The sequence below is a fragment of the Eublepharis macularius genome, chromosome 6 (genome assembly GCF_028583425.1).
Source record: "Eublepharis macularius isolate TG4126 chromosome 6, MPM_Emac_v1.0, whole genome shotgun sequence".
Taxonomy (NCBI): domain Eukaryota; kingdom Metazoa; phylum Chordata; class Lepidosauria; order Squamata; family Eublepharidae; genus Eublepharis; species Eublepharis macularius.
In genome coordinates, this window is record NC_072795.1 from 44,970,046 (window position 1) to 45,034,201 (window position 64,156).

The 64,156-nt window shown below is 41.8% G+C and overlaps 1 protein-coding gene across 3 annotated transcripts; it reads left to right on the forward strand.

The window, feature by feature from the left end:
- The first annotated feature begins 14,846 nt into the window (after nt 1-14,846).
- Nucleotides 14,847-59,329, forward strand: SERPINE2 (serpin family E member 2). 3 transcript variants are annotated; one of them, XM_054982655.1, is made up of 9 exons: nt 14,847-15,021; nt 43,204-43,479; nt 44,911-45,138; nt 49,877-50,074; nt 52,521-52,719; nt 52,852-52,952; nt 54,494-54,580; nt 55,022-55,105; nt 58,674-59,329. In XM_054982655.1, the coding sequence occupies exons 2-9, from the start codon at nt 43,224-43,226 to the stop codon at nt 58,709-58,711; spliced, it is 1,191 nt and encodes a 396-aa protein (XP_054838630.1). In that variant the 5' UTR covers nt 14,847-15,021; nt 43,204-43,223; the 3' UTR covers nt 58,712-59,329. The 3 variants fall into 3 exon arrangements, with proteins under 3 accessions (XP_054838630.1, XP_054838632.1, XP_054838631.1); XM_054982657.1 differs by lacking the exon at nt 14,847-15,021 and adding an exon at nt 15,180-15,246; XM_054982656.1 differs by lacking the exon at nt 14,847-15,021 and adding an exon at nt 16,120-16,191.
- The last annotated feature ends 4,827 nt before the right edge of the window (nt 59,330-64,156 follow it).

Genomic DNA, 64,156 nt, shown 5'->3' on the forward strand with positions numbered 1-64,156 from the left:
GTGTTAAATTATCTCCTGAAAATGTCGGCTAAAATACTTTTGTTGGTGACAGTAAATGCAGGCTTTGAAAGCTTGGATATTAGACAGTAAAAAAAATCTTGCTTTCATTTTATGGGATTTTAGAATAAATGGCAGTCTGATCCACTAAAACTGCATTTGAAGCTGGTAAATTCTAATCCAGTGGTTGAGATAAATATGTGCTGGGGCCATGTGTGGTACTTCCAAAGGACCAAGCTAAAAAGGGAATAAGGTCAAATCAGGTTTATGGGCTACCCTGTGAGCTGGATGCATTGCAAGTTGCCTGCTCTCTTCCTTTCTCCTTTATGGAGAGGGGGACAGCCAGGGAACCACAGGCCAGGTGACAGGGTGAGTCACCATAAGCCCAGGCAGGCAAAGAGCTGCAACTGCCCCATGAGCCAGGTGGGCACACAGACTGGCAGAGCCAATGGAGGATCTCCCAAAAGAAGAGGCTAAATGTAGGGGAATCAACAGTGGAGAAGTAGCAGGCGGCTGCTTGCTTTCTCTCATCCCTTGTGGCAGCATGGAAGGAGAAGGTAAAGAGGCTGGGTGGGGGAAGCAATGGGGCAAGCTGTTAAGGTCCCAGGCAGGCAGGGAGGCACTGCTGCCCCATAAACCTGATGGGTGCAAAGCCTGGTGGAGCAGCAGGTGGGGAAGAGGCTGGACAGGGGAATGGGGGAAAGAGCCCCTTGGCAAAGGAAAAGGAAATGGCAGTCATCTGCTCTCCCTCCTGTTGTGGGATAGGAGAAGTGAAATTTGTTCCTTCTAAAGCAGAATTAAGCTTTTGAGCTCCTTCTCAAGGAACTTTTCGCAAACACGACTGCTAACTTCAACTAGCTTTTGCTTCCATGTCTATAAGAGCAGCTTGCTCTGCAGATATTAAAGCTGATTTACACAATGCAAAAAGGAATGTCCCCAGATTCACTCTCACCACTATTTTGATATTACAAGTAGCCTTAGGTCAGGCAAGCCACAGCTTCTGTCTCAGACCACCATTTACATCCTGGAGTTAATAATACTGATCTACTTTACAAGGTTGTTGTAAGGATTACTAGATAATGGCCTATATCCAACCATTCCATTAAGAAATGTTAAATTCCCTTTTTCTTAAGTGGGGCAGCAGTGATCCTCCTTCTGCTGCTGCAGCCTTACTGATGTCAGAGCTCACCACGGATGCCACTGGGCAGAGCACTGGTGTGCCTGGCTCCGACTTCAGGGGGGTGTCAGGGATACTGCAGGACCCTGCTCTGTGGAAGGAGGGACAGTCTACCTCACCCTGGCTCCCTCTCAGTCCACTTGCTGGCCTGCTCAACCTGACCCCCCCTGTGGTTGGACTTCCCTTATATCCTGCCCCTCATCCCAGGCTCCACCTGCCAGGCCACACCCCTCTATTGCCTTCTAGCATTGGCCTGGGCTGCCTCAAGCAGTTGCAGCTGGGGTAGCTAGTTTGGCTGCGTTGGACAGCTACAGCTGTGCTTTCTTGGCTGGCTGCCAAGCTTCCTCTGTTCTGAGCTTTTAGCAGCCTCAGCTGGTCTCTATTATTCCCTTCCTCTCTGTTTGCAGCTTGGTGGTGGCCCTGTGCTGCTTCTGCTGTCCTGCTGGTAAGGTAGCTGTCTGGCTGTCTGCCCTATTTCTTGTATTTTCTCCTTCTGCCCTGGCCCCCTCCTGGCTGTCCTTACTTCCCCTGTCAGAGCCCTTAGTCTCCCACTGGAGGGTTGGGTTGGCTGGCTTTCACCTGCCCCTTCTGATCCTCTGAGGCTTGGGAGCTGCTCCACCTTCCTGTGGCTGGGTTGCCTCTTTCTCCCCTAGGGCTTGGGCAGGAGCTTCCAGTACCTCTACCCCCTTGTTGGCACTCTGGACAGGTGTGGGTTCCTGTTGCCCTTTGGGGTGGGGTTGGGTGGCGTGCCCCTGGCTGGTCTCTCCCTCTGGCTCCCTTTTCCCTTCCCTTTCTGCTGGCTGGAGCTGCACCCCCTCCCAGGGGCTTCCGGTGCCTGCTGCTGGCGTCCCATCAGCTTTCAGATAAGGGGGCTGGTGCAAGTCCAGGGTGCTTGAGGTACTCAGCCCCAGACAACTGAGCCCTCTTAAATGTTGTTCCTGCAGTTTAATGGATCCTCAGAATCAACCTAGTGGGGATCTGCAAAGAGAGGAGAAAACTGGTAGAAACTGGTGCAACCTTTTTAAAACCTCTCTGAGTGTGTATATGTGGGTATAACTTTACAAGTGAATGAAATCCCAGCCTAAACTGTACCTTGACATAAGCAAATTCCCAGAAACCAAAGGAATCAGCAAGATGACTAATAGATCTGAGATGTTTTCCTGCAATTTTTAATCATTAGTGGGAACAAGTACAATCTTGCTAAACCATTAATTTGTAAAGGAAATTGTGATTACTTCCTGCAACTCCAAATTGAACAGATGATAATAACTGAAAATTGAATGGGCTAGATGGTAACTGGAAATCAAATTTCAATACACTCTACCTTTTAACAGATCGAGAAATGAGTGGTTCAAACTTATTTTAATTTTTAAAAAATGTGGTTGAAAACTGATTTACTGAAAAAGTATATTAAACATCTCTGAAAATCTATATTCAGTTTTTAAAAGCTTATAGACGAGGAATGTGAAAACAAATCTATTGTAATCATGGCATAAGTTGTCACAGCGATGCTCCAGCTCTGGCATAAATCCAAGAAACACAACATTTGTATTTTTAAAGGGAGGACTGCACAGATCTGCTGTTTGCATGCTGGGCAACAAACACATAAAACACAACACACCGTTTGAATTTCTGGCATGGAATTGAAAGCTGCCCTTGGGTGGCATGATGAAGAAGGAGGGAGGCCCAAGAACATAGCAGCCACCCTGCTGGATCTAGTCTAATATTCTGATGGCTACCTCTGGGCTTGTTACAAGCAGGTATCTCTTTTCCCCCCCAGCATCTAGTATTCACTGGCATACTTCTGCATCAGTATTTGGGCTTATGGGTAGGTTGTTATTGGGTGTTGTTGATAATGGAAGTGCCAATAAAAGTGCAATGGAACTGGCAGTGCAATCCTATGCAGAGTTACCCCAGTTTAAGCCCATTGAAATCAATGCATATCATCCCATTGTAGGATCCCTTAGCTTCTGCAACATTTCACAATATTTGGACAATTGTGTAGATAGCCCACGGAAAGACTAGCTTCTGGACAAGTGCAATGAATCATAAGCCACACAACACACAATCTGCTGGACCCATGCCACTACATGTCTTTATTCATAGCTCGAATATGCAACTTAAGGAAACTATAAGAATACATTGCAGTCTTCAGCATTCATTTTTGGAGGATTAAGAAATAAGAAATGAAAAAATACATGGTTGCACTTACGTGTAACTGATGTTCATCGAGTGGTGCTGTGGAAGAAACTATTAGAGCTCTTAGGAATGTCTGTGGAGTTTCCTGACTTAAGTGTGTGCCCAGATTTTCTCAGCAAGAGGGGGACACACCTTTCCTCAGTCCTCTCTTTGTTGCAGCTAGAGAGCTCAGCACCCAATTTAAAACAGACAGTGGGCAGAAAGGAGGGATGTGTGACTGCCCTGGTAACTACTCGATGAACATTAGTGACAGGTAAGTACAACCATGCTTTCATCATCGTTGCCAAAGTGCAGTCCCACATGGGCGGCTATTGAGCTAACTTACCTGCATAAGCAGTAAAAAATTACATCTTTTCTAAACCTTTTCATTCTATTTAGATGGAAAAGAAGGGCCCTACAGATGTTGAAGGAGTACAGAGAACACTCCTTTTCAACATGTGGGCAATGTGGTATCTTGGGCTAAGTGAAACCTAGAGATGACTGTGGGTTAAAATTATCTAGAGATATGTATCTAGAGAATCAGGGTTACGCTTGAGCACCTTCAACTCTGAAACCCTCCTAGTCATCATGATGGCTGCTAGGGACACTATCTTGCCTAAAGGTTCAAAAGGTGTTGACATCATTTTACCAAGGACAAGGGACATTCTCCATTGCAGAATTAATGTGGGGGCAGGAGGAAACTTATTAGAAGGCCCTTCAAGAATACATTTGTTTTGGACTGTATGAAGATTGACCATTTATGCCCCTGTGAAACACTTCTGTTGCAGCTAGATACACCCTAAGGAACTATGAAACAACTAGGGTTGCCAGCCTCCAGGTGGGGCCTGGAGATCTCCCAAAATTCCAACCTGTCTCCAGACAACAGAGATCAGTTCCCCTGGAGAAAATGGCAGCTTTGGAGAATAAACCCTATGGCATTGCAACCTGCCACAAACCCCACCATCCCCAGCCCCTCCTCTCAAATCTCCAGGGATCTCCAGAGCTGGTAACCTTAGAAATAACCCTTGTATAGCTAGATAATCCAGAGGAGATAGTCCAGGAAAACACCCAATGACTTATGTTGGCACCAAAGAATACCAAGAGACAAATCTTTTCCATGTTGCCCTACAGAATTTGACTGTAGATGATTTTCTGGAACTAGGCACAATAGCCTTGACCTTCTTCAAGCACCAAAGATGAGAATCAACCAGGATGTGAGGTGTAGGGAGGGGATGCTGAGATGGAAGTGAGACTTCTGGGAAAGGAGATGTGTTAGCGGAGGAAAGTGTAAAATGTTCCACTGGTCAATTTCATGAGGGGCAGGAACCACAAGGCCAAAATGGAGCTGCCATAATGCCCTTTATTCTGGCCAAAGCCAAAGACTCTGGGGATGAGCAGGAGGGGAAGAAAGGTGCTGCAAAAGTGTCCCCTCTAGGTAATTTGAAATGCATCCCCTAGGCAGTGCTTATCTCTGTCCTCTTGATCACAAAACTGAGGACATTTTGCATTGGCAGCTGAAATTTGTCTTTGGAGAGCCTCGTAGGCAGAACATTGAGTGTAACTGGGTCTTCTTGACCAAGGCAGTATCTGTAATCAACTGAGAGAGTTTGCAGTCCTGTTCAGTTCTCCCAGGATGTGAATTGCCCTGAAATACACACTATCATTACAGCTTTCCTTCACAGTGCTAATGAACCAGTGCCTCTCTGCTTGTTCACATAAAACATTGTAGTGCTGTTATCTGTTTCTACTTGAATAGATTTTCCCTTCAGGATAAACTGGAAGGCCTGTAATGCTAGGTGAACAGCCCTCACTTCTAACAGATTAATATGGATTTGACTGCATCAGGGACCGTATACCACAAGCTGTCTGTTGACAGTAATATGCCCCACAGCCCTGTAGTGAGGCATCTGTAATGATTGTGATCTCTGTGATAGGTACACCAAAGCATGTCTTCCACCTTCCCCATTAGATTGTGGTCAATCACCACTGCAAGGAATATAGAATTGCTCGTGGAATGAACAACCTTTTTCAGCTGACTGCTTGAAAGGAAAGAAGGGCTTTATAAACTAGTTCTGTAAGGACTGCATATGAAGCTTTCCTAGAGGAACAAGAAGAGTGGTCAATGCTATACAGCCCAGCTATATAAATAGCTCTTTGGAAGCATTGTAAGAGGAACCTGTGTATTAGACCACAGATGTTTCCAGGTCTGTCCATAGGGAGGACAGAACACTTGGGCGTGTAAAGAGTTAGTTAGTTAGTTAGTTAGTTAGTTAGTTAGTTAGTTAGTTAGTAGTCTGCCTTTCTCACTGAGACTCAAGGTGGATTACACAGTGTAAAAATGTCCCTATGAACAGGATAAATAGGGAGGGCTGCAGGTTGGGATTTTTCCCAGTTGATATTTAGATGGAGATCTTGTGGAGTTACACTGATCAGCTATAGGTGCAAAAGTAATATGTCTGTTGTATCTGTTGTGACTAGCCAGTTGTCCAGGTAGGGGAAAATGTAGTGTCTGCACTTTCTGAGATAAGAATCTATTACTGCCATCACTTTGGTAAATACCTATGGGGCTGTAGCCAGGCCAAAGGGAATGACGGCATATTGGACAAACAAATCTTCACATTGAAAACAGAGAATTTTTCTGTGAGAAATATTTACTGCAATATGAAAGAAGGGGTCAGTAGGTCTACAGGGGCCGCAAACCAAACTTCTTTTCTTAATAAAAGAATATCTGAAATGCAAACCATGTAATTTTTTAAAACATGTAATTATTTATTTGTCTTAAATCTAAAATAGGTCTAATGTTTCTTATCCTTAATGCTTCTTATCAATTAAAAAGTAATGAGAGTAAAACCTTGACTCCTTTCCTGCACAGGCTCCTGTTCCACTGCTGGCTTTTAAAGCAAAGCCTGAACCTCATTCTGCAACAGAGCAGAAGGAACTGAGTGGCGATTGAAAAAGAGATTAACAGAGGAACCTTTAAAATGTCTAAGTAATAATCAGACAACATAATAGACAAAATCCAAGAATCAATAGTAATGTCACTCTAGGTGATGGAATGAGTAAATGCTTAGAACAGAGCACTTCCTTGGGGGATGAAAAATTGCTTTTGTGACAGAAAAGGGGCTTTGGGGATTGCGACCTTTGACCTTGGCCGTTTCCACATGGCTTACCTCTGCCCGTAACGACTCGATAGATCGCACAAAAAACGTGGAAGATCGCGTTTTCTCGCGCGAGATTTGCACGAAGTCACGTGACACCGCGCAAATCTCGCATGAGAAAATGCGATCTTCCGCGTTTTTTGCGCGATCTACCGGGTTGTTATGGGCAGAGGTAAGCCATGTGGAAACGGCCCGTGGTATCTCCTATGGTTTTCCTCCATTGTGAGGAGGTTGTTATGGTCTAAACTTTGACAGTAAGGGTAGGGATAAAGGCAGTGACTTCTGTACTAGCTAGAGTATGGTTTAAAATAAGGTTGGGACTTGCATTAAGGCTGCGATTGCATGATACTCAAAGTTTCAGCAATAAACTTGTTTTTTGTGAATTCTGTCAAGTGTGTCAGCTGAACAGCTGAAACTGAACAGCTCTTTACCTTCAAAGGGTAGGTCTTCTACTCTGTCCTTGTTTCATTACGCAGGGAAGTGGCTCTCAGCTATTAGTGACATCTCAGAACGATTGCTGTTGGCTGTAGCTAAATTGCGTGCTGCATAATGTGCAACATGTTTGGAAAAGTTAAACTGATGTATCCAGTTGGAGCAGCCCTTGCCAGCTTACGCTTGTCCTCTTTGAGTAGCTCCAAATAAGGCCCATTCTTCCTTCACAAAAAGAGCTGGTATCTAGCCATTATTGACTGATAATTTAAAATGTTAAAAGATGATGCAGAGGATGAATAAATCTTCCTTAAATATGCATCTAGTTTTCTACCCTCTTTGTCCACAGGGACAGCATGCTGGGATCCCCTATGCATTCCCTGTAGTTCTTCTGCCACAAAAGAGTTTGAAGTGGGGCGTGTAAACAGGAAATGATAAGTATCTTGTTTGGTGCACTAACAATTTTCAATCCTTTTCAGGGATGATGGAACTAAGACGAGGTACCGTCATAAATCTGTGGATCTGCCATAAGTCCTAAGAGACCATCTATAGCTGGATATACCAACTGACCTGTGGAACAGGAGCTCATAAGTGATAACCCCGAACACTGGGTCTTTAGATCTAGATGCAGCACAGGAGATCTCATTCTCCAAGGATCTTGCCATCTTAATTAATTGTTCACTGTACAGGTGAAGATCCTCGCTAGGTGACTGCTCTGGAGAGTCATCCAAAGGTTCATTTGGAGACAGTTCTGATGCTACAGCCATCTTGGAATTGGAGGTGGTCTGATGAAACCAATGCCCCTGATGGGCCAACTTCTGATGGAACTGGTGTGACTGGAAACAAACAGCCTCCCACCAGTTGTGTTTAGTGGGGTGCCAAACGGAGGATCTTTTCTGCATGACTTCTGTTCTTAATACAGGTCCAGCTCACATCTGTAAGGTGGCCCTCATGGGTACCGGAAAAGGTATAGGCCTTCCATCCATGGAGTGAAAGGAGGACATGGTCAAACATATCTCAAAGACGTAGTGATTCCACTATCTGATGAAGAAACGGGAGACTGAGTTAACAGAGAAGCCCACAAGTGAGGAGATGGAGTGCTCGGAACCTGGGCTACTGACTTTGAAGACAGTTTGGATTAGAGTGTCTCCACTCTGGCCATTTTCACACAGCCACATGCCCGGAAGATTGTGCGAAACTCACGGCATAAAAACGTCTTCCTAGTGCAATTTCCCAGCATGATCCTGTTTAATGGCGCTTTTTCTGACATCATTGAGCCATTAAAGGGGATCGTGCCAGGAGATCGTGCTAGGAAGACGCTTCATGCTGTGAGTATGAGCGAACGCGATCTCCCGGGGCCCGTGTGAAAACGGCCTTTGAATCTGATAGCGGCATGTTTGGTTCTGAATGCCACTTAGCTTTTTAAGCAGAAGTTTTAGAACTGCTGAGTTGAAACTTGTGTATTTTTTAAAGACAGCTCTTTGAGTCATGACAAGGCCCTCAGCAGAAGAGCTGAAGACAGAAGGATGGGGGCTGAAATAGCTATCCTGATAACTCCGAAGTTTAAGCTTTTTTTTTTTTGCTTTTTAATACAGAATTATTGTCAAAACAACTAATACCTCAAAACCTCTGTATCTGACAAAAAAACTGAACAAGGATTTAAAGAGAAGAAGCAGAGAGAACTGAGGGAAAGTGCTCCCCCCAACCCAGGTTGAGAAAAAGGTAGGAAAATCTGGACATGTTCTGGGGCCAGGGAGTGCCTCAGGCATCCTTTACAACTTTAGAAGTTTCTTCCATGGCAGGCCTGTGTGTTGGACTGCACTGTGACCACAGTGATGAAACAAATTTTATCCTGTTATTGGATCAACTGAGAACTAGCAAGGCACAATGGACAGATCATTAAACTCGGACTGGGTTGTAACGGTATTACATCAGTCAAGAAACTCACTGAATGACCTTGGGCCCTAACCTACCTCACGAGGTTGTAATCAGGAGAAAATGTGAAAGTCATATATCTGCCACTCTTAACTACTTGAATAAATAAGGAGATAAAATTTCTTCACACTTCCTAATGCATGCAGTTTTTTTACACTTTCGCAGAAATGTTAAAAGTTGTATTTATATCTGCATGAAATCGTCTGCAGTGCAACAAGGCTGCAGGCAGTCCTTCATGGACTACTATTATTAAATTCTCCTGGATACCATAGCCTATTCTAAGTTTGCTAGTTGCTGTTTCATCCCCTGAGCATGGCAGAATTTCAGCTACATAAAAGTGACCTAATGCTGTATCTTTAGGACTGAAAATACAATAAACTCCTGTTGACCTCTGCCCAGCACTGATACACTACTTTTTTCAAAATAAAATAAAATACGTGAATAAAATCCTATAAAGCAAGTCGTGTGACTTTCAGACCAGTTGCATTGTAAAAATTGTTATCAGTATCCATCAGATCTATGAGGTACTCATTTTGTTTGTGTTGCTAAGGAGGCAGGCTCAATTAACAGGGGAAAATCATACTGGCAGGCCATGAACACAGTCAGTGCAGTCATGGAATATTAAAATCCATGCCAGCCCTACAATCTAATTCATGCTTTTGGGAGGAAAGGCAGGAAAAAAATTAAATAAAATCACTACTGTGTATGGGTTGGGTGCCATGCTGAAAGAGCAGTGGGGCAACCCCCTCTTACGTTCTGGACCACAAGTGTTTATCTTTGAAGTACAAATCTTTAATATCCAGACCATAAATTAAACTAAAGATAGCTCAGGATACATGGGGAAAAGAATCACCAGTTTAAGACTGTATTATCAGGCAGCTGAGCTAATGTGGCTGGCCTAGTGAGCACGGACAGGTGATGATCTATCACTGACTTGAATTGCACAATTCTTTGTAAGAATTCCTCTGATGATGATGAATTTTTTCTGTTTTAAATGACCAGCTGAAAATATGGATGAAATACAGCAGTAAGATTTAACCATCCATATTCCCTTTGGCATTAGCAGTGAAACCACAGATTACAATCTTGCTTATTATTTGGGTAGCTGTAATTTATGGGAGAAGTACAATTTACCTTGTTAGAACTATCTGATCATTGAAGTTAATGGGTTGTGTCCAACCAAACATGAGCAGAGCTTTGCTCATGGAACTGAACTTAACTGTCCTGCCTCCCCCTTCTGTTGCAGCCCTCAATGCTCCGGACATATTGTGGGAGAAAGGAATCAGAGAAACTGGGCTGCCCTCCACCAGAATAAGGGAAACACTTGTGGGAAACACTCATTGCATACAGCAAAACACAATTTCTTATGCAGAAGTTTATGTTAAAAATCAGCAAAAATTTCCCCATTTTTCAATAAAGTTGGTTAGTCTTAAAGGTGCTACTGGATTCTTTACTGTTTTGCAACTACAGACTAACACGGCTAACTCCTCTGGAGCTACACCCACTTTTCAATATTTTCAAGTAAGGAGCTTTCTTCAAACTCAGACAAGTTTCTGCAGTTGCCACCCTGCAAATGGGCAAAGCAACCCCCTACCTTATGGAACAACTTGCCTGAAGAGGCCAGGAAAGCCCCCATTGTCCTGGATTTCTATAAACTATGCAAAACTGAATTATCCAAGAGGGCATTTTATACAGGACTGTGCTGTCAGGAAATGGTTGGGAGAGATGCACTGGTAATGAAATAGGTGTGTAGGCTATAGTGCTGTGTACTGTCTGCTGGTGTCTGTTGCTGAAAATATGGTCTTACTGGAAAGTTCCGTATCATTTAATATGTTATATCCATTAGCTTATGTTTGTTTCTGTATGGTTTTCTAGCTCTGCTGTTTTCAAATTCCTGCAGTCCTTACCCTATTGCATTGTTTAGTTCCTGCGTTTACCCAGGTGTGTGGAATGGACAGTAAGAGAAAGATCCTGCCCCTGCCACTCTTTTCTATCCATGAAAATGCTCTGGGTGGAAAGCAGGGACAGAGGAAACCTCTCTTGCCTGTGTGCACACACATTGCTACCCTTTTCCTGTCTCCCAAACCATCTGGAAGGTGAATGTGGTCACATATTAAACTCATGATTGGGTTTTCCCCAATCACATGAGGTTAGTGCACGTGTAACCAGACCCTAACTTGCCTCTCCAGCAGCAATGCTGGATCTGCTATAACCCATAGATTCTGAACTCCACTGAAAGCGGGAAGCACAAAGTACTTCAAGACCTTTGTCTTCCCAGCCAGTATCATTTGTCTTCTTTGGGTTAAGTTTCAATATGTTCACTTTCAACCATTTGACCACAGCAGAAAGACAATGGTTCAAGACCTCTACCATATCACCAGGGGATTTGGAAAGAGAGATACAGAGCTGGGTGTCATCTGTATATGGATGACTTTTGGTTCTGCTATTCCTACCTCAATCACTTTCACTCGGTCACAGAAAGGGCAGATTAGAGACTGGGCAGCAATAACTGGTCACATCATTTTTCTGCATTTTAAAGTAGTGGATGGATTAACTGCCTCTTTGAATGGCTGGGGAAAGACACTCTTAACTGATTAGTGATGGAATTACAATAGTCATCAGGGGCTCGTTAATGTGGTCCTTATATGATTTTAGTAGCCATGATGGGCAAGGGTCCAGTGCACAAGTGTGGCCTTCACATATCCCAGGATCCTGTCAATATCCATCATGGTAGTGGTGGTGGAGAGTGCCCTCAAGCCACAGTTGACTTATGGTGACCCTGATGGGATTTTCATGGCAAAGACTAACAGGTGGTTTGCCATTGCCTGGCTCTGTAACCCTGGTCTTCAATGGCGATCTCCCATCCAATTACTAACCAAGGCCGACTCTGCTTAGCTTCTGAGATCTGATGAGATTAGGCTCACCTGGGCTACCCAGATCAGGGTATCCATTATGGTAACTGGGGTCACTTCCACATGCTCCAATGGAATGAGTGAAATAACCTGCCAAAGTTCGGCTAGCAGGCCATCCCATTAAGGTTGTGTGGAAATGACCTGGGTCAAAATGATCCATAAGCAGGCCAGATGATATATTAAGCATTTCTTCTGCCTGGTCTATATTACAGCAGGCATATTTGTGCTATTTTAATCAGCTGTGCTACCACAGCATATTTGTGCTATTTTAATCAGCAAAAAAATTGCAAAATTATCAGAGATAATTGTCAGTTTCTGAGACAGTAAAAGTTCAGAATTAGAAGTCATCAGATGCCAAGACACCTTAAACAACTGGGATGATCATGAACTACCTGTTGTAATGGCTGCACAGAAATAACTTTTCTTCGCTGCCATCACCACTGTTTCATAGGTTTTCCAATGGGCTCCGACTCAATATGAGTTTTCTGCCAACATCTTTCTAGATGTCTTCTGCCCCTTTTTAGGTAATCCAGCTTTGCAGTAAACCATGGGGCTGGTTTCTGCCCCAAGGGTGGAAGGGATCAACAAGGAGCAATCTTGTCAACAGCTTTGAGGAGCTTCATATTCCTGTTGGAATAGGCGACTCAGCCTGCCTTTGGACACTGGGGGATGCTGCATGTCTCTTTGAATAAATGTATAAGTCTAGCAATCTGCCACTCTCTTGTCTAAGGTGGGAACACTTACTGACTCCTCCTCTCTTGCCTCTGTGCCTCTTGGGAGATTTCACACCTTCCCTCATGCTCTTCCAAGAGAGAAGATGTAAAGCCACCATGCTCCTTATGGAGCCCTTCTTTTGTCCACAAACCTGGACCTACAACCTCGCTGCCTAGTTTCAGGCCATGGCATAGACTAGGGAATGTAACTCTTTAGAATAGGATCTTTCCCTTATTATTACCAGAAGATATTGCTATGGAAGAAATCTGCTACAATAAACTGTAAGTTCTGTCTTTCTATGAATTTTGTCTGAGGATTAATTAATGCACGTTTGTAAGGGTTTAAACGCTTCTGACTAAATTGCTCTGCTATATTACTCTGCTAAGTTACTAAACTATATAAATACATAATCTCTAACAATTCCAAGCTCCCACAAACATGGGTTTAGAGTCCTAAAATCCCCCAGGGCATTTTGGAATCCAGAAGGATCCATGAGCCTCCATGTGTGTGCCATTTTAACTGAGCCATCCTTTTTGTGAGATGGACCATCTTCCATTTGTTGTGTCAACAGCTGGGCTCTAGCTGTGTGTCCCAGGTGAAGAGCCATGGGCCAAGAGCCCTTGTGCTCTTTGGCTCATGCCTCTGGCAAGGCCCTGGTCCCTTTGAACTGGCTGTTTGCCAGATCAGCTTTCTTGCTTAGGGATTTTGAAATGGAGAAGGGGGGGTGTTTGCTTGCTCTGTGGCCCAATCAGCTGTGACGTTCAAAACAGCTAGGCCCTCCAAATAGGACCTCCAAGGCTCAGGGGCAGATTGGCAGATGTTGATGAACAATCTGTGTCTAGTGGAAATTCGCTGAACTAATCAAGTACTATATCAATAAAATAACAAGTTGTTCCATTGCCCTACAACCCAATCTCTTGGGAGTTTTAGATAACACAACAATCCCTCAACCCAGACAGATTCATAGGACTGTTATTTACAGTAGCCAAACTCCTAGTAGCCAGAAGTGGGAAGAGGGGAAAAAACACACCTAACACACCTAAATAGTTTCATTTGAGAAATCATGGTAACAGACAAGATCTCAACACAATTTAAAAGTATGGAAAATCCGAATTATACCTTAGGTATCTTAGAAAAATAGCTCCTCTTTATTTCATATGTAGAATCTATGAAAGAATATGGTATGACAATCTAAATGTAAGGCCAATCCATAAGGAAACAAAATGATAATTTCATTGTATGTTTATTTTTTAAAAGTATTGTAATTTATGTCAACACACTGGACCATTAAGAAGTACTTTATCATAAAATCTCATTTTCCATCTTTATAATGCTGAAGGTCCATGTCATTTGTATAATAGGTCCTATACCTTTATTTCAGGGCCCTGTATTGTTTTATTAATTTTTTTAAAGATTGGTGATAGCAAGTGAGGGCTATTGTCTACAGGACCTGCTTGTGAGGCTTCCCTGTGACAGCTGATTGGCCACTATTGGAAATGGGATGTTGGACATGATTGACTTTGGAGACCCTTAGCAAGCTCAATCACATTTTTATCCCTCCCATGGAACAAACTGGACCTCACGGTAGAAAATATCACCCATTCTTCTGCACTTCATCCTCACAACCACCTAGGCAGACAGGTCAGGCTGGGCTGCATGGCAAAAACATTTTGAACTTGGGTCTTTCCAGGGTTACCAGCTCCAGGCTGGGAAATTCCTGGAGATTTTGAGGGTGGAGCCAGGAAGCGTAGGGTTTATTTTGTCCCTGGGAACCGATTTCTGTAGCCGGGACATCAGAGGTAATTCCGCATCTCAGCCCTCACCTGGAGGTTGGCAACCAAGTGTCTTTCAGTTCCGCTTCAACTGCATATAGCCACTGTACCACTGGCTTTCCACAGCATTGGAAGAACTAAATGCGGATACCATTCAAATCCATTGTAATTGGTTCCTTTTATTTTTGTTCCGTTATTAAATTTTTTATTATATTTGATTAAAAACGGACATTCGTTTAAAACTTAGTTATTTTTTTTTTTAAAAAAACCCTCTAACTTCCATTTGTAAAAGACGGGCCTGCCTTCCCCACGACTGAACTAAAACCTTCGGTGGGTCAATAGCGGTTCGATCCAATTAAAACCGGACGGGCCGTTGTTTGTGAACGAGTCTGCTCCGGCTCTTTTGTGCCGGCGTCGGAAGCGCTTCAGTTCCTCTCTCCCAGCCCTGGGAGGCGCGCCTGAACTTGAAGCAGGAGGCGCCGCCTGAGGAGCAGAGCGGAGCTGAGGCCGGCGTTGTTGGGCGTGTGTGGGCGGGGGGCGGCGGCCGCCGCCGCGGCGGAGCGGTGGGAGGGGGCAAGCGAAGCAGGCGCCGCCCGGCCGCTTTTGCGCTCCCTCGGCGGCGGGCGGGATAAATGCTGAAATCGGGGCGCAGCTCCGCAAGTCGCTGAAGCGAGCGGCGGGAGGAAGAAGAAGCTGCTGCTGTTGCCGCCGCCCTCGTTGCTGCGGAGGCGCGTCTCAGGAGAGCTGAGGTGAGAGCGATTTGGACGCTGCGGCGCTCCCGCCCCCCTCAAGACGAGGCGCCTTCTCCGCCCTCTTTTAATGGCACCCCTCCCTCCGCGCTTCTCAGTCTTCCCCCCTATATTTACTTTTCTCTCGCTTCCCTTCCACATTTCCAGTTAGCCGGGGAGGAGGAGGGGGTGGTGTGGCGGTGCTGGCAGCCGTCGTGAGGACTCTTTGTGAGGAACTAACTATTGGTGCGAGTGAGGAAGTTTGCGTGTTCTCTTTTTTACGGCTGTTCCTTGTTGAGCTTCTCTGAATTGAAACGCGTGGTTGAGTTTGCGGGGAAGAAAGAGAGAAATCGCACGCTTTTGAAACGCTTCATAGAGGGGCAAGCGGGCGTGTGTCTGTCTTCACTAGAATTCACAAAAGGCTACAGACTGGAGGAGACTCGCGCTCTCTCTCTCTCTCTCTCGACAGGCTGTAGATTATTGGCATCTCGCTCTTCTTCTCCCTTCCAACTAAAGGTGCCTGTTACCTTCCAGCCTCAGTTGGGAACCGGTAGTAGGTTCCTCATATATCATTCAGAAGCATTTAGAAAAATGATGGTCATAGTTTTCGTGTTTAAGGCTTTCTCTCCGGATTTATGCTGCAATCCTGTGCAGAATGGTAGCATTTTAAAAAGATTCTTAGAATTGCACTGTTAGTGTTGCAGTTAAGATTAACCAATTGCACCGATAGATCATTGGCTATTGTGTACAATGCCAATCGCAACTGGATTATCGTGTGTGGAGAAGCTCATCTAGTTGCAAATAGTTGCTATAGCTCAGCAAGAGTGTAATATCCAACAATGTTTGGCTGCATCTGGTCACCTTGCTTTCTGTTACTTTCTTGCTCTTTTCCTCCAATACTGCTGACTGTCTGCTCCTTTCTTGGGCCACTGTAACCTTGGAAATTAATCTAACTTGTCCCCTTGCCACAAGCAAGCTGTGCTTTATATTAGTTTAGGGTCGAGCACCAGGTGTATGAACATGGTGGAAAACAAGTGACTGGTTAAAAAGTACAAGTCCTTTTGCAAGGGGTTTTAATGTTTTTTTTTTTTTGCACAAGACTCCTTCCTGATTTAGGCAGGTTTTGTCTGCATGATCTTGTTTACTTCTTATTGTAGCTTCAGACTGTAGTGGAGACCTATGATAGTCTTTGTAAGTATGCTATCCTGCCAACATAGCCAGTGTTTTTTGCAAGGGGTACTTCACTAGATGCTGTGCTTATTTGCAAGTTGTAATCATTTGCTTTGTCTATTCTTGCTATACTGTGTAGGCAGATATCCTTGTCTGTCTCTGAAGTATCAATCACAACCTCTTTAAAAATCTTCAGCTTTTCTGATTTTCTCATGGTAATAAAAATGACAGTAATACCACCCAACATAATTAAGGTTTACTAGAACTGAAATCTTGTATGAAATAATTGATTCCTTAGCAGGATTGGAAAGAAGAAATATGCATAGGTTAAAGCTGATGAATAGTATCTTTGCCAGTGTTTAGATGATTATTTCATGGGGTGGTGCCAATATGGGGTGGTTGGTTTCCCTTGATTTGTGTAAGGAAGAAAACCTTTCCTCTGCTTGAAAATGAGTCCCTTCACCATCTTATTTGTGATGAACTTGTGAAACTGAATTTGTTTGAAATTAGAATTGATACCTTGTGGCACTAGATGGTAGGAGAACAATTAAAATACACATCTTCTATGCTGCGGGATACTAGTATAAAAGGATTAGGGTTTTTTACTAGATTTCTGTAGTATCCTTTTGTTCCAAAGAAAATTATAAATAGTTTATATACCATTAATATAGTGAATCACCCTCTTTATTTGCTCTCCTGTGCTTTATTCTTGTTAAAATTTTGAACGTGATGCTGAATAATATATATATTTATTGTAGGAAGTTCTATGCAATATTTAGGATTGCTGCAGTACAGAAAGTTAATTTTATTATGTAGGCCTTATTTCTACTTCTTCTCTCTACCAGAAATTCCAAACGGGAAGTTTGGGGTACTTTTTAGGGGGGAAAAGAAACATTAGTTGTTAAAAATGCATATTAGTGAAAAATAAACAGACAGCTTCTATACAATGCTAAACTATTCAGGACCTACTTTTAACAATGGTTTTATAATAAATGTAATATTTGGCCAGCGTATTGTGAATGTACAGAATTATATAAACACACATGACCAGCTCATTTGAGGATATAGCCTGCCTTGGAAAGGACGGAGGAAGCAGTTGCTGTCCCTACTGATCTGGGGTTGCAACGGTGTTAGTCTAAAATATAATGTAGTTTAGTTGGGTATATTTGTTTTGAAATAACTTGCTAGTATCAGGAAATCTATTGCTTTGAGACATTGCTCAAACGTAAGGTAGGTGTATACTGACTAGATATTTCTTAACTAACTACACAGATGAGGAACTTGCAGCCAAGAACCAATTTACCTTGTATGTAATACTCTAAAGCTACATTTTGATGGCGGAGCTAACTTCAGTCTTGATTGTGCACTGTTTTCTTGCTTAACTGCTGATGGATTGCTCTGTGGCTTATCAGTCTCTTCAGGTAACCTTCCTATGCTGAATGGGCTTGAGCTGCCTTCTCTACCAATGGGACACTAAAGAATTAATCAGGAATGGGATGAACCTTTTGTTCACTTTGTCATGGAACTGGAATGTCTTTCCTAGTTAAAGCTTGGCAAGGCACTTGGCTCCCTAATTTAACAAGCAGTCACTGAAAGCATCTTTTGAGAAACTCCTCAGAGTGAAGAACTAGGTCAGCCACAAAATGCATGCTCAAGGAAGGCAATATTTCTTTTACCCACACTGTTTAAAGAGTTTAACAGCTTAAGAGGAAAACAAAAATCTGAGAACTGTAATAGAACAACAAGGCAGGAATACATAGCATTTACAGATCCTAGAGACATTTGGGGAGGAATATAGCTTTTGTTCTGGACTCACCTATGAAACAGGTGTTTGAAACATCCTCATCTGTTGACCTCAGCAGAAACCATTTTGATGGGCAGCCCTTCTGTTTTGTAGCCAGTAATTTGAATAGCCATCCGTGTGATAAGACCATTATTACACTGAGCAAGTTGGTTTCATTGGATGAAGTGTAAAAATTGGTTGTTCAGAAATAATTTAAAATGGAGCTTGTGGCTTGTTGAATGGTATGTTGAGATCTGCTGCTTTAAAATAGTACATTACTTTGCCTTTCAGAAGGTTTATACTGAACTAGCTTTGTACTCAAATAGCTGTTTCCTTAAATACAGTATTAGGCCCCTGTGCTCTAAAACGTAAGCCTTCTGTTTTGACGTGGTCTTTAGAGTTGGCTGCTTTGTTCTTCTGAATAGGTAAGCCTGCTTGGAATATACTGATACATTCAATACTTTTTGAGAGGTAATGAGCTGATAAAAACAATAGTATGTTGATTTATGGTTGGTTTAGGAAGAATGTATTCAGAATTTCTGAAATTCCACACATAGTTGAAGGGTGGAAGAGTTTTATTTCATAACTAAGCGTTATGATGACACATTTAAGACAATTCAAGGCTGTTACCAGCATAGCAGTAGCTGACATTTAACACAAGCTTGCTACTGTATCAAAATCTAGTCAGCCAGTCATAGACAAAACTGTCCTACCTCTGTGTACATCCAGATGGCTGGCATAATGTAATTCCAGTGTAATTAAAGGTGTGGTATATTAAACATTGAGCATCTTTCAAAAAAAGGTGTGATTTTATCCTGGCAAAAGTGTCATTTTATCCTGGAATGGTCATTTTAAAAACACTGTTAATGAAAGTCATCCCTGGCTTCCATTTGGAACCATCATTTTAGAAATGGCCTACAATACAGGTTTCCTTCTCATATGCTATTGTCTTAAGATATAAGCCTCATAGGATTTCATGTATGTACTGGTGATCAGGAGTCGCTGAAAAGTTTGTATACTGTAGCTATAAATGACATTTTTGATGCAATGAGGAATATGCCAATTTTCATGCTTCTCTTTGGAGAAATATTGGACTGTTATCCTGTATTAAAGCAAATGTGTAGGTTTGGTAAGGAAGTATTTCTTGAAATTTATTTTTGGGTAGTCTAGACACTTGTAATTGCTAAATCAGAAACTGCTCGATGAAAGAGTGTTTTTCTTCCAGTCATTACTCTAGTATTCTAGAGTATCTCTTTTTACTAGTAAGGATGAATGATCCAGGAGTATGCGGAAGGGCACATTTGAATCAAATCTGTTGTTTTTAAAGTCTTCCAGCTTTAAAGAAAATGGCTTTTTATTATGATGGTGGAAATCTTATTCTTGACTAATCGATTTTTTTCATCAGAAATAGTAATGTATCCTAAAGGAATTTGTTCAGGTCAAAATGCAGCATATTGTGTTGATTATTATTTTTCATCATTAAGTTTAATTTATTGTCTGGCTTTCTTACTGGGACTTAAGGCAGATTACAAATTACAGATTTGTTAAGAACTATTCAGTTAATTGACAAGCAAATTACAAAGTATGATAAAATATTTGGCTCTTAACAGCAAAGATTCCTAGTTAAATAAAATAATGCAGTGGGGCTGGGAATTAGAGAGATTATTTAGTTAATCAGTGAACAGAGTACAAAATAAAATTAAAATTCAGCCTAACCGCCTATTCTTAATGCAACAAAATAATGCAGTGGAACTGGGACTGAGGAATAACTCAACAAACAAAAAACTATCAATGTAGTAACATTTCTGTCATGTATTTTAATTAAATTTAACAGTAAGATTCTTAATAAAACAAAATACAAGACATGGGCAGAAATGTACATGTATGTCTCATAAGATTGATTTTCTGAATACTTAATATGTGAATGCATTTGAACATTAAGTGCACCCTCTGGTGTCTGCAAGCATGGAAAAAGGAATGAAGTAATTTATTTTCTGTTTAAAAGTCAGTTGAAATGTTATTAAGGTATGAACAATTATTTCCTGATGCAGTGATGCCTTCATCTAAATGTTTATTTTGTTAATGGTGTTGTGTATGGTCAGACATATGTATCCTAGACACATCTGCATTAATAGGGCCCGGGTTCCAGCTGGAGACCAAATCCACACTAAGCCCAAGAACAAGGAAGAAATATGCTTTCCTTTGCCTCCCATTTCATGTTTATGGGGCATCTGATTTAGGTTCTTCACCAAGTTTAGGCACCATTAAATCTTGACAATATTCCATAGATCAGTAATAAAGGATCTTTGACTATGGTCACAAGCAACGCTACATCTTAGAGTACAGAGATCCAGATAAAGAGAAAACAAAAAATAAAGATAATGATGGAGAATAATACAAATACCTGAGCAGGAGAGTTGGCAAGTCTCAAGAATACAGATAATACAAAATACTTAATGCTTAATTTCCAATATCAAGTGCCCACTAAAAGAGTAAGCAACTTTCTTTGCAAGTTGCCCCACTTAGAAGGGAGGTGAGAGGCTAGAAAGAGAAAAGGAAGGGGTAAAACGAAAGGGACTACTGATCTTGAAGTCTGATGAGGTTCGACATATTTATTTTATACAATTTCTACCCCATCTTTCTGCCTTCAAAAGGGGCACCATTTAGAGATATGAAGGCCCAGGAAAATAATTGGCGGGGGGGGGGGGAACTGAGCAGGAGAGTTGTCTCAAGAATACAGATAATACAAAATACCTAATGCTTAATTTCTAATATCAAATGCTCACTAAAAGAGTGAGCATTTAAATCTTTGCAAGTTGCCCCACTTGAACAAATTGGAACTGAATCCAGACAAGACGGAAGCAATGCTGGTTGGGAAGGCAGAGATACTAAAGGATATTGTGTGTGGACTTTTGATGGTATTCAGCTGTTTCTTGCAGACTTGGTCAAGAATCTGGGGCTGGATTTAGTGCTGCTGCTAGAGAAGCAAGGTAATGCAGTTGCAAAAAATGCCTTCCACAAACTCAGTCTAGCCTTGAAGATGGTCCCCGACACAGCCTATCTGGCCACCTGGATTCATGGCATGGTAACATCAAGACTTGACTGCTGTAATGCAGTTTACTGTTGTAATGCAATCTACATAGGTTTCCTCTCAAAGTCAACTTAGAAACTCCAGTTGGGGCAGAATGCTGCAGCTCAATTATTATCAGGACCTGGGTAGAATATGCATATTACTCTCATTCTGCAGTTACTTCATTGGTTACCCATCAGTTACTGGACTAAAGTTTTGGCTGTCATATACAAAAAGCCCTTTGTGGCCTTGGCCCCTTATATCTATGGGACCATCTCTTTCCCTATGCTCTGCCACAGCAGTTTTGTTCTCCTGATGAGAGCCTTCTGCAGGTGCCACCTTGTACATGGGCAAAATCAACAGCTGCTGCACACATGCTTTCTCTGTAGTGGCCCCAACTTATGGAATGGCTTGCCTGAAGAGGTCAGGAAAGCTCTCACTCTTCTGGCTTTCTGCAAACTCTGCAAAACTGAATTATTCAGGACGGCTTTCATACACAGGTAATAGGGCATACCTTGGGGAAGGATTGTACCCGCAGTTATAGGTTAGGTGGCAGAACTCAAAAACAAAAGATACTTCACTTTTTGTGTTTAAAGGCCAGTTCAGTTAGAACAAGGAGGTGTGGTTTGGCAGCAAGTTTAAACGGCACAAATTGAAACTACTGGACAAATAGCCCAAGGTGGGAAATGGAATGAAAACTTAACCAAATATTGACATGGATCCTGCATTTAAAGTAATGGAAATAGAAACAGCGACAGAGCGTGCTAGTGTCTTAAGGCCCACTGGATGATTACTTGGGATCCTTGATTAAGGGTCTGAATGCCAACCATTGGGTTTGTTCAAGCTTGTTCCAGTTGCTTGTTCAGTACCAGTTAGTGTGATTGAATTTGGTGGTGCAGTCTTGCTTTCTGTGCTGTGACTATGCCTTTTGTTTCTGTGATGGCTAAAGATGGTTTTATTTGCTTAGTTGCAAAAAAAAAAAGGAGAGAAACTGAACTTTGCACCAGGATGGAGGAGACATGAACAAAATGAGAGCAGACTCCCAGTGTTAATACGTCTCGATGTTATTTTCTTGTTCTGGATGCCGTAATAAGGTAACAGTAAATGCTGTGTGGAAGAAAACCTTGGAATCAAAGTATTTGTGCAAAAATATTTCTTGTCTGGGTACATCCAGATGGAAACTTGCATGTCATTACATTTAATTTTAGATTTGTGCATCATAGTTTCTAGTGCTAATCTTCACGTTACCTTTTACGTTCTTGTTGACTTTTGCTGGCTTGAAAGAGGGGATCTTTTTTGTCTAAAATAATGTTGAACTTGAGCACCTGTAAACTTCTCAGTAACTTTAATACTATATGAAAAAAGGTGGGAAAATATACTAAGTTACAAAATAGCTAGGTTTAACTTTAAATTGAAATTAGGTTGAATTTAGCCAGATACCTTCATAATTAACAAACTAGATATAGGGAAGCAGTGAGTTAAGGAGAGCGTAATGTCTGTATTCGTGGTTTCCCGTTCTTGTGGAAGTGGATTTTTCTTCCTGGGTTTCCTCATTGCTGTTATTTTGGGGGGTATATTCAGGAATCCTGATCAAATCCAGGATTCTCAGATAGACAGGTATTAATATTTGGAAATAACTGGGTCAGTTATTCCCTATGGGGGAATCTTTTCAGGATTTAGGGGGCAAACGACACCAAAATTGCAGCAGAGTGAGGGCTGACTGGCATCTGAAGACCGCCCCAGATTTCAGGAAGATTGGGTCAAGGGCTCCAGTTCTATGGGCCCCTGAACAAGGTGCCCCCAGCCACTGCTCCCTATTTCCTGTGTGTGTGGGGGGTGGAATCCAATGCTTTCTCCAGGGTATAGAAAGTGCCAAGCACACAAAGAGCAACCACTGACCCAAAGCCTCCTGAAAAGAACTAACAAAGCCCATGGTCTGAGAGAGAATCCTCGTGATTGGACAGACAGTTGAGCTCTCCTTAACTTGCTGCATTTGCTTGCACGTGTTGCTTCCTCGTCCTCTCCTCTTCTTCTTTTTGGCCAGAAAAGGAAATGTCCAAAAGCCAAAAGGGGAAAAAAACTGATGCAATTGGCTGCAGCTTCAAGAGCGTGTTCCTTCTGCTGCCAGGTGCCCTGATTGTTCTAGGATTCTCTGGTTCTGTTGAGCTTGTTAGGGTTTTTTTTTTTTGGAAGCTTTGGGACAGTAGAATTGGATCCTTTGACCCAGTCTTCTTGAAACTTGGGGGGGGGGGTGTCTTTAAAGAACAGCCAGATCTCACTCAGCTGCAGTTTTGGTGTGGTTTGCTTTGCTTGAAAATGCCCCCCACACCAGTGAAAGATACCCCTATAGGGAGTAATGGAGCTGAATATATTCAAATTCTGGAAAAAAAACAAAACTGAATACTAAAGTGGTATTTTTTGACCTGACTATTGGGAATATGATATTTATGGCCTTCCGAATACCCAAATCTGAAAAATACTTTTTTTTTTTTAGTTTACATCCCTATAGCAGATCAAAATGCAACGCAGATTGACATACTTCATCAGCAGCTGATCATGTGAGATTTCCATGTGACTTTGGCCTTCAGTGTATATTGTGGATATTAAATTATAATATTGCTTATTGTGTGTTTCAGATTTATATTCTGTGTAAGAGCATTCTTTGCATTAACTCAAATTTGAGGTGGTGTCTGCTGTAGCCCAGATTTGTTATTCCAAAGCAGTTAGGTGTGGTTAGGGGAGTGTTTAACAGGATGCCAGATCCTCTTTCTCAGTTTTTATTTTACCTGTGTGAAAAATCAGATTTATCAATGCCCATAGAACCTTTTGAGGCAAAAACACAGGGGACTTGTAGGAGAACATCTTGTTAGGGCACAACATCTCATCTCCCCACCCCCTCCTTTCTTTCTGTAGGTATAAAGGCTGGATGTGGCTAGAAGCATGAATCCTTGAGTATGAGCTCTTGGATCCTAGTCTATGGCTCACAGCCTAGGGAATTATAATAGTCACCCTAGTGAAATGGGACCTGCCCAGTATGTATTTGCTTTTTTGTTGTTTTGATGACTTAAATTATATTGTTTTAATTTAGTTTCTAAAATTCTGTAAGCCACTTTGGCTCCCTTGGGAGAAAAGCAACACTAAGAAATTAATAAATAAATGCAGGGCTGTAGAAAAGAGCAAGAGTTTAGTAGCACCTATAAGACTAACAAAATTTGTGATAGGGTATGAGCTTTCGTGATCCACAGCTCACTTCTTCAGATTCTTGCTCTTTTCTACTGCTACAGACAAACACAGCTACCCATCTTGATCTAAATACAGGGCTGTTTGTGGAAAGGCTGTGATGTTGACAGGCTAATGGTTGTAGTAGGATTCTTTTCCAGTGCTTTAAAGCGATTACTTGACAGTTTAGGTACTACCTTAATATTAGATACTACTTTGATATTAGAGATGTCAACCATATGAGCCGCTAACAAGTTTTGATCAGATCCAAGCAGAGATGTGATTTCACTCTATATCAAAGTATGTAGATTTAGGATTGCTTAACTAGAAATACTGGGATTGCTAAACTGGAGATACTTGGCAGCTAAACTAGAGATACTTGGCAGAAGGACATAAAAACACACAACTGGCTGAGTAAAGCTTTTTGTTTAACTATTTGCCTGTCCAGCAGCATTCTCTTTGAACTCTGAATGTTAATATTTCTGAAAGTGAGTGTGCATATGCAGGACAGCTATGTGTTTCTGATATATTTGTCCCTGAAAGTGGGGAAGGACTGACTAAAGGAAACTTGAGCTACAATATTTCAGCCGTCATTTCAGATTAAAACACTCACAAGATCATGCTTGAAATCATGAAACTAATTAAGATACAAAGGTATTACCAAGAACATGGCAAGAAGCAAATATAACTCTGATACACAAAGAAGGAAAAGATCCATTAATACCACGATTATACAGACCCATCTCCCTACTGAATGTAGATTACAAGATATTTATGACTGTATTGGCTGAAAGATTAAGAAGATGCATTTCAGAAGTTATTCATGAGAAGACCAATCAGGATTCATCCCGAAGAGGTACATGAGGGATAATATCAGACATCTCCTCAATGCAATGGAATATTCAAAAAGAAAGGGGGAAAAAAACCTGCATTCATGTTTTTAGATGCTGAAAAAGCATTTGACAATGTGTCTTGGAAATTTCTTATGAAAGTACTCCAAAGAATGAATTCTGGGACAGAGTTCCTGAAATGGATTCAAAGTATCTACACTAATCAGCAAGCGACAATTTTAGTTAATGACTTGTTTACATAAAAAATTGAAATAACAAAAAGAACATGTCAGAGTTGCCCAATATCACCACTGTTGTTTATTATTGCATTGGAAATCTTGGCAGTGAGAATTGGGCAAGACGAAAGAATCACTGGATTAAAGGAGGGGAAAGAGACATGTAAAATGAAAAGCTACGCAGATGATGTGGTCATATCAGTGATGGATCAATGTAATTCCCTGATTTATGTTATGGAACAAATATCAAGATTTGGACAGTACTCTGGATATAAGCTGAATAAAAAGAAAACAAAGATAATACTGCTTTCGACAACAGCAAGAGGAACAAGGAGAGAGAGGGAGAATAACCCATTGTGCCATTACTGCAAAGCCGATAAAATATCTAGGGATATATATTTCAGCACGAAATGAGAATCTTTATAAGGATAATTATCAAAAAGTTTGGACAAAAATTACTGAAAATTTGCAGAGATGGGAAAAACTGAAAATTTCATGGCTAGGAAGAATATCTGCAGTGAAAATGAATATATTACCCAAAATGAATTTTTTATTTCAAATGATTCCAATCTATATAGATCAAAAGACCCTAAACAAATGGCAGAAAGTAATAAACGATTTCATATGGAAATGGAAGAAACCAAGGGTAAGCCTTAAAGTATTACAGGATGACAAAAATGAGGAGAACTGGCTGTACCAAACCTCAAGTTATAACATGAAGCAGCAGCACTAGTTTGGATAACAGACTGAATCATAAATCTGACTAGCAGACGCATCCAATTGGAGACAGAGGATGCCAAAGAAGGTATCCATCATTATCTATGGCTTAAGAAATCACTGAAATCTATTCAAAAACAGGACAGGACTCATATATTAAGAGAGAGGCTACTCAAAACGGTTTCAATGCAGAAATAGAGTGAGCCCACAGGTCTCCCCATTGATGTCCCCAGTAAATGACAGTTATGACAGTTAGTAGAAGCTGAATGGATCAGTTCAGCTATGAGTCAATGATAGATAAGAAAGGGAATATAAAAACCTGGCAAGAAATTCAAGATCAAGGTACAAATGTTCCATGGCTGATGTATCACCAAATGGTATCGAGGCTAAAAGAACAATTTCTTAAACAGGGCTGTAGATTAAGAAAAAAAAACAACAGAATTTGAACAATTAATATCTGGAGACCTGAAATATTTCTTAGGGAAAATGTATAAAATATTACTCCAACACCATACAGAAACAGAACAAATTAAAAGCTGTATGATAAAATTGATAGAAAATTTTGGAGAAACTATTCCAATGAACCAGTGGGAAGATCTATGGACCAAGGATATAAAATTTACAGCCTATCAGAGAGAAAATTGGTATAAAATGTTTTTCAGATGGTTTATTACCCCCAGAGACATTGCGAAAATCACTAAAGGCTATAATGGCCAGTGTTGGAAATGTCAATGCACAGATGCAACTTTTTACCATATGTGGTGGACTTGTAAGAAAGTGCGAAAATATTGGATAAAGATATATGAAGAGATGCAGAAGATGCTTAAACAAAGATTTGAGTTGAATCCAAAAAACATTTTATTAAACATTCTACCAAATAATCTCAGAAAAGAGCAGGGAGACCTTTTTCATTATATGGTAACAACAGCTAGTGTTATATACAGCGAGATGGAAAGCAGATGCGTCTCCTGATGTGTTAGATTGGATAGATAAGGTTCATGAATATGCATCAATGGCTAAATTAACTACTTATGTACATAATAGACCAATAGCTGAATTTTGGGGGAAATGGAGGGACTTTTTTGATTATTTAGGCCAGAACTGACATCAATTAAGGTGACTTAGTATAATTTACTATAAAGATAAAAGGATGGAACACAGAGAATGATTAGTAAAATAGTAGATATTATATTTCGTATAAGAATAAGTAACCATGGAGAGAAGGAGATTTACAACATAAGTTCTGTTCCTAAAATTCTTACCAGTTTAGCTCATTTTTAAATGTAGTGCCTGTTTAAGTTATAAACTAATTTTAGATCTGTTATTTGTATACATTACTATAAGTCTCAAATTAACTGCAAGTATTGTTTGTATAAACTTTTCTATACCCTTTCTATTGACAAATCTTATCTACTTCTAAATAAATTATTTTTAAAAAAGAGAGGAAAAAATGAAACTAATTAAAAATACATTACAAGGGGTGAAACGTAACAGTTCAAACAAGTTGTGGGTATAAGTTACAAGGTTCAGTGTGTGCTGTACAGTTCTTCCTATGAATCATGCATGTTAATCATACATTTTCCAGTGTACTTGTGTAACTGCTTGGAAGAAGATTTAGAACCCATGATTATCGTGCAAGTCTGATTGTTGAAGGTACTTTTGAGACTTTGAGCAGCTCTTGGGATTACAGGAAGAAAAATCAGAGTCTAAGAGCAGAACCACAAGTGACGAAAGGCACAGATTGGACACTTGTCTGCTTCCCTCAAGTTTTGATAGGAAATGTAGGCAGCTTGGTGGAATGTTGGACAAGTGACAGTTGAAAAGTCCATTGGACAGCAGTCAGAGAGCGAAGCTGTGAGACCAGGATGCCTACATTTCCCATCAAAACTTGAGGGAAGCAGACAAGTGTCCAATCTGTGCCTTTCGTCACTTGTGGTTCTGCTCTAAGTATCTAAAATTACCCAGTGAGGACAGTTCCAATACACTTATTTGTGCTGAGCATGAAACTTCTTAATTTTCTGTATTGTGTTCAGTTCTCATATGCTGCTTTAAAGCCATAAAGATTTGTCTTCTAAAGTTGGTGCCCTTTTTCTGTTTGACTTGCTGGAATGGTCATGAGACAGGCACTGTGGTTCTGTTTTCTTCGAAAATGTTCTTCAGGGACTTCTTAGAGCTTACAGCAAGCTCCCAAATGTATGTTTGTGTGTGTGTGTGTATATATATATAACTCTCCCTCCTCAACTTCACTTAAGACTGCATAACAATGATCTTACAAAGAGTGTACAGTTTTTCCAATAGCCTTATGACTATTGGTAGGAATTGAAACAGGGTAAGGTTTATTGGTGCTTAATCAGCTTAGACATCATTTCACTAAAGGTTCAGCCTGATGAAGTCATATCTTATGGTTGAGAGGTCAACAGAACTTGAATGCAATATGTTGTATTTAAGCATGGGAGCTATTAAAGCAATATTATAAATATCTCTTATCTTTTGTCATTTGAGATTTTAAGGAGTTCCTTACTGTTACCACTCATTTGGTTCTGGTTCTTCTGCAGCTTAAATAAGCCTTGTGGTTGATTCAATATTGTGGGATATTGTTTTTGTACATTTTTATCCTGCCGTTTCTCTAAGGAGCTCTCTAAGGTGGTGTACATTATTCTTCATTTTATCTTCACATCAACTTGGTAAGGTAGGTTTTGCTGAGGGAACAAGAGTCACCTAAGGTCACTCCATTGAACTTCATGGCAGTGTGGAGAACTGAACCTGGGTCTAACCACTGCATATCAGACTGACTCTGAGGGATACGCTCATGAAGCCTGTGCCTAAAGCTAAAGCTGCTATCTTACAAGAAGAAGCATTTCTTCTGTTTTTGCTCTTTCAGGCATTATACAAGTGTTGCTTCTGGAAAGACTAAATGTTGTCTGGATGCTCGCTTTGAAAGCATTTGTTAAAGGGATCATTGGTAACTCCAGCTTAATTCTTCCTTTGTATACTTTTCAGTTATTCTCCTGTTTTGGGGTTTTCTTGGCTTCTCATCCAGGTTGAGTAGCAGAGATAAAGACTGCCCTGTTTCATGAGGATAAGAGGAGAAGTTACGGATTCTCTTTTGTGAATAGATGGCTTTAACTTATCATAGTGGAGCAAGATAAATGCAGAGTTCCCAAAGCTTCTATGTTGTTGTTGGTTAACTTATTCATAAATGATCCAGAGTCAGAACTGCCTACAACAATAGATTTGCATAATACCAAATCAGTTTGCTGGAGCTCAGTGATAAAACACGTACTTTGCATGCAGAAAGCTTCATCTCCAGCATGTCCAGTTAAAAGGATCTTGGGTAGTAGGACTATGAAAGACCTCTTTCTAGGCCCCTTGAAGAGCTCTTGCCAGTGGAAGGGGACAGAACTGGGCTAGGGCTTAATGGATAAATGGTGTGATTCTTTAAAAAGCAGGTTCATACATTCATAGTACCATCCTAAGCAGAGTTCCTCCATTCTCAATCCATTGAAATCAGCGTCAAGGATAATAACTCTGCTTAGGATGGCACTCAGTGCAATTCTAAGTCAGCTGAGAAGACTCCCAGTCTCACTAAGTGGGTATCAGATAAGAATGTGTGTGTGCAAGGAGAAGTGTGGTAGAACAAGAAACACCCTTTTGCTTCAGTGTATATGTAAATTGCCATTACTATCCAGAAAAGTAATATTGCAATCATAGTGGAAGGTTTACTGAAAACATTAACTTGTTGAGGCGGTAGAGGGGGGGATGAATTCAATATTAAGAATTTCCAAGAAAGCAGCTGAAAATAAAATGTCAGATATATTAATGCCATTGTATAACTCTCTGGTGTGGTGATGTTTGAGACTGTAAACAGCTCCAGTCATTCTATCTAAAAAGGAGGCAACTAAAATGATCAAAAAGTAATATTGGTGATTCTGCTATTTTATCTTTTAAAAGCTGGCTAATAGGCAGTATGGTAGAAATCAAGAAAATTAACTCTGGAAGAGCAGAGAAATTTCTGTTGTAAAAGGTATGTAAAGAGATTTGAGCCAACAACATTCATAACTAGTGCAAGATCTTCCAGTGAAATTGGCAGTACTGCGAGACTCACGGAAGGCTGCTGGCCTCCTCCCGCGATTTTTGATGCCATCTGTTTACAAAACGCCACAAACGGTGATTTATGGCGTGTGGAAATGGCCAAGGAGGTGGAAATGTCAGTTATTGCAAGAGGAATTTAAGAAAGGATTTGAATAGCCAAACTTAGCCTAGGCTCATCAAAGCTTGGGAACTGAGCAGGGTTGGACACAGTCTTCCTTGGCTAAGAGACCACCAAGGAAGACAGGTTGCTATGTGGAGGAAGGCATTGGCAAACTGCCTCTGCTTATCACTCGCCTGGAGTGTGATTTAACAGCATATTCTCCATAGAACATACATCAAATGGAACCTATATGTCTGTACCATGTCAGTGAATTTATTAGCATCAAATGCTGGGGGTAAATGGAGGTGGCTATCACTCTCAAAATGCACAAACAGGGCAAAAAGGTATGTAGAACTTAATGGGAATGCCCTGCCTTGGACTGCAGGTCAATTCTAACTCTGAATGTTCTTTTGTGTTAAAAATTTCCCTAGAAATAGAAAAGCAGTACAGCTGAAAGAAAGCTTCGACTTCATTTCTTTGTTTGCTGAGCCATGTTTCTGTCTGAAGGAGTTTTTAAAAATGGGAGTATTGCAAAATGTGATCGGAGGACCCATCCACAGTGAAGTGGTATGGTCTACCACCTCAGGATTATACAACCTTATTTCCCCCTTGTCTGGCTGCATGTATAAATTAGGCCTATGAATCTTATGTGCTTAAGCAGGGCTGGGCTACAAAAACATCCCTGTGCCGGCAGGTATTGCTTGAATGCCCAGCAAGTGTCAGTTACAGAAATGACTAGAGTGTTCATTTAATTCTGACACATGGTTCTGAATAGCAAAGTGGTCAATATGTCATTAGCTGAAACTGGGGTAGGAACGCTTGCTAAAATGTTGAGAGTCAAGAAAACCGATTTAAGATTGCTGGTGACTGGGGAAGGAGCCTGCTTGTCCTCCCCCATGACAAGGAAGCCCAGAACAAATTATGTGAATTATAAGATTATAGACGTGTGTTTAGTGTGTATAATTTTTGCACAACACAGAAACCAGCTTTTCTTGGTGCACAACTTGCATTGGCCATGTGCAGGATTTTTTTACAAGAGTTCACATAGCCTTCAAGTTGTAGTGCTGCTTTGGCAAAAAACACTACACATTTTATATCATGCCACTGTGCAAACAGAAGCAAAGTAGCACTTATTTAGACTGAAAGGCTTACTATGAAGGTTTCATATCACACTGTGATATGGGCTGAGTTGCACGTTGGGGGCTGTGGTTTAGCTGTGGCTGTAGTTCTTGAAGGGTTTTGAAATGTCAGGTTTTTAGATGCCAAGTTTAGCAAAAGAGCCACCATTCAATTTGTAGATGAGTTTCTGCACAGAGCATAAATGGGAAATCTTTAGCAGTCAGCATAAAATTGTAGGTTTTTATGTTGTGGTAGTTTTACAAACAATGTGTCCCATAGGTCCATTTTGAAGCTTTTTACAGTTGAGTGACAATTTTCTGTCTTTCACTTAATGGTCAGCTCTGGGAATATACTTGCCGTGCTGGCATCTTTGTTCCAGCTCTCACCAGCTAGGTCTTAGCTCTTGAAGCCCAAGAAGAATTAGAAATGACTGGATTGATTCCTCAGCCTTCATCCTGCTAAGAAAAGAGAGACATTAGAATAGATAAAAACAAAACACAATGTTATGATACATTTGAAATTGCATTAAAGAATTCTCCTTTGTCTACTGCAAGAAAGATAACTATAGGGATAATCTGAATGATGAATTTTCCCAACACTTTAGATGTTGGGAATATTTTAAGACTACAGCTAGGAAGCTCTAGGCGATAAGTCAAAAATGAGATGAGTTGTGCTTGTAGTAAAGGTTCCAGTTTTACTTGAAGCCTGTGGGGGTTGGCAGGAGCCAGGTACTTCAGAAACTTTTGGTAAGAACAACGGAGCCTTTCAAACTAGTGAAGTGATAGGGTTTCTCTCAGGGCCCTTGTAGGATGAGTCTTGCACTGAAAAGGAAATCACGAAGCAGTCTTGTGTCAGTTTATAGCCTGACAGATTTATAGTGAAATCAGTGGGGCTTAAATGAATAAATCTGCATAGGATTGCATTGGTAGTGACATAATCAAGCTTTCATGGGCTAGAGCAGATGCCTAGAGTGTGTCCTTAGTTGGCAGGTAACACACTTGCACAATAGATGGTTTGCTTCTTTTTACTCTTGGAGTATATACTCTCATTATGCTGTGGTTGCGCATTATTTCTCAAAGAGTAACTAATTGTTTAAAATTCCTTTCACAATAAGGCAAATCTTTTTTTTCTTTTTATATTGCACCTGCCTTCTACTTCTGTTAGCAGATCAATGGTGGAATATTTTTATTGTTACTGTATATCCAGAGGAGTTAGCTGTGTTAGTCTGTAGTAGCAAAATAGTAAACAGTCCATTCGCACCTTTAAGACTAACCAACTTTATTGTAGCATAAGCTACAATACTTCAGAATACTTTATTGTAGCATAAGCTTTTGAGAGCCACAGCTCTCTGATGAAGAGAGCAGTGGCTCTTGAAAGCTTATGCTACAATAAAGTTGGTTAGTCTTAAAGGTGCTACTGGACTCTGCTATTGTGACTGTGTAATTGGTTCCTGAGAATTCTGATGGGCTGTTTGCACTCCTTCCCTCAGGTACTTTTAAAGTATTTACAATTAATTCTTTTCTTTTTTACACTTGGACCACACATGACTACATACACAGACAGAACAATATTATACATAAGCACAGAAGATGGTCATTTCAAGCCTAACCTCAATAGAAAAAACTGTTTCTTAGTTATATAACTAATAAGCTGCAAGCTTTCCTGTTTCTCTTTATAGTAGTTTGAGGCTTTATTTAAGCAGGGTTGAGTATATTTGACAGCTTCCTCTAAATGTCATCCCACTTCACCACTGCTTGCTTGACTTGTAAGGTTATATATGAAAAAAGGAATGCCTGTCCTTGAAGATTCTTTTTATTTTAGGATAGGGTTGTCATTTCCTGCCCCCTTGAGTACATGATGTGCATGCAATAAAAGTGTTGACTCTTCAGCATAGCTACATTAATCTTTTATGATGTACCACTGAATCCCTAATAGGTGTGATTTCATCAAGAAATGTAATGAGCGCGTGTGTCTTTTTTTGGGTCTCTACCCCATCTCTTCATATGTGTAAGTTGAGTTTGGGTTCTAGGCTGTATCTGCCTGGAAGGTGATATGGCATATGGTTCACTGATAATTGTAATGTAGCCCCAAAGTTTAGAAAACTGACTTCACAAAGTATACCGTGGTGAAGAAGGGCAGATTTAAATATGGAGGAATTAGGTCTCTGTCAAAATGATTTCATTCGTATCAAATCTTCAGAGGTCTGATCCAAATAGTAAAAACATTTCTGAGAATAAGAGCAATACAATTCACCATAGCCATATGGGGGTGGCTCCTCTGTGTTGCTATCCCAGACAGTTGGATGGCTGCTTATAAATGATGCAACCATTTGGGTAGGGCAAATTTTGTGTATGTCCCATGGAACTGATGTGCTGTGTGGGACCACATAATGGAAAAGTAACTCCCATGCAGCTGCAGCTGGGTGTGAAGGGTGCCTGGCACAGGCTACATTGTTATGAAGGTAGTGATCTCAATGAGGCCATGTGCTCTGCTTGCATGGAGAAAGCTTGCACTCTTAACAGTCTTATGAGTCTGTTTCCATAAGGTATGTAACATTATTTCGTTTCAGCAGTGAGGTTGGCGTGGCATGTGATGGGCACTCAGCTGGCTTTTGTGTTTCACACACAAGGATCTACCCATTTGAAAAAAAAATCCTAATACTAATGTAAGGAACAAGGGTGTCTTTTGGAAACACTGGTCTCTTGTGAGCTGATGTACCTGTCTCAGTTGCTTGGAATCCTGTGACATTCATTGTACAGAATTTAATCTCCCAGGCATAACTAGTTAGCAGTACTTTCAGTTAAAACACTGTCTGACTTCTGTTTTTGCCCCTCAGGCTTTGCAACTTTGGATTCCCTTTCCTGCTGCTTTTTCTACTCTAATCCTCAGAAATTCTCTGTAGGCATACTATCATTACATACAACTTCTTCAGCAACCAAACAAAACACAGTCTAGATTCCTCCAATTCCCAGTGGAACCTGAGACCGCATGCCCGAATCCAATGGCAAAATGTACTTAAGTTTACTTTATCTGCTACCCTGGATTTATGTTATAAGGCTTATTCACCAGAAAATTTACAAATACAATGGTATCCTACTAGATTTAGGTCTTGCTGAGTGTAATGCCTATTGGTGACACCTAAAGCTAGTCTGCATGCTCTGGGAATGTCCCAGTATTTATTTATTTTATCGTATTTATATTCCGCCCTCCCCGCAAGCAGGCTCAGTACATAAGTTCTGGCAAGGCTCAGTACATTAATTCTGGCAAGAGGTTATATATTGGATTAATTTTACATTATCCACCAAATTGTGCCTCACAGATAATAATCTAATTATAGGCTGTGTACCATCTCTGTGGGCACATTCTAAACATCACGTTACAGTTTCAAAGGGCAATCTTGGTAGCCAAGTTGAATTGTCTTGTAACTCTGGAACTCTTATATTCCTCCATCTGTGGATGGTGGGGTCAACAATGAGTCGAATTTTGTATAAAGGGGAAATGCATACAACAGAGAAACTCCTTCTTCTCCCTCTGAGGCGGAGGACATCTTGGGTTGTTTCCTTTTGCCCAATCAGGGAGGCAGGAAGTCAAAAAAATAGCTCTTCCTCTTCCTCTTGGAGCCTAGGACGCCCCCTTGTTCCAGTTCTTTCCTGCCTCCAGGGAGAGCAGTTGTGGCTACAGTTTTCTCTGTCAGCCCACAGTCCTGTCTTTTTTGTCTTCTTTGTCCTAGCTCTAGTTTTTTTCCTTCCCTCTTCCTCTCTTATTCTTCTCTACTCTACCTTTCTTATCTCTATCCCTCCCCCCCCTCTTCAACTCTTTTTTTTCTCTGGGCCCAAGTCTATCAAGACGATGGAGTCCAGGGACTCCGAAGATAGCTTTATGGAGGGTGAGGAGGGAAGCTCACCAACGGCCGCATCGGCGGCAGAATCGGCTGCTGTACCCGGTACCGTCTTGCCGCCCAGGCTTGAACGGCATCCCGGCACCTTTCCGGCTGCAAAGCCGCGTACTTCTTCAAAAAAAATCGCGACGCAAGCAGAAGGACTCCCAGGCATCAGGGCCAGTCGAGCAGGCCACCAGCAGCCCGTTAGATGCAGCCGCGGTTTTGGCGGGAAACCAAGATGGCGCCCGCGCCGATTCCCGCGCGGCTCCCAGTGCCGCGGTCGCCAACCTCCAGCCGGGAGAGTGCCCTGCAGGCCCTTCTACAGTGACGTGGCCTCCGCAGTCGATCGGCACCGGAGCCCATGGGACGGGTAATGTACAGGGCGACCTCGGTTCCCTCCTGAGAGGCGAGTTCATGTCCTTCCTACAGACCATGCGGGAAGAGATTTTTCATTGGTGCCAGCCCCCTCCCGAGGCAACAAGCCAGTCTTCCTCCCTGCCTCCTTCCCCCCCCAGTAAAGTGCGGCGTACATCCTGCCAGTGGCCTACCAAGGCAGCCCAAAAAGCACACCCAATCCCGGCCAGAGATGGGGATATTGTTGTAGGGGGGGGAGCCTACTCTGATAGCGAGGAGGGTGAAGAAAGGGAGTTCCTTTCAGAAGAAGAGGAGGAGGAAGAAGTCATTATGCCTGACCAGTCAAACAGGCTGTTTAAATCAGAGGACTATCCATACCTTCTGAGTAAGGCTCTGGCTGCCCTAGAGCTTCAGGAGAAACAAGGAGGGGAAGAGGCATCTAGTGGTACCAGTAGGGGTTCTTCAAGACCCAGAGGGTGTAAAGAATTTTTCCCAAGGGGTGATACCCAGGAGAAGGTCTTCCCTTTTCCGGAATATTTTGAAAGACAATTAAAAGCAGAATGGGTCTCCCCTGCCTCTAGCAAACAATGCTCAAGCGCTCTTAAAAAACTGTATGCATTACCTTCTTATGCATCTGAGCTTTTACAGGTTCCTCGAATTGATGCCCCGGTGGCGGCGCTTCAGTCACCTGGGCTGTTGTCGGAAGATGGCCAAGGCTCAGTCAGAGACAATCTGGATAGGAAGGCGGAAGCGGCACTCAAGAGAGCGCATGAAGCAGCAGCCATGGCGATTAGAGCATCTTCCACCGCGTCCATCGTGTCCCGGGCGGCGGTAGTCTGGCTGCGCAAGTTAATCCAGCTGCTACCTGAAAATCAAAAGCGTCTGTTAGAAGGGGCTAGTAGAGTCTTAAAAGCAACCACCTTCACGGCAGATGCTACTCTGGATGCTCTCACCTTCTCGTCCAGAGCCATTGCCTCTGCGGCAGTGGCTAGAAGGCTTCTCTGGTTGCGCGCATGGCCAGCTGACATCAGATCCAAATTTATCCTGATGGCGTACCCCTTCCAGGGGGATAAACTGTTTGGAGATGCCCTGGAAAAGGTTCTCATCGAGACCAAAGACAAGAAAAAAGCCTTACCCAAGTCGGTGAGACGGTATGACAAACGACCCTTCAATAACCAGTCCTTTCGTACACACCATTCCTTGGCGAGACCACGTCCAGATACCAAACGGTCCTCCTGGAGTGCCAACAAACAATCGTTCAAGAGAGCTAACTTCGGTTTCAGGTCTAACAGACAACACCAACAACGAGGGGAAAGGCAGGACTTCGACTCCAAAACTCAGAAGTCCTGACTCACGGCCGCTTCCGGTGGGGGGAAGACTACAGTTCTTTCTCCAATCCTGGGTGGACTCAAAGGCGGATGCCTGGACACTGGAAGTAATCTCAAAGGGTTACTCCATAGAGTTCAAGTCGCACCCACCGGATCGCTTTCTGTCATCCCCCCTACGCCGAAACCCTCAAAGGAGATCCATCACCTTAAACGCGGTACAACATCTCCTGAACATCCAAGCAGTCGAACCTGTACCTCGTCAAGAGCAAGGCTCCGGTGTTTACTCCCTATTCTTCACCGTGCCAAAAAGAAACGGAGACTGGAGGGCCATTTTGGACTTAAAGTTCGTAAACCGTTTCATAAAGCTGAGGCACTTTCGCATGGAGACTCTAAGATCTATCGCGGAGTCACTACGACCCAAAGAATTCCTCACCTCCATAGACCTCACAGAGGCATACTTACACATTCCGGTTCATCAGGCCCATCGCAGATTCCTGAGGTTTCATGTGAATGGTCTCCACCTTCAGTTCAAAGCCCTCCCATTCGGACTTGCCACAGCTCCCAGGTTGTTTTCCAAGATCCTGATCAACCCCATCGTTCGACTGCGGGAGAGGGGGATTCATATCCATCCCTACTTAGACGACCTGCTACTCAGAGCAAGCTCCAGGGAAAAGGTGGCGGCCGACACACAGACCACTGTTCTCTTCCTGCAAGCGCACGGTTTCTTGATCAACTTATCAAAATGTTCTCTTCAGCCTTCTCAAAGACTGCTTCATCTAGGAATGTTGGTCGACACCAGGAAGGGTCGTTTTTACCTACCACCGGAGAAGATCCAGAAAACCAAGGAGATGACCGCTCTGGTGCTGAGCCGCAGCTCCGTTTCTCTGATGTCGCTCTCCAAGCTGATGGGAACCCTCGTAGCGAACTGCGAGGCCCTGGACTGGGGCCGTCTGCACACACGGGAACTCGTGTCCTTCCTCAGACCGTTCCAATCTCTTATTGCACTTAGATGCGATCGACAACTCACAGTGCCCTTGAAGGTCAAGTCCAGCCTCAGATGGTGGACCTCAGCACCCAACCTGCGGCGGGGGAAGTCGTTCCTCAATCCTCCCAGGCTGCAACTATTCACCGATGCCAGTCTCACCGGCTGGGGGGCAGTTCTGGAAAACCGACCTGCTCAGGGTACGTGGTCTCCGGTAGAGACTGTCCTGCCAATCAATCTCCTGGAAGTCAGAGCCATTCGCCTTGCTCTCGCTTTCTTCAGCCAAGACCTCGTCGGCAAGGATGTTCTGGTACGGACCGACAACGTCTCAGCCAAGGCATATATCAACCATCAGGGGGGCACTCGGTCCCCCAAGCTGCACAGAGAGGCCATGAAGATCTTACACTGGGCGGAAGCCAATCTCCTCTCTCTGCAAGCCGAACACATCAGGGGCGTGACCAACATTCAAGCGGACTGGCTCAGCAGGCAGTCCATCCACCCAGGAGAGTGGGCACTCAAGAAGGAGGTTTTCCATATGATTGCGGAACGTTTCGGGACACCGATCATGGACCTGTTTGCCACTCCTGCGAACTGTCAAGTTCCGAGGTTTCTCTCCAGGTTCCTGTACCCCCAGGCAGAAGGGATAGACGCTCTCTCTACTCGGTGGCCCAACGGGCTACTGTACGCCTTTCCACCGATCCCGGTTCTTCCCAAACTTCTACGGCGGATAGCGGAACGTCAAGCGGAGGTAATCCTAGTGGCTCCATGGTGGCCTCGGAGACCCTGGTTCTCCACGATACAGGCACTGACGATTTCCCCTCCGATGCAGCTACCAACGATACCAGATCTTCTGCATCAGGGCCCGGTGTGGCATCCCCATCCAGAATGGATGTGTCTGACCGCGTGGAGATTGAGAGGCAGTACCTTACCAGATTGAGGTACCCTCCGCAGGTGATCCTTACCCTCCTGGCGTCTAGGAAGAAATCAACTATTAGGCTATATAACACCACCTGGAAGGCCTTCGCTCGCTGGGCTAGGAGGAAGAAGGTTAATCCTCTGCGCCCGTCCATCGTTATGATTCTGGACTTTCTCCAGCAGGGCCTGGAAGCTGGACTCAAGCCGGCCACTCTCCGCAAGCAGGTAGCGGCTCTGTCTTCGGTCTTTCCTGTCCTGGAAGGTTGTCGACTCTCCCGGCATCCTCACATCCAACGCTTCCTCAGGGGTGCGACCTTGCTAAGCCCCCCAGTTGTTCATCGTTTCCCTACTTGGAGGCTTCATGTTGTCTTATCGGCCTTAACCAGGCCCCCGTTTGAACCTCTCCATTCAATTTCCTTGAGATGGCTAACCATCAAGACTATTTTCCTGGTAGCTGTCACGTCAGCGAGGCGGATCTCGGAACTGGGGGCTCTGTCAATCAAGCCCAACCTGTGCATTTTTCACCGGGATAAAGTGGTTCTCAGGACTGACCCCACCTTTGTTCCCAAATCCTGTTCCAGATTCCATAGGGCTCAGGAGATCAATCTGCCATCCTTCTGCCCTAACCCTTCTCATCCTAAGGAAAGGGACTGGCATACCCTCGACGTTCGTAGAGTCCTCAAGTCGTACCTATCTAGGACTGAATCTATCAGGTGTTCCGACTCGCTCTTCATCAATATTTCTCCTCCCAACCAAGGGAAGAAGATGTCCTCGGCAGCCATTGGGAGGAACATTCGGTCCTGCATCATGGAAGCGTACAAGGCGTGCAACAGAGACGTGCCTCAGGGAATTACTGCTCATTCGGCGAGAAGCGCGGCAACTAACGCAGCATTCCTCAAGGACGCCTCCGTGGAAGAGGTTTGCAAGGCAGCCACCTGGTCATCAATTTCCACATTTGTCAGACACTACAAAATGAACATTTTCAATTCAGCGGACGCTGCCTTCGGAAGGAGAGTTCTCCAGCACGTGATGTTCGACGGGGAGCCTCTCCCACCCGGAGAAGACTAACTGCTTTGGGAGTACCCAAGATGTCCTCCGCCTCAGAGGGAGAACGGACCTTTGGACACTTACCGTGAAGGGTCCTTCTCCTCTGAGTGCAGGAGGACATCTTGCCCCTCCCAGGCTCCCCCGTCTCCTGTTACTCCTCTCTGATACTTCCTTATAAACAACACCTTTCCGGCTGGAATTTCCTGTCTCTCCTTCCGCTCTCAACATGCCGCAGTCGTTTTTTCTCACTGTTTTTTACTTAACATAGTTCTGCACACCGACTAAGTTTTTCCTTTTTCGGGTCGGGTGCAAGTATTTTCTTCTTGAAAGTTCTAGTATTTGATAGTTTTTTCTTCTACTGCTTTGTGGAGTCACCAGAACTGGAACAAGGGGGCGTCCTAGGCTCCAAGAGGAAGAGGAAGAGCTATTTTTTTGACTTCCTGCCTCCCTGATTGGGCAAAAGGAAACAACCCAAGATGTCCTCCTGCACTCAGAGGAGAAGGACCCTTCACGGTAAGTGTCCAAAGGTCCGATCTCCATTTGGCAAGATTTTTTGTATCACCTTGAGCAGTGATACTTCATCTTCAATTTGTACTCTTTGTTAACTAGATCCATATTGCTGCTTCTTATCCCCCCCCAGTCTCACCCTGCTTTTTTAATTTTTAAAATTTCTACTCCCTGTTGTCTGTGTGCAGTTATTTCTTTCTCTTTCAATCTCTTTCCTTTTTCTTCTTCTTGATGGGCTATAGTGACAGGAGGGAGGGTTACGTGAGGCTTGTTGTTATATTTGGTGTATATATTTGGTGTAGAAAACAATACAAATCTTAGTGGGGAAAACGTTTCCTCTCTTTTCCCTTCCACTTTAACCCAGGATGTTCCACATTGCGTCATAATAACCTACCCGCTCTGAGGGAAAAAATGGGCATTCCCAAAAAAGACGTTGAAAGGGATTTTCCACTGATAAGGGTAATTCTTTTGTCTGACACATTTGCTAAGCCATTTTCTTGAGACTTGAAACTTTGAAGCTTAGTAATAACAACATTCGATTTATATACTGCCCTTCAGGACAACTTAACGCCCACTTAGAGTGGTGGTTTACAAAGTGTTATAATTATCCCCACAACAATCACCCTGTGAGGTAGGTGGGGCTGAGAGAGCTCCAAGAGTGCTGTAACTGATGGAAGATCACCCAGCTGGCTTCAAGTGAAGGAACCTGGTTCTCCATATTAGAGTCCTGCTGCTCTTAACTGCTACACCAGACTGGCTTTGTGCATTGTGCATTTGTGCATTGTTGAAGAGGTTCCCCCTGCCCTGGCTTTTGTGGATGATGTTGATGATTCCTTACTAAAATGTAAAAAAAGAGTGGGGGTGTCTTGTGTTCTTAAGGTCATGTTAATTCTTTTGTGATTGTTTCCTGCCATAAACATTGTGAGGCTACTGTTAGCTTTCCAGCTATTCCAGCTCATCACTTCCCTTTGCTTATGGAAGGGACCTCGGGCAGTTTTTTGATGAGTTGAAGTGACTGGTCAGTTCACAAAATGGCTTCATTCAAATCTGGCAGAAGAAGGAACACCCGTATCAGTTTGTAAAAAAATGTTTTGGAACCTAGGATAGTTGTGACAGTGTCATTTTCTGCGAAGTTGTAAATGAACAGAAGTCTGAATTCAGCAAAGTAATTTCATCCTGGAAGAACTCCGGTTTCTAGGCTCTTTTTTCTTAAATGTGAAATAGGAGATAGAGGTTAGAAAATTCCATTTGAGGGCTCAGGGAGATGCTCCATCCGTTGGCTCCATTTTCCTGTCATCATCCCATTCTCCTGGGCATTTGACATTATTGCTGGAATGGTAGCTGTAGTGGTGTGGCGAACAGGGAGGCAGCTGCTGAAGAATATTAATTGCACTCAGTGTAGTAGCATTTCTTTTTCACTCCAGGCACTTAATGGTAGAAGCAGAGGAGACCTTGGCAACCAGCTGCTGCATTTATTTTGTAGAACGCACTTTGAAATTTTCTCAAGGTTTTCAGGTTGGAAGAATGATAGGGAGCAAAGAACATTTCGCTCTTCCCTAATGGCAGGAATGAAATGTGGTTGGCTCTGAGCTGCTTTTGACACATTCACACACAAGGAAGACAATAGGCCACTGTAGCAGATCAGAGTGTATTTATCTGCTGCCACCTGGGGATTCTGGGTGCAGTAAGTAGCAAGATGCATAAGTAAGTACCAAGGGGAAGGGAAGATAAGAGATCTGAAGCAATGGCCAACAGCAGTGTCTGTAGACACTCCATCTTTCTCCTTGGCTCTATCTTACAGGACATAGATGCAAGTTCTTGATCTTGAATGGAGCTAAGGAGGGGACAAGCTACCCACATCACTTCTAGAAGGCAGGCTGTGTAAGCGTATGCTGTAGTTTTCAGTGCATTCAAGACTAAGTGATGATGAGTAGAAGCCCAAGATCTAATTATCTCCTTATATAGTTTCTAGGTCCCTGTATCTTGAGGACAGAAGGACCTTGTCTTATTTTTCTTCAGTCTTTGCCCAGATATACACAAGATTATAAAACAGAATTACATTTTGTCGAAGGCTTTCACGGCCGGAGAACGATGGTTGTTGGGGGTTTTCCGGGCTGTATTGCCGTGGTCTTGGCATTGTAGTTTCTGACGTTTCGCCAGCAGCTGTGGCTGGCATCTTCAGAGGTGTAGCACCAAAAGACAGAGATCTCTCAGTGTCCTGACACTGAGAGATCTCTGTCTTTTGGTGCTACACCTCTGAAGATGCCAGCCACAGCTGCTGGCGAAACGTCAGAAACTACAATGCCAAGACCACGGCAATACAGCCCGGAAAACCCCCAACAACCATCAGAATTACATTTTAATTGCTACAGAAGCATATATTAAAAAGCAAATTATGATTTCCACTTCAGTATGCTATGATATTTCTGGCATGCAGTGGCACATGAGTTGGTGAATTTTTTAGACAAATGTTTTGTTTTTATGCTTCCATGTATATTATATGGCAGTACAGAATCCTAGCCACTTCTCTGTTTTGGCAGCAATTGTGGTTTTAAGTGTTGCATGTATAGAATCTGGCCTTGCTTTATTTCCTACTGGCGTGTAGCCCACATCCTAAAATAGTAATATGACTCGATAGCACTGACAGCATGTCCACTTGTTAAGTCTGACACTGTAAGAGAATTGAATTTAAGGTCTGGAACTGGGAGCTGGTGAAGTTTGCCAGAACAGGATATCTTATTCATGGCTTTCAGTTTGTGAACAGCAGCCACAAATGAGTAACATGTAGATCTGATGTGTATTCAACCATTGCCTTTTTAAACAGCTTTTTATCTCCCTCCCCTCTTTTTTTTAGGTTGCTTCTGGACAGGAACCATGAATTGGCATTTTCCCCTTCTCTTTGCTGCTTTGACGTCAGTGTGTATGTGCTTCCAGCTGAACCCTCTGTCTCTTGAGGAACTGGGTTCAGACATTGGGATCCAAGTTTTTAACCAAGTGGTCAAAACCAGACCTAAAGATAATGTTGTGGTTTCTCCCCATGGAATTGCATCGGTGCTAGGAATGCTTCAACTAGGTGCTGATGGCAAGACAAAGAAACAGCTGACAACAGTCATGAGATATAGCGTCAATGGTCAGTTCTTTTCTGTTGTGTTGGGGGGGGGGGTGTCTTTATGTGCTTAGCTTGTGGAAAATCACAGGAAAGGTGAGAGCTACTTGATTTATACACTGATACAAGCAAGACCAGTCTTTACTGTGCTTGAGAACATTAACCAGTTATCTTGGTCTAGCGCAATATTAAATAGTACTTCACTATCTCTTGTACCAGCAGGCATCCTTGACCACAGCATTCAGCATTGATGCTAAACACAGTGAGCTTAACAAGGACTGTCCTGCTTCCAAAACAAATAGGACTGAGTTTCATTGCAGGGCTGTGTGAGAAGCATAACATGTTTCTTTGTGTGGGACTGACAGCCTTTAATACATGCCTTCAGTTGTCATTCAGTAAAATACCTTTGCATTTAGTGACAAATTAAACCCTCCGCCCATTTGTTTATTTTTCATATATTTTTGATCCTTTAGTGTTTCAGTATCAAACAGTACAGTCTTTCCAGAGATAAAGCTTTTGCTTCTATCGGGCTGTGCTCCTGACTTTGGCAGGCATCAGAGTTTCATTCCCCAGTCTGAGCCTCTCCTTTGACAGGGGCTTAATAGACCTTGTTGCTTCTTTTATCTTGCTGAGTATATTTGGCAGATGCAACTGTGGCTTCTGAGCACGTTTCAGGATACTTGCACTATACATAAATGTAGTTCATTCACTTAATCTTCCAAAAAGTGAGCATTCCTTCAGGCATGCTATAAAATTTCTGTCCTGTTGCTTGCTTTTCTTTTTGGTTTTTAAGATGCATTATATATGCTGATTTTGTTTCTAAACCCTGAAGACCTGAATATTGGAATTCCATTAGTTTTAGTTAAGTCACGCCTTAGCATAGGAGCATGCTGCCGTTTGATTTTTCCTATTAATATATTCCAGGAAAGCCAGCAACTTGTCACCATGAACCAGCAGAGCCATCAGTTTGAGATCTCCATTAACAACACACTAAGCAGCTGACAATACTGGCTGTGTTTTGTATGTTGCTAAAGAGCCTGTGTATTGCCATGGCCAAAGTGCTTGGGAAATGGTTGTGTAATTTGGTGACTTGCCCAAGGCCATCTATCACTGCTGCAGTTTCACAACTGAGTCATGCATGCAGTTCTGGTGCTGCAGTGCTTGAATGCTAGAAAAGTTGCTATAATAGTGGAAGACCACATCGTAAAGAGTTTTCCCAAATTCGAACATGAGCTTTGTTTTGGTCTGAGACTCTATAAAGCAAGCTACTTGAGGCCAGGTTTCTTTAGCGTAATTGAAACTCCTGAGTACACGTGCTTTGAAACTCTGCTAAATCTGATTTTCCCTACCCCAAATCTGATTTCACTCTTTTCATGATTGCTTCTGCTTATTTTAAAGAGAGAATTTTAATCTTTATTCATTTTATAAAGGGCCTTTATTTTGTCTTTCAAATAGGAGTTGGTAAAGTACTAAGGAAGATAAACAAGGCCATAGTGTCGAAGAAGAATAAAGATGTTGTGACAATTGCAAATGCAGTCTTTGCAAAAAGTGGCTTGAAAATGGAAGTGCCTTTTGTTTCACGGAACAATGATGTGTTTCAGTGCAGTGTCAAGAACGTGGACTTCATGGATCAGAATAGTGCCTCTGACACTATCAACCAGTGGGTAAAAAATGAAACGAAGGGTATGTGATACAAAAACATTGATTATTATCGTCACCTGGGCCTCTCCTATTCCTTTTCCTAATTTGTAGCTGGAATGTAGAGTATAAACTTTTTTTTTTGCAATAGAATTTATTTTTATTTAGAAAAAAAAGAGTAAGAGGTAATACATAAAGAAAAAAGGGATTTTATAACATAGTTGTGTAGATCAGAGACAGTTATATATAACAAAATATATAAAACACAAAGTATTTCTCCCCACTATCCCCTTCATTAAATTTCTTAAGACACTTTATATGAGATATAATGATACTTGCTTATATTAAGATACATTTATATTCAACATTTTAATTACAAATTTGATAATTAATCTGTTTTACTGATAGTTGTTCTTAATTTTCAGCTAAATGATAAAAAAAACTTTACATTTCTTCTGAAATTCTAGGATTGGCCTCTAATGTATGTATGTAAGATAATTTTGCTTTTGATGCATATTCGTATAGCTTATTCATTCATTCTGTCAAATCTGGACAGCATTCTGCCTTCCATTTTGTTGCATATACTATTCTTGCTGCTGTCACCGTATATTTAAATAGTTTGCTATGTATTTTTAGAATATTACTTGGTAAGATAGTTAATAACATTTTTGGAGTTCAACACAAAGCGAAACTATATTGTAATAGGCATTAATTGGGGAAATCAGTGATGAAGTTGGCAGATAATCTATTTCTGCATTGAAACCATATTCTTAGTCGTTCATCCCCCAAAATATGAGTGCTGTCTTGTTTTTGAATAATTTTTAATGATTTCTTGATCCATAAATAATTATGAATTTCTTCTTTGGTATCGATTATCTTCAGTTTTATATTTCTTCTGTTTGGAGTTACCCTTTTCTGCCATTCAGAATGATATTTGGTTTTGTCACTGATACAATATAATCCGTGTAACCTTTCCTTTTGTATTCTTCTTTGCCTTTTATTCTGACAATTCTAGTGTCTTGCCTAATTTTCGCAGCCAACATTTCCAGTGCCATAATAAACAATAGTGTGATATTGGACACCCCTGTCGAATTCCTTTTGATGGATATTTCAATTTTCTCCATTAGGGAACCATTTACTAAAATTCTGGCTTGCTGATCGATATAAATGCTTTGCATCCAATTGAAAAATTCGATCTCACAGTTCATATATTGTAATACTTTCATCAACAATTTCTAAGACACATTATCAAAAGCTGTTTTTCCTCCTTGAAATCTCAATTGCGTTAAGCAGATATCTGATGTTACCTCTCATGTATCTCTTTGGAACAAATCCTGTTTGATCTTCATGAATTCTATCTGGAATACATTTTCTTAATCTCTCTGCCATTGTTGTAAAAATTTTATAGTCCACATTCAATAATGAACTTGGTCTTTATGATTGTGGTAATAATGGATTATTCCCTTCTTTATATATTAAAGTTATACTCGCTTCTTGCCACGTTGGTGGTATATGCTTTCTGTCTTGTATTTCGATTTGTTACTCTTTGTAACAGTATTACTAATAAGTCTTTAAAGCATTTATAATTATGTTGCCATCAGTACATGAATTTAAACTCTTTTGATCAGAGGCCTTCCTCTTTTGTTTTGTAAAGCTCTGTATATATTGACTGTGTTACGTGTTTTTCATTCCTCCCCTGGTCTTGCTCTTGCCCTACTTGCTTGCTCTTTTCTCTCCTCACTTGAACTGCTGCCTGATCATCTTGCCTGTCTAGCTCCTCTATCACCTGGTCCTCCTCCTTGTATGTCCCCCTCCCAGCACTGCCTCCAATTTCTTGGGTCATGTACCCACCCCTAGCCTTTTGGTCCCCTCTCTGATCTTCCTTCTCCACACCCTTCTGGCTGTGCTTCTTTTTTCCCTACCCCCTCTTCTTACATTGGCGGTCTTTTCTCTCCATCCCCTACAATGTCTTTTCTCCCTAGTCTAGCTTCTGTGCCACATCTCCTCCTATTTCTTCTCCTATTTCTTCCCCTGCTTCATCTGCAGTTGCCACCTCCCCACTAGGAGCAGGGGATCTCCCTCCCCTAGCTGACACTTCCCCTCTGCATTCACCTGGCCAGCAGGGAAAAGGTGTGGGGAGGTTGGCTGGAGCACATGGCGAAATGGCTCACTTACTCCACACTGGTTTAAATGGCAAATGATGGGGCTTGGTGGTGCCGAGTCTTTTGGAATCGACCCCAAACATAGCAAAAATGCTATATTTGGGGCTGATTCATAAAGCATTGGCCCCACTGAGACCTGGTTTGAAGTGGAAGTGATACCCGTGGAAGTCCTGCAAAGCACATGCACAGGAGAGAGGAACTGGCATCCCCCCCCCCCCCCAGTTTTAGGGTAGGGCGACCTGGCAACCCTGGCTTCTTTCTCCTCTTGCTCTGATCTCCTCATAAAACAGGGTAATACAAGTTTCCTAGGCAATCTCAAAATGTACCTGAGGTCTCACAAATCTGCCTTGTGAGCTCTTGGTACTTTTAAACTTCTCTGTTTTATTCACCTCTGGAATTGTTCAGTGTTTGCAAAAACATCTACTCTGTTCCTGGTTTGCTGTGTGTGTGGTTCTTTTTAGTCTGCATGATACAGGATTGTTGTAAAACTACCTTGGATGTAGGCTTCTAGTGCCTATTTTCTTGCTGCTCTTTTTTTCAGCTAATGAGATGAGAATCCAGTCAGTAAAAACAGAAGCATGTGGTTGTATTCAGTATATGCTTGCTGGATATTGACATTTTGGGGTATCGTTGGAACCCAGTGGGCACGATGGATAACTGTGATTTACCCACAAAGAGCATTTTGATAACCAATGACCATGCTATTTTAAGTATGTTAGATCAAGTTGCAAAATGTATAACGAATGCAAATCTCATTTGAAGAGCTTTGAGCTCCTTGATGGCATTCTTCTTTGTGTGAGGACATGGTAACTTCATAAAATGACTCCAAATGAGGGAATATTAATGGAGCAGGGGAAGAGGTTAATGTACAGTTGTACATTTTTAGTGTGAGTTAATCCCTGGATTAAATCTTATATCTTGTAAAACTGCATTTCTCTTAATCTCTGCGAAAATCATATATCTTCCTGCTTCACTACAAAGCTCCTGTTTTGTTTGTGTGTTTAAAAACTCTCCCCTTTAATGATTCTCTTGTGGTGAAATCCCCAATTGTCAGTGGTTGTATGTAGCTCAGGATGGGGGTTTAATATGATTATAACTTGTGTACAGAGTGTTTTTTCAAGTTACTTAATATTACATAATACTGCTTTTTAAAAAATCATATGTTAATAGAATGCCAGTGGAATAATTTGTTCCGTGAGTGTTGTTGGGCACAGAAAGCTCAGCATGTTCTTGAAGCAAAGGGGTGTTTATTTGGCCCAAGGTAGGCTGTAATAGATTGAGTTGCATGTAACAAAATCCTCCCTCCCCCTGAGCAGTTGCAAACTCATATTTGAAGAGAATTTGGCAAGAACTTCAGGCTAGGCCTAGGTGCTGAGAGTTCTGATGGTAGAGAGTGCCCTCAAGTCATAACTGGTGTATGGCGACCCCGGTAAGGTTTTAATGGCAAAAGACTAAGAGGTGGTTTGACATTGCCCGCTTCTACAACCGTGGTTTTCGTTGGAGGTCTCCCATCCAATTACTAACCAAGTCCAATCCTGCTCAGCTTCTGAGATCTGACGAGATCAGGCTCACCTGGGCTATCCAAGTCAGTGTAGTTCTAGCCACTCTATTTCTTGTGCTCTTGATTTTTCCAACACTTCACCCTTCTTTCTCTTCCATCCGATCTAGAACCTTTAAAACCCATGTAGTTTTATATATCAAGCTTTTGTATTCCACCTGAAGGGGCCCTGCCTCCACAACACACAGTATAGTAGGGTGTTTTCCTCATGGAGACAGGTTTGTGTGGCTCACCAGTTGCTGCGGAGGCTCCCAATTACCTTAGCACCAATGTGGCTTCCATAAGGCAAGTTTCCCTGTCCTAACCTCTGGCAGCAGCCATGCCTGTATCACAAGGGCTTTTTAAAAAACATTGGCAATTAAATACTGTTACCGTACTATCACATTCTAACAATCTGTGCATTAAATTATCTAAATTCCCATCTTTTATTTTTTTCAAGAAGCCTCTAGTCCCTTTTGTTGTACAGATATAAGGGAGACTATATATCTGCACCAAAAGGGGCTGAATGCTTTCTTTAAAAAAAGAAAGCTGGGAATTCAGAGACTCTGATACACAGATTGTAATGTTAGAATGATACTTAATTCCTTCTTTAAAAAAATACCCTCTAGTGATTTGGAGGGGGGGTTGCCATGGTAACAGGGAAAATGGCTGCTGTGTGGACAGGACAAATCTGAACTCTCCTGTCCACAGAGCAGCTGTCTAGACTTGGCTGTGATATTTCTCAAAACTTTACAGCAAAATAGATTTGGAGAAAATAGGTTGGAGAAAAACCAAGCAAGTCCTAGGATGTGCCACAGTACTGTGGAGAAGCTGGAACAAAGCCTGCTTTCCAACAGCATTGAGTCTGGGGCAAATAACCATGTGGTAAAGGTCTAGATTATTTTGCCTTGAAGCTTTGTTGAAATCCAGCACAGTTGCTCTCCATAGTTGGATTAGCTTTTATATCTTGTTTCAACTTTGATTTAATGTGATTTGGTATCCAAGTATGTTTTACTTCTGTTATTCCTTTTCATGCTTAATTCTTTTTGTGATGCTTAGTTTTGCTTTTTCTTTTCTTATTCAGGTATGATCAACAGTGTCTTAACACCTGATGGTATCGATAGTGCTTTAACCAGGCTGGTGTTGGTGAATGCAGTATACTTTAAGGGATTGTGGAAATCACGTTTTCAGCCAGAAAATACAAAAAAGCGTACATTTACTGGAGCTGATGGAAAGGCTTATCAAGTACCTATGTTGGCTCAGTTGTCCGTGTTCCGATGTGGTATGCTCAAAACACTCTTGATTTGTAGAAGTATAAAAAGTACTCCCCCCACCAATTCATTGTCGAAAGTTGAACAGAAATTAAGCACTGCAAATTGCATGACAAGATTGACTTAAGCAAATAAAAATGCTTTAGGTGGGTAATATTCTCAATACAGCTATTTTTAAAAGGAAGCTGCATGTACTAGCTGGATCATGCAGCCATTTGGAAACTGTCTTAAATCTCAATTCTTAACTTAATGGCTGGGAAGTAAGTCCCATGAAACACTTATTCAAGCTGTTGAATGTTTTGGTATTTTCAATTCATGCCAATTTGGTTTGTAAATAGTTTTAACAATGTTGAAATCCAGAGCTTATAGAAAAAATAAATATTTACATTTAATGCTGATTTGCAAAATGGGAGGAATCAAGTTAGCCGGTCTTGTGAATGTCGGCTGCTGGTACTCTGAAGTATAAATGAAGAAAAAACTGACAAAACTGTGAATTATCGGTTGCGTTGTTGTAATAGATGATGCTTGCTTGCTGAACAAATGATGCACATGTTGGTATTTTTGTCAAATGTAGGGTAAGGGGAGAGAACATTTCAAAAGTCTTAACAGCAAAGAGACTTTTAGGGTATAGCATAGGAGAGAGGCTCTGCAGAAAGGATAAGCTCTTTTCCTTCTCAGTGTGTTCTGTAGAGAACTGTAGTTTTAAAGCAGAGATCCTCTGCCCTGTCTGCTGTTGCTTCCCAGTCCCCATAGGCCACACACTAAGGAAACTGGAGAAACCCATACACATACTCCCAGAAACTGGCTCACTGCCCCCAGTTCCTTGCATCTAAAGCTTCTCATAATTCCACATATTTTAGGTATTTACATAGTGTATCTGCACTGTAGATACAAATCCTAATTTAGAAGAAGTCTGTATTACACAACAGTCTGATTAAAGAAAATGCCACTGACAAATCCTTTTATAGCTCTTAAAAGAGTGCAATATTTAGCACCTGAAGGAACCATACATGTGCTCAAAGTACTCCACATACATTATATTATCTTTACAACAGCCCTGTAAAGTAAGTGAATATTTTCCCCATATGACAGCAGTATGCAAAGAATAAGTGTGATTCCCTCAGTGCTGCCCCCTTCCTCTCATGACTATGAGCCAAACTACAAGTGACGCCTGACACAGGTTGGACATTTGTCGGTTTCCCTCAAGTTTTGATGGGAAATGTAGGCAACTTGGTGGAATGTTGGCAAGTGACAGTTGAAAAGCCCATTGGACAGCAGTCAGAGAGCCAAGCTGCAAGACCAAGATGCCTACATTTCCCATCAAAACTTGAGGGAAGCTGACAAGTGTCCAACCTGTGTCACGTATCACTTGTAGCTTGGCTCTGAGATGTTTGTGGTAGGGGAATGTCTGTCAGCAGGAAATGGGGCAGGAGAAAGGCTGAAACTTTCTTCCCAGCATCACAGCCCCAATCTAAGTCATAATCCTCCTGCCCACAGATGGTTTCTAATGTTAAAACTTTAGGAATACCCTCTGACACCAGAAGCTTTTTTCTTAGTTTAAAGTGCTTGCAGTACTACCTGAAAAGCATTTTGTATGCAAGAAGTACTTGAAATATTTTAGCGGTTTTTTTCCTCCTTGAGTGCCAAAGAATCGGAATTAGCAATGTAATAATTAAAGCAATTTAATGTAAAGTCAGTGCTAGAGTGCTAAACTTCCCCTGGTGATATTAGTGCTGAATTTTGATTTCAAACTTCCCGGCTAGGCCCAGTCTCCTTATAGCACTAACGCATATCCAAACAGAGCTATATAAAGACAAAGCTCTTCCTAGAGATTTCTCCTTGTCTAGTGTTAAATCCTTAGATCAAAAGGAAAGGCATGTGTTATCCTTGTAGTTTTTCCTAAAACTTCATTTACTAGCTCCCTTATCTCTAGGCTGAAGATATCACTGGATTTGCAAACTTTGAGAGAACTTTTTCCTCTAAAGAGCAAGAAGGATACTGTCTGCCTCCTTTTCTTCAAAGGCACATTCTGTGTGTGTGTGTGTGTGTGTGTGTGTGTGTGTGTGCGCGCACACACACATGGAAGTTGCTGGGGGCAGGGGGGAGAATCATACTCTGTGTGCCCTCCCTACTATTTCCCCATTTGTCTATCTGTCCTCTTTCTGTCCCCACACTGTTGCTTGCCTGTGCCTAACCAATACTGTCCTCCATCCCAAGGAGGCAAGGAGTGAGAATGGTGGCTTTGGGGGAAGACAGCTGGATGTTTCTCATCTAGGGAGTTATTGAACATTATTCTCTCCTCCCAGGTACCTTATTCAAATTGGAGCTTCACTTATGTACTCTTAGATAACTGAGGTACTGAGACATCAGTTGCTATCTCACTAGGCAACAGGAAACTGAAGGTTTTCTTTATATCTTTAGCCCTTCCATTAATTTCTTTTTCTTTCTTTCTTTTAGGCACAACAAGTACACCTAATGACTTATGGTACAATATCATTGAATTGCCCTACCATGGTGAAAGTATCAGCATGTTGATTGCCCTGCCTACAGAAAGTACAACACCTTTGTCTGCTATTATTCCCCATATTAGCACAAAAACTATACAGAGCTGGATGACAACTATGGTACAAAAGAGAGTGCAGGTTATTTTACCCAAGTATGTACTATTTCTTAATTTCATTTATTAATAGTTACCCCCCCACCCCCCACCCCCCACCTCCCCAAATCCTTCATTACAGAGCAAGTTTTCACTCTTGGGTCTGATGCTTTTCTGTATTGCTTCTACCAGGTTTACAGCAGAAGCAGAAACAGATTTAAAGGAGCCTCTCAGAGAGCTTGGCATTCGAGATATGTTTGATCAGTCAAAAGCAAACTTTGCAAAAATAACGAGTGAGTTATCCTTTGGCTCTGTAGCTCATCCTTTCTAGAACTAGTATTTCATGTATTCGAAACAATTTTGAATGGAACCACATTGCAAGATTCAATAAACTGTTCCCTTCCCCTGATGTTTCCCAGATAGTACTCTCATTGAGAAGTCATTAGCCTGATAGGCAGGAAAGAGGCATGTGTGTGTGTGGGGGGGGGGGGGAATTTGAAAAATAAATGTCCCAGCACTGTAGCCCCAGTCCATAACTGCCTCCACAGTGGCTGCATTTAAAGAAAATTAAAAATGTCTGGAGATATGATCACACATGTTTAGCAAGCTTTCCAGTTGAGCTCAAGTCTCTGGGTTTAAGTAGAGCTAGCTTTATTACAGCATACATGGTGAGGAGCAGACAGATAATGAAGTACAAACTTATTCAGAAATAATCTTTGAAAGTGCTCCCTGCTTGCTAAACAAAATTATGCTGTTTATGCATACAATCAGACTTAAAAATTTTTTTTTTACAAATTTTATTTAAAAAGAAAACAACAAAACGTGTATAAAACTTAAACAAACAGTACATTTGAATTTAAATTAGACTAATAGAAAGATACATTCAGAGTAAATAACACAACTAAATAATATAATAGCTCTCAGACTTTTTTGATGTCAAGGCTGTTTCTCAAACATGAGTGAAAAAACATTTAATGAGAGACATTACAACTTTAAATCTGAACTGAATACAGCATTTTTTTTCAAATATTGCATTCAAGTTTCTAATTTTTGGAATTCCCCCCCTACCCTACCCCTAAAATTAAGAAAAAGGAAATTAATAGTATCAGGATTGTGGCACTGTTAAACCATGCCCATATCTAGGATTGCCAACTGCAATTTGGGTTATTCCTGGAGATTTTGGTGGGCAAGTACCTAGAGAGAGTGGAGTGTGGGAAGGCGCTCAGTGGGGATGGGATGCCATACAATCCCTCCCAAGCTGCCATTTTCTCAAGGGGAACAGATCTTTGTAAACTGGAAATCGGTTGTAATTCCGGTAGAACTCATGCCCCCAGCTGGCAGCTGTTCCCATAGGAATCCCAGGAAAACTTTGACTATTGTAATGATAAAGCACTAGTAGTGTGTGCCGTTAGTCCTTCAGTGCTCAACAGAATCTGGGTAGAGGACTTAGAGCCATTTGGTAGTTTGAGTGTTCTGTATAAATGGTGGCAATGCTGAAGTTGCAAGGGACGTGTTTACCTTCCTTCTTTCACTGCTGTTCTGCTGGTGCATTTTTATGACTAACAAGTGGATTCCGCTATGGCTGAAGCATAATCACGACATACTTTATTTGATCATTGCTCAGACTGCTTTCCAGTCACTTACAAGCAACATCTTCAGTATGTGAGAGCTCACTGTCTTTCTTCTAACAACATACATAGAACCATGTTTTGCATCAATGTTTACTTGCTATATGTTTGCACAGTTAGAAGGAATTGGCTTCTCTGACGAGTGTACATATGTGTGCACCCATGTGTAAATCTGTTGATGTATCTTGTGTTCTTATTTCTACTAGGAACAGAAAGTCTTCATGTATCTCAGATCTTACAAAAAGCAAAAATTGAAGTTAGTGAAGATGGAACCAAAGCTTCTGCAGCCACAAGTAAGGAGCTGATCTGGTTTTGCTACCAAAACACCAAGAAGCAATTAAAACAATCACATGTTTGTTACTTTTAACATGATTTTATTAATTTTAAAGCACAATTGAAATGGCATGAACAATCCATTTTCAGTAATAACTTGACAGGTTTCAAGAAGCAAACCTGCATTTTATCAGAGATTTAGAAATACTCTTCCACAATGCCAAAGTCAATCTAAAGCTGGACACAAAACTGTGAAATGTTGCACTCAATAACTGCTTAGACCACAGAATGTCTTGAGCATTCAAGTCATGTGCTAAAATAATGTAGTTTAAAGATAATCGGTCTTGCTAATGTGAGATTCTTTGGTATTGCAGTCCCCATAAATATAAATTTTAGAAAGTGGAGGGGGTCTACATTTAGAACCAAATGATGACTAATCATTCTGTTTCTCTTTGTTCCAGCTGCTATTTTAATAGCCAGGTCATCACCACCTTGGTTTGTAGCAGACAGACCATTTGTGTTCTTCATACGACACAATCCTACAGGTAAACTGTTCTCTTGTTCAGCTTCATGTTGACTTCATTCTTAGACTAGAAAAATGCAAACAGCATTCCCCAGGAGATAGAAGCCTGAAGCTTAGAACAATAAAGACAAACACTTCAGATCTGCTTTTTTTTCTTATCAAATGAGGTCCTGAAACTCCTCTCTTCTATGTTGCTCATAGGAGGTTTCTTTTTTAAATACGAGACAGTAATCGGCAGCTGTGAAGGATTTCAACACTTAGGGGGTTGTTGCCAGGAATTAAACTAACAGGCCCTCTGTTCTGCCAGTGAATTTACTAGCTCATCTACATATATGGTGCATGGGGAAAGTAACAGTGCCAAAACTGGAGGGAGAAGACTCCTGGCAGTCATCCCTAGCCATAGGCAGCTTAGCACATCAAAGGCACATTATGTGATTCTGAAGAAGAGCACTGGCCAGTCCTCAAAACACACATATCCTCTGTTTGCTCCACTTCTTTGCTCTGTTTTTCTTCTAATTGATATTCTAGGCTCCACATTTGCTAACTGCTTAGGGAAAACACTTTTTTAACCCAGAAAAATGACTCACAAGGAGAGTAAGCGGCTGGGACATTTTAACAAAGTATATTGGCAAAGCATTACTTCAGTCTGTACTTCCCCACCGTATCCCTTTTTCCTTTATGCCACAATCAAAGCCGGGAGCGGAAATAAAATCATCTTGAAAGAATCAGCTTAATTTTTTTTAATACTAAATATATTAAACATTCCATGATGCAAAATGTCCCATAAGATGCAGCGTGCTGGCAACAATAAATTCTGACGGGGAAAAAGGGAGAGACAGTGGGGCCAGAATTCACCCCCTCATTCTACAAGGCAATCCTCTAATCCTACAGCCACAGAAGGAAGACCCATAGGATAATTGTAGTCTCCTAGTAACCAAGACCATGACATGTTCTTCCTTCACCCATCCCACATGGGACTGCTCCCAGTCTTTGAATGGAATGCACTTAAAAAACAACAGCTTAGTTCTCTGGTGTACCAAGACAACATTCTGATTAGGACCACAGCATGTGAGGAGGAGTGATTAAGCCTCCTTTTTTGCACTACCATAATGGCACAAGGTGGAAACTTAATCCCCCTCCCCTGGTGCTGTGGATCCTGCTTGGCATTGGATCTCTGAAACACCTGAAAATAGATTTTTAGAAGAGCACTAAAAGCACTGCAACTCGAGCATCTTGTCTGGTATACCTCTTATTTTGGTGGTTTGCCAGTGGCAAGGTCATGGGGAGGCTACAGATTATCCAAACCCAGGAGAGATGGTGGAGGATCTATTTGTTCTCATCCCCCAACCTCCCAATATGCATGCCTTATCATGGGAGGGGTTGGAGTCCCTCTAACAGAGGTGGAATAGAAGCAGTAACCTATCTTATTGAATAGCATCAGTTGAGCGGAAGTTAGAAGCTTCATAAAAAATGGAGTTGCCAGGCATCCTGTTCTTTTAGTGTCCCCATGACTGGAAAATGCTTCAAGACGGGAACACCAAGGATCAGTGTGTGCCTCGTACAGCCTTCATCTTAATTGATCAGGTTGGCAGAGGGGGTGCTGGATGGGCATAAGATTGGCCTGGAACCATTCTCCAGATTACTGTGTTGTGTGATTGTTAAATATATCCACACGACGAAAAAGAGACAAGTTTTTAAAGCCTATAAGAGTTCCTCTGCATATGGATTCTGTACTGAGAGGGTTGGGGGAGGGCAGTGGGGCAGATCATATGCGTAGTTTCCATCAGCTTTGACATTCTTCACACAAGCAAACCAGAATTGGTATGTGTGTGATTTACATGAGGTTGTTTTATTTTTTCTTAACAAGTCTCCTGAGTTGTAGCTTTTCCATGTCCAGACCAAATCCACTAGCCACCAGACATCAATACCTCTGGAGAAGTGAGCTGTGGCTCACAAAAGCTCATACCCTACCACAAATATTGTTAGCCTTATAGGTATTATTGGACTCTTGCTCTTTCTATTTTAATTGACATGCATAAATTAGTGATGTCTTAGATGATATGACTTAGAATAGCTGTCACTAGATACACAACCTTGCTTTTGGATCCACACACAGGCCAATATCTAAAAATAGTTTGTTTTAGTTGGCTTTTGCAGACTTACTAGCTGGGAGCTGTTTTAGCAAGTGTAGTGTGTGTGGCTTGGTTGCTTCCTAGCCAGGGCCGGCGAGCCCATTGAGGCCAGGTAGGTGGTGGCCTCAGGCCCGGGGTGCCGGAGGGAGCACCGGTGGAGGCATGGGGGGGGGGGGAGCGCGCGCCACAGAGCAGCAGCCTCCTATCCCTCTCGCCCCGCGCTGCTGCCGCCGCCGCCGCCAACACAAGCCCCCGGCTGGGCGCAGCCGCCGCGGGCAGGCATCTACGGTGGCGCAGGCAACCGAGCGGGAGAGTTCGGAGGCCGCCCGCCGCAGCGATCAGGCTGGCGGCGGTGCGTGCGCTCCCATGATGATGTCACACATGATGTCATGCAGGCTGGTGTGCTTGCGCGCGCGCGCTCAGGGGGGGCACCTGGCCGGCCGGCCGGTTGCGAGTGCCGCAAACCCTTGTGCCGCCCCTGTTCCTAGTCAGTCCTGAGGGTTATGCTGTGTTATTCTGTGGTTTGTCTTTTGTTGCTTTTGGGAGAATCTTGGAACCTATCCAAATAGTGCAGGGATTGTAGTAGAAGTATTTAACAACATTTTGATAATGCTGTGACTTGTAGTACATTCAGATTTTTTTAAAAAAATTAAGCCCCAGTGTTTTCAGTTCTACACTGAAATCAATGGGGCTCAAGTGTTTAAATATAGTTAGATATGTAATAACTAAGTTGAACAGTTATCCTTATTGTCGCTTCCACCCCCCCCCCCAAATGATTGGATGCTCTGGGGCTTATACTTCAGATGCCTTTATGAAGGAAAACAAAACCAGTGGTTTATAGGATAATCAGCTATAGGAGCTAGCATGATATAGAGGTTAGTGTCAGACTAGGATATGAGAGACATGAGTTCAAATCCCTACTCTGCCCTGGAAGTTTGCTGGTGGTGGCCTTGGGCCAGTAGCCTAGTGTCAGCCTAACCTATCTCTTGTTAAGATAAAATTGAGGCGAGAACAGTATGAGCCACTTTGGATCCCAATTGGGGAGAAAGGTAAGGTAAAAAGAAAAGAACTTTTCCAAGACTCCAGTTTGTTGCATGACTCTGGACAGGCTTAAGGAATTCCTACTTAATTTACTTTCAATAGCAAATTGATTGGAGTTTAAATGTGAATGTTACCCAATTGGATGTAAATGCCCAGTGAGATATTGAAAGACATGTAAAGATTGAAGTTCAATAAGCAAGCGCTAGCACTTTTATTCTTTCTTACAATGATACTTCAAGACCAAAATAGCCCCAAATGAACTCTTAATTCAATTGCTGGGAGCCAAAGTGATTTGATTAATCAATTTAAATCCTGCAGCGTGTAGCTGACACTAAATTTTAAGGCTGGCACACTCTTTATCAGCAAGTCATGTGTAAGTTAGTAAAATATCTGCAATAATATTTTCTTGTTCTTCAGGTGCAGTTTTGTTTATGGGACAAATCAACAAACCTTGAATATGGGAAGAAATTTTTCTTCAGAAGCAAATTAAAGATTGATGCTCTTGTTCTGTTTAAATATTTTTGTACACTATTCTTTGGCTAAGAACTAGTTTTTGAGTGTGATTGGTTAACTAAGTTTTGAAGAAAAATTCTGAAGTAGCTGACTTTTGCGTGTACGGGTTGTGGGTGGGGTGGGAACAATTTTTTGAAACAGTTGAAATATTCTTAAAACTACTGATTGGTTCCCTGTGCTAACAACTTTTGAAATTCTGTTTTGGTCTATGTATTTTGTATTGTGATTTGAAAAGTCTTTAACCAGAGTCGGAACTAAAGGGAAATTTCTTTTTTTAAAAAACCTTTGGTTTGTACCACGCCCTTCTAATACTACTGTTGTCATCCATGGAATGGTTTTGTGGGGCATCTTCGTTAGAAAATAAATTTAAAAGCTTTAGCAATTTTTATTTTATATTGTGCATGTATTGCTGAGACTTAAAACAACTAATGTCCCAGCTAACGCCTTTGCATTGGTGTAATGTAAACTTGTCATTGCTAGTATATACTTTCTATGGATTTAAATTTTATATTTTTTTGTACAAAGGAAAAAATAAAAGCATTATGAACAGTTGGAAATGGCATAGCGTCAACATGGTGTGATGTTGGAAGGGATTCTTTCGTTGTTCCCATGGGAGGTGCATGTAGAAGTCAGCTGCCAAATGAAAGATCACTCAGGGGATTTCTCTGTACTGATGGAAGTTTGCTCTTCTCATATGTAGTAAATAGTTTCTCTGCCAAGAGTGACTGGCACTCTTATACCTCTCAGGGATAAATATTTTGAAATGCCCTTTTTTTTTCCCTGTAGAAAAGTATTTATTGGAAGCTCATGCCAGAAGTCCTCACAAGATACTGTATGGTCTTGCTTTTTAAAAGAAAACCTAAATTCATCAATAAAGTGCACTGTTTAGGAATGGTGTGATGCTAGACTTGTCTAAGAGAAACTTTCCTGTTTAACATATTTGTATCAAATGAATTGTGCAGTCTCAAATCTTGAAAGGAATCCACATCTGCTGACCCTTCCTGTTTGCTACTCGAATGTCACTCCCAGACAATTCTTTATACGCTTCTAGATATGTGTGTTCATAAATGTTGGTTATCCTAAAATTAAGTGGAAGTTGCTTATGGCAACAATTGCCTGTTCACAAGGCAAATTTTCCTCTAGTGGCAGAGATGTATCTTCAGAAGACTGGCAGTCAACATAAAAGGAAAAGTGTTTGTATCCTGGTAGATACACATATACTAACATGTTTAATGCTATTTGCAAAATGTTTCCCATTATTTCAGCTTCTGTATACAGTCTTACAGATAGTATTCTCCAATCCCGATAAAACTGGATAGTCATTTGGCTCTGATTTCATCATTCTTTTGTTTGGAATTCATTGAAATTTTAATTCCATTTCTAAGAAATGGAATTTTGGGAAGTCTTTAAATTATGCTGCGGTTACAATAATGGTAGTCTTTTTGTATAACAAACTGGAAGCAGCAACCAGGGTTCATATACATCAGCGCTGCTGTGATTTCTACATAGCTAGAGCACAGAATGTCACAATTACCAGTTATTTAACTGCCTATTTCAGGAGTTATATAGATGCTATGAAACTACTTCTTGTTTTTGATGTTATGAGCTTATAAGTTTTATCCTGTTCCATTCTGAGGACTTTAGTTTTGAGCATATGTGTGTATATATAGCAGTTACCTTAAACCTCAGCTACTAAATAACAGCTCAAATGCAATTGTCTGACTCTCTAAAACAGGCATGGAATGGAAAAAGAAATACAGGCCATGCATGTGTTTTAAACACTTGTTAACAAACTGGATTGTCATCTTTGGAATGAGCGTTAGCTCATGCCTGCTTCTCTTGTCCTTCATGTGCAGCTCTCTACTTTAAGCATAAAGGAGGGAGAAGGTCCTAATTAAAGTGGAGGCTTTGTACAATGGTCACTCTCCAAGTATACCATTGTAGTGATCCTGCTAATTCCATGATAGACTATTCCGGTTAGTAGAATCTGCGAGGGCTTGTTATTAGTAGGATCACTGTGGCTTTTTTCAAGCCCTCCGCATAAGTATTTGGCAGTTTGGAATACTAGGTAACAGATGTCATATATATGTATATATTGGAAGCCATATATTGGAAGTCATGTAAGCTGACAGTTGATTTCTTATATTCTTTAAACCGGCATGATTTTAATGAAGTCCTCATGTTAAGTCTCCAATGGATTGAAACGTGATGCCAGAAGAGCATGTTGAATATTTGCTTTCAGAGGCTGAATTAGCTTAAAAGTAGGTTACAGTGCCCTCTTATGGATAAATTACTGATGTGCTATAATGCTGAATTAAACAACATTTGTAATGACAAAAAATGTGCAATGATTAAAAAGTGTCTCAATAATTCCAAGAAGGCTTAGATGAGAGTCAGTTAAATATAGATTCTTTATAAAACCTGAGTTTACTGTTGCAGGTATGGAAAAAAAAAAAGATGAGGCAAAAGAGGTATGAGAGGCTGTCTTGAGCTAAACTACAAAACAACCAACTTTTCCTATAAGCAGAAAATACCATCAGATGTAACAAAAAATCAGACACGCATCTACAAATTAAATTTGATCAGAGTGGTAATACCTTATAAGAAACATTATCACCTTGAGCCAATTGAAAAACAATCCAGATAAAGAAGAGTGGGATTTGGAAGGCAGTGGTTATGGTAGGTTGCAATGCAACGTGCTTTTAATAATCCTCTTGATACTAAGAGCAGAGCAGTATACAACTATAAAAAATGTGAAATTTGCTGGCATCATCTTGCAGAGAAGCAACGGGAAAGGATCAAACACAGAGCAACCTGATAATGTGGTGACCGAAAAGGGGAAAGGCTTCTGAGAGATGGCCATGGAACTGGGGGTATTTCAGAACTGCAGTTTCTTCTCCCACAACATTACAGTGTTGGGATGGGATGGGGCTGGAAGGTGCATTTAACAAATTGTGTCCTGCTTTGGCATTCAAGGCTCTGCTCCATGGTTTGAAGGGAGAGGCAGGTATCCCAGCAAGGTTGAAATGCCTGCCCCTACACAAAAAAGAGAAGCTGTTACACCTTTTATTCTTCATAATGAACTGAATTGTGCTTCACATATTTCAGTTTCAGACAATGAATTAAGATTAATCCAAATTACACACAGAGGATTGAATCAAGCAATTATGTTGTGTGTGTCCCCCCAGACCCCCTGTGGCCTCCCTGCAACTATGTAGTTAGTTCTCCACATGGATCCCCCAATCCAGGGGATGGAACCTGGGGAGGGAAGGGTTTGGGGAGAGAAGCGAGTTCAGCAGGGTTCAGTGCCATAGTTACCCTCCAAAGCAGCCATGTTCTTAAGGGGAGCTGATCTCTGGAGACCAGTTGTCATTCTGGGAGATCTCCAGGCCCCATACAGAGGTTGGCAACCTTAGCCCAAATGTTTTGGTTTTGTTTAGTTTTATGTGACCATTTTTTCATTTATGTATCAACGTTTCCGTTCAGGTATCAATTTTGTCATAATTAATGGAAATACATATATAACAGTGTCCCAAACCAGTTAACCATCTGTGCAACTGCAAAGGAAAAGTTTCAGGTGAGTAGCTGTGTTGGTCTATATTGGAAGAACAAGATTTGAGTCTGGTAGCACCTTAGAGACCAACTTGATTTCCATAGTGTGAGCTTTTGAGAGTCAAAGCTCCCTTCTTCAGACAGATTCAGAAGTGGAACTATCCAACAAAGGAAGCTTTGATTCTTAAAAGCTCATATCCTGGTTTCTAAGGTAGTACTGTACCTGAATCTTGCTCTGCAAAGGAGAGGAGACCATGATATTGCTGGCAGAAGGCTGGATGAATAATTTGTTTTCTTGCAATTAGCTGGTGAAATTTAGTGTCACTAACTTTAGGGTTGCTGCTTGTTAGTAAACTCAAAGGAAGAGTTCTTTGCCTTAAGCTGGCGTTTCAGTGAACAGTCTGTGATCTGGTTTACTTCTAGAAAGTTTCTCCCCCAGTTTAACCCTGTCAGTTGTGTGAAATGCTGTTTTTTCCATCCATGATGGCATTGTGAAGGCCATTCTTATAATATTCAATATAAACATGTTGTTTATATTGGCTATAGGCCAAGTGTTATATAGGCTATAGGCCAAGTGTTGGACTAGGCCTATAGCCAACCAGGTTCAAATCCTCACTTGGCCATGAAGCTCATGAGGTACATCAGTTACTCTCAGCTTCACTCACAGGGATGAACCAGTCTATGGAGAAAGCTCCCTATAGGTGGCTGCCTTAGAGGTTGTTAGCAAGCAGAGCCAAGGCCTGGTAGCCTCGCACCCTTCAAGGGCAGAAATGATCCTTGATACTGCATGATTTCCTCTCTAATCATAGAGCGATTGGGGTAAAGCGATGATTTGACTTCCTGACAGGGTAAAGGTCAGCACTTTTCTTGCTGCTGGTTAATCATGAGGGCACTTTGAATGGACCCAGAAGGCTCGCCCGATGATGTATTATGGGCTCTGATAAAGGCACAAATAATTGCAAAAGAGGCCTTAAACAGCTGTTTTACAGGCATTTGCAATGCCGAGGCTGAGTAGCACCTCTTTCACCTGCACAGGAGCAGGGCTAGGAGGGGGTCATCACGTGCTATTTGGGACCTGACAAGTCTGGATCCGAGGAACTGGTGGTCCACTATACCTTTCTCCTCAGTGTGTCTCTCTCACACATGCTCAAACACATGCCTGCTTCAAAGAGTCGGCTTGGAATAAAATCTAGAAGAGGAGAACGTTAAACTACTTTGGGTCCTCACTGGGGAGAAGAGGGGGGTATAAATAGGGTTGCCAACCTTCAGATGGGCCCCAAAGATCTCCAGGATTACAATTGCTTTCCATCCAGACTACAAAGATCAGCTCCCCATCCCTGGAAAAAAATGCTGCGGGGGGGGGGCAGCGGCGGGGGGGGGGGTTCTGTGGCATGATAACCTGCTACAGTCCCATTTTTCTCTCCCCAGGCTCCCCTTCCAAATCTCCAGGAATTTCCTTATCTAGAGTTAGTAACTCTAGGTATAAATGAAGTAAATAAATGATTGTAATATTATAAACCAGGTGCGGCATTTCCAATTCTGTTAAAGCACAAGCTTAAAATTATTTTCATATTACATATTTGACATCAAGTACCATTGGTTAATTCTTTTCAAATTGGAACCGGGGAGGAAATCGTTCTTTTATCGAGAGCTCTTGTTTAGCTTTCACGTATACTGATAAACGCCGAGATTTTTTGACACTGGCCACTGGTCTCCCCCATCTAAAAATCGGTTGTCGAAAGTATTCGCGGAGTTTTTACAGTTACGAATCTAGGATAACAGCTCGAGCTTCCTCTATAGGAAACTTTGCCTACAAGTCCTCCGATTCGGCCTTT

Bases quoted from the DNA above. Each gene is read 5' to 3' on its own strand.
- SERPINE2 (XM_054982655.1), top strand. From the start codon at position 43,224: ATGAATTGGCATTTTCCCCTTCTCTTTGCTGCTTTGACGTCAGTGTGT. The intron at 45,139-49,876 runs GTATGTGATACA...TTTCTTATTCAG, and splicing joins GGTAAAAAATGAAACGAAGG to GTATGATCAACAGTGTCTTA. The intron at 52,720-52,851 runs GTATGTACTATT...TGCTTCTACCAG, and splicing joins GTGCAGGTTATTTTACCCAA to GTTTACAGCAGAAGCAGAAA.